The sequence below is a fragment of the Natator depressus genome, chromosome 1, assembly GCF_965152275.1.
Source record: "Natator depressus isolate rNatDep1 chromosome 1, rNatDep2.hap1, whole genome shotgun sequence".
In the NCBI taxonomy this organism is placed as follows: Eukaryota; Metazoa; Chordata; order Testudines; family Cheloniidae; genus Natator; species Natator depressus.
This window is the reverse complement of record NC_134234.1, coordinates 1,962,701-2,033,716: the sequence shown is the minus strand read 5'-3', so window position 1 is coordinate 2,033,716 and position 71,016 is coordinate 1,962,701. Positions and strand designations below refer to the sequence as shown.

Below are 71,016 nucleotides of genomic sequence, written 5' to 3'. Positions count from 1 at the left end.
CCATCCTAAGTGCAGGACTCTGCACTTGTCCTTGTTGAACCTCCTCAGATTTCTTTTGGCTCAGTCCTCTAATTGGTCTAGGTCCCTCTGTATCCTATCCCTACCCTCCAGCATATCTACCACTCCTCCCAGTTTAGTGTCATCTGCAAACCTGCTGAGGGTGCAATCCACACCATCCTCCAGGTTATTAATGAAAATATTGAACAAAACCAGCCCCAGGACCGATCCTTGGGGCACTCTGCTTGATATCAGCTGCCAACCAGACATGGGAGCCATTTTTGGTAGGAGGGTTCCTGTGAGTCAGTGTGCTGTTCAGTGGTGTGATTCCAATCAGTAGAAAAAGAAGAAAACATAGGAGAATTTTGGATCTAAAAAAGGCAGAGTGTGCCAAAGAGGAGGCTGAACACAGGAGGGCTATTAAACTAAAACAAAAAGAACTTGAGGAGAAGGGAGAGTGGAAATACCAATTGGACTTACTGGAAAAGCAGAACCAGAACCCTCCCACCTCTCCAAAAATCCAGAAATGGGAACAGTTGTGTTCTGCATAGAAAGAGGCAGGTGATATTGCTGAATACTTCACTACCTTTGAGAGGCTGTGTGCGATTCCTCAGACTCCTGATGACCAGAAGATGCCCACTTTAGTTGCAAAGATAACTGGTACAGCTCTGCGTAACTTAGACAAAAACCTCTCTGGGATGGTCTAAATGTTGCTGGTCCTGCCAGGAGTGCAGGGGACTGGACTTGATGACCTGTCAAGATCCTTCAAGTTCTATGATTCTATATACACAATAAAATGACATTTGAGGATGCTGTAGATTATTGTAAATTCAAAGAAATGGTTCTGAAAAATGCCAGATTGTCCCTGAAACATACAGCGTGGAATCCTCAATATGGTGCTGGTATGAACAATAGAAAATATATTTTAAAATGAATGTTTGACCTTGTTGCTGAGGAGTATTTCATAAACAGATGTGAAGATGATGTTAATCAGTGTCTGTGGGACAAAAAGTTGAAACCTGTGGATGAGGTGAGTGGTCTAGCTGATGATTTTGACAGACACAAGTATTTAATTTGAATAAAGCACAAACAGAGGGGTTTAAACCTGGTGGGAAGCAGGGTTCCATTTTACCCCATTCCCCTCATCCCCGACCCAAATCACTGGTAAAAACAGAAGAATCCAGAAGGAGTAACCAGTGAAATTCCACTGATCACCTGAGGAATCAATGCCTTGCGCTGGGAGAAAGCCAGCAGCAGGTAGCCCATGCAAATGCTGCGACCCTGAGCACAGATGCCCCTCAGGCACCTGCCAAGTATCAAACCGGGATTGTAAAATTAGCCTCCGCACACGCAGGCATGAAAAGCATCAAGGCCGTCAGGATTAATGGCACGGAACTCTTTGGGTGGGATGATACAGGGGCAGAAATGTCTGAGCTTACGTAGCGTATCATTCAAATGGGTGACACACTGACAGGGCAGATGGCAGAGCCTTTATTACTACGATATTAATGTTCTTATGTTCTTAGGCTGTTACCAAATCCTTGTGCCTTTGGCTAAAATGCGCACAGAAACGGAGGGTGTGGAAGTTGTATAATCAGTGTGTGTAGGAGATAACCCTGCTGATATGCTAATCAATAAAGATTTCTTCTGTTTAACTCAGATTGTTAAAATATCCACCTGCAGGAAGAAGGAGCATTCTGCTGGGACCCCAGAGGGAAAGGGGAAAGTCCTAGCAGCTGCTGAAGAATTGGGAGTAAGTCTTCTTTATTCCTTTGTAGCAGTGGGAAGCTGAATGCTTCCAGGGGTGGGGGTGGCTGAGACCAGCTCCTGCCCGGCAGCTGAAGGCAGCATCTCCTCAGGGAAGGAGGAGAGTCTATTCCCAAATGTCCAGGTTGCCGCTAAACAAGGGACAAACCCAAATGCTAGGGAGCTTAGGAAGCTTTGTCCTGGAGGGGAGCCCAGAGAAGTGTGATGGAATCATAGAAACCACTACAGAGGTGGGTGAGATTTCCCTTAACACTGCAGCAGGAGGTAACACCACCTCACGGAGGGAGAAGGGTGTAGTGCCTGTCACGGAGACAACTATCCAAGCTGTTTTCAGAGTAACAGCCGTGTTAGCTGTTAGCTCTGAGGCAGTTATGGCTAAGCAGGGGATAGGGCCCACCCTAGAGAGCATTGGGGTCTGTGTCTTAGAGGGGGGCCCAGAGTAGGAAACTGGGGGAGGAATAGCGGGAGAACAGAAATTATTTTCTCACTCATCACACAGGGGAGGATGCCCAAGACAAAATGGCTGGTTAAGCATCTGTGTACTCAGGCACTCAACCCATGGCTCAGGTTTTGAGAGGAAACTGTGTAACTGAATTCCCAAGGGAGCAGTCACACAACGGACCTCCTGGGGATAGAGAGGGTTGACGGAGGGTACTTCAATCCAGGTCCTGATTATTCAGGAATTGGTTCCTGATGTGCCTGTGAATACTAACTGTGTCTCTTTAAGACAGGGTGTGGATTTCACTTTAGAAACAGTTGTCTGTGGAAATGCTAATGACCCACCTGACACAGGGGAGAAGGAAATTCCCTGGGCTGGTAAGACACAGAAAGCATTTGGGAAAGAGCTGCTGGCACAAGACACACCACTTAGCCCAGAGAGCACAGATCCCCACCCTTTATGAATGGGGTGGGGAGTCCCAGTGCTTCGAGTGGGGATCACAGGAAAAGCCCAAAGGGGAGGTGGATTTTTTTGCATGGTTTTTTTTTTTGCATGCATAACCCTGGGTTTGGGAAGCAGCTCCACAGAGGGCTAGCCAACACTCAATTTCCCTTTACATCCTAACCCCACCAGATCCCAGTATACCAGGATCCCAAAGATGACCTTTGACTGAGATCCCCACCGACAGGCAGGGTTACAAGGTGTCCAGTTTTCAACTGTACACCTGGTTGAAAAAGGACCCTCTCCAGCTCTCCCAGCCCGGTGAAAATGATGGAGGGAGGGGAAGAGTGAGTGACTGAGGAGGTCAATGGAGTGAGGGGACTGGGACCTCGGAGAAGGAGCGGGGCAAGTGTGTTTGGGTTTGTTCACTCAGAAATTAGAGAAAGCTTCTGACAGGAACAGTGTGGGGAAAGGAAAACCACTTACTAAACACATGTTAAGGTTCAGAGAGGAGTTGAAAGTCACAGTGGCTTTTGAAGAAACAAACTGTCCAAGCAGAAGGTGTGACAAAATAAAAAGTCTGAGAAAAGTGAACCTCTGACAAAAGATTTTGTGTTATTGTTCAATCTCATGATGCAAAGTTTGTTGCTAACAATAAACCTTATAATAAAGAATTCGATACTGATGGTAACTCCTATGAAAAGGTACAATGTGCATGATTTGGGGGGAAAGCTTTTGGACATTTTTGGAGTGGTAAACAAGAAGCCTTATGGGGATACTCCTTCTCAGTAGCACCTGTAAACAGGCTCAAAGCTTCTCACAGTAGGGAAACCCTAATAAACATGGTCTGCTTTGTGGAAGGGGAAACTGAAACACCCCCACCTCATGGCATTGATGAATATCTGTATTGAGTTTTCCCCAGCTGGACAAGTCCAATATTTAACAATGGTCCACAAATACAAAGAGAGGTTTCCTAGTGACCCAGAGAAGGCAAATTTGATGACTTTTAATATCAATAGGCTGATCTACAATGTTTTAAAAGGTACATAGAACCTTGCGAGAACGCCTGTGGATAACGCGACAATGTTTGCGACACTTGAATGTGTGAAATGCAAAATAGCATCTGCTCAGGAATATTAACACTTATTCATTGTCCTCTGCTCATTGAGTGAGGGGCAGACTGGGTAATAAAATTACACCTTTCAAGCTTCAGACCAGGGCAAGACGAGAAAGCTCTGGGGTGCTAGGCTGGGGAGATGGGAGAAATTGGCTGGAGTCTCTCTATTGTTGGTTCATGAGTGGTGAAAGCATTCCTATAAGTGCAGCTGGTGTATCCCTGTCTGCATATGGCTGTGTAAATGCAAGACCTGGTGAGGCTTGCCACTTCTCAGAGACTTACAGAGTGAGAAGGAGCCCAAATTAGTATGCCAGAGGACTCGGTGGTACCCCAGTTTCAAGTTGCACCCCCAGGGAAATCAGTAACATCTGACCAAAGAACAGGCCAAGCTAGAGCGTGAGTCCATTTCCTTCTTTTCATGCTCTCAGTCACTGATGGAGAAACCGTGGTCATAGCAAGGAAGTCAGGATCCTGTATTCCGTCTCTTGTTCTCTGTGTGACCTTGGCCAAGTCACATTTCCCTTTGCCCCAGTTTACCTATCTGTATAATGGGGAGATGATCATAGTGACTTTCATTTGCTAGGTATTTTGAAGATCCTTCAGTGAAAGGTGCTGCATAGTATGGTGATAGTTAATGACAAGAATTACATATCCCTGATCACTTAGCGGTAGCCCTGTGTACCTGAAAATAACTGCTAGTGTCTCCCTTTTCGTCATCTTTCTCCAGATCTGTTTGTCTATTTTCTACCCATACGTCCTGTGTATTTACAGGCTATCAGACTCTCTGGAGACCTAGGCATTATCCCTAGTTTTCTTACAAATGAACTATATTTTTTAAATATACACAAATACACAGAGCAGCCAATTCCTCTCCGACTCAGCACAGAGCCCTAGAGTTCTCATCTCCCTTAGGGAAGGTCCCTTTATTACTGTTTACTCCTAAAGATGGATAAAGAGCACAGAAGCAGAGACATGGAAAGAGAGAGATTGGCTAGAATCTCTCTGGTCTCGAGCCTGTTTGCGTGCTTCTCCACTAGAGGCTGAGCGAACTCCCATGGGATTGCACAGAGCTCTATTATAAACAGTTCACACCCCCAATTCAGCTCTCATCTTGGGTTGCACCTGCAGATGCTGGGGTGAGAGAGGTGTGGGACACGGCTACCTGAGGGGGATTTCCAGGGAAGACACTTCTGTCTCAGCATTCACGGATACCCATCTCTTGCTGAGGAGCTCCTCTCTCAACAAACCCAGGTGTGCATGGTGCGATAGAGAGTAAGTCTGGGGTCCTTTCCCCTCTGCACAGCCATTAAATATCCCAGGTCCCTTGCCAGAGCTGAGGCGTTTGCTCCACTCTCATGGGCCACAATGTCCCTCACAGCTATTTCCCCGGCCCCAGGATGCCTGATGGTCTCTATCCCGGAGGTGGCTGTATTTCGGTGGGCGCAGAGTATCCTTCAGGATCACAAGCATTAGTAGACGTACACTACAAGGCCAAATTCTAAGGCCCTGGCCTCTATTTTGCTGAGGCCCCACTGACGCCAAACTCCCCTTGGAGTAAGAGCAGAGGAGAGATCTCAGGAGCCAGCTGTGTGTTTCAGAGTAACAGCCGTGTTAGTCTGTATTCGCAAAAAGAAAAGGAGTACTTGTGGCACCTTAGAGACTAACCAATTTATTTGAGCATAAGCTTCCGTGAGCTACAGCTCACTTCATCGGATACATTTTGCATCCAATAAAGTGAGCTGTAGCTCATGAAAGCTTATGCTCAAATAAATTGGTTAGTCTCTAAGGTGCCACAAGTCCTCCTTTTCTTTTAGTTGTGTGTTAATGCACTGACTCTGTCACCTCCTCCCCTTGCATTTCAGAGCTCTGGTTGTTAACAGGAGGACTGTTACCTGACTTTTATATGCTGGAAAGGATGGAGGTGCTAGGGTTCCTCACTGGAAAAAATATAAGAATTTTTCAACATGGGCAAGACATTTTCTCTCCTAGCTTCATTTGAGTAATCGGCAGAATGATCTGGGCAGAAACTTTCAAAAAAAAAATCAGCTGGAAGCAGACACCCATTGAGGGAAATTTCAGACCAAACGGTGAAAGTTTGGCAAACTTATAAGCAACTGAAAATGAGGTCTTCTTGGTTAAGATGCCAGACAACCTTAACTTACGGTGGGGCCACCAGAACTACCTGCAGGGGCCAATCCACTTGTGAATCCCATTCAGCAAAGCTCTTTGCTCCAATAATGTCTGTGGAAGGAGGTCCACTTGGCAAATATGTATTATGTAAACAATTTTCTTATCAGTTTTAGAGTTCAGACTTTGAATGTAATTCAGTGTTCCCTTGTCTGTGTTTTATGAGACATAGCAAATATAAATGCCTAATCTACTTTCTTTATCGATGGATTCATTGGGTTTAAGGCCAGAAGGGATCATTCAGTTATCCAGTCCGACCTCCTGTATAACACAGGCCATTACATTTCACCTATTTACCCCTGTATTGAGCCCCATGACTTGTGTTTAACAGGGGCCTGGCCTGTGGTAGCATTTTTTATCGTTGAATCATAGAGCCAAAGGGTTAGAAGATACCTCAAGGCTCAGCTAGTCTAAACCCCCGCCAGGATGCAAGATGTGTTCTGTATAAACCTTTCGAGACAGATGGGCATCCAGCCTCCTTTGGAAAAGCTCTGGCGAAGCACCTTCCACACCTTCCTGAGGCATCTGTTCCATTTTCCTCCTGTTCTTCCTGTTTGGAAGTTTTTCCGCAGATTTCATCTAAATCTGCTATGCTGTACTTGAACCCATTGCCTCTTGTCCTCCTTTCAGTGGGAAAATAGAATAATTTTTCTCCATCCTTTTTTATGGCTTCCTGTCACAGGACGACCCGGGCTTCTTCCCCCTTTTCCCTGTGCCCTGTGCTTGAGCTGGCAAAGGAAGGGTCTCAGAACCCTCTTGCAGGCGATTCATCCGTGTTTCTTTATTTACAGTGCCTCTACACTCCCAATTCCCCCACAACACCGGTCCCCACGGGACCCCTCACTGGGTCCTCTGGCCTTTGAGGCTTGTGTCAGCCAGAAGGGATAGAGCCACAACCCGTCTATCTCCCTGCCTGGCATCACACTGGCACCTCACGGTGAGTTGGGTGTCCACAATGACCCCTAAATTCCTTTCAGAGGCCCTGCGTTCCATAATACAATGCCTTAGTCTGTGGGTCAGCCTGCGTTCCCTGATCGGAGAGGATAACTTCGCATTTGTCTGTATTAAAACATTTTATTTGTGAGACTGCAGCTCACCAGAGGCTCCAGATCAACCCGTATGCCTGCCCTGGCCACCTCATTGTAACCACTCTGCCAATCTTTGGGTTGTCCACAGATTTGATCTGCAAAGATTTCCTATTTGCTTCCAGGTAGTTGATGAAAATATTGAATAGCATCGGGCCTAGAAATGATCTCTGCACAATCTCATTAGAAATGTCCCCTACCCCTCCGCTGACCATGGCCCTTTGACAACAGCTTTCCGAGATCTGTCAGTTAGGCAGTTTTTAGTCCATTTTACATACCCTCTACTGATATGATACTGTTCATTTTTTATCTGAATGTTGTCCCCTAGTAAATCAAATACTTTAGAGAAATCAAACTTTATGCATCTGATCAAAGTGGTCCCTTTGATCAACCAAACCTCTCCTCTCATTAAGGGATAAATAAGTTAATCAACTTTGTTGTTGCTTTGCATTAATTAAATTCCTAGACTTATTTTTAACTAATCCCAGACCAGCTTTTCCAAGTTTCCTAATCTTGTCAAACCTTTTTTTAAAACTTTCCCTTTCTTTTTTAATAGTTTATGTTTAACATAGAACTGCCCTGTATTTGACTCTCTTTTTTGGCTCTGCTGCTGCCTGATTGTTTACTTCTGCTTCCGAATGAGATTTGTGGTGGAGCGGTCAGTTCTTAACCCTGGTGTTCGTATCTCTAAGGTTCCACTGTCGATGCTCTTTCACTCCCTCCTTGACTGCTAATGGACTGGAAAGTGTTTCATCACCTCACGTGATATGAGTCCCTCATACTGCTTCTTTCCAAATGCAGAACAACTATATTTATTGAACACATCTACCTTTTCTGCAACATTAACACGTTTCCTTTCTCCCTCTAGGAATTGGCCTAAACCTTTTCTAACCTTTTCTTAATATACTGAACAACCTCCTTTGTGATCCTGAGACCTGCCACACATGAATTTTTCCCTCATGTCTTTAATGTCCATGATCAATATTCACAACTTCAATTTTGTATTATTTGCTATTTATTTCTCTTTTTTCCATGCGTTATATATTGCTCTTCTTCCCCCCGCCACCCCCCGCCAAAAATGTCTTTGCTTTGTCACTGAACCAGGTGTTTATCCAAAGCTGTCCACTTCTTTGACTATGGAATTGTGACTTTCTAGCTATCCAATAAATGCTTCTTATAGAATTCCAATTTTCCCTTTCCAGTTTTCTGTCTATTTTTTTCCGATATTTTGCCTCAGCTTTGAGGAACTAGCTCTTGTGAAACATGAAGTGTCTACAGATATTACTGGTTGGGAATAGTTCTCTGTTTGACCATTTGAATCATAGAATCATAGAATATCAGGGTTGGAAGGCACCTCAGGAGGTCATCCAGTCCAACCCCCTGCTCAAAGCAGGACCAATCCCCAACTAAATCAGCTCCATTTTTTGGAATGTAATCAGCTCCATTTTTTTAATTTTCCTCTCCTCTATCACACCCCCCCTTCTTTGTCTCTTCTCTAAACAGTCCCAGACTTTTCACTCTGTCCATATCTCACAGCCTCTCCCATTTTCCCAGCCTCTTGGAAACCCCCTTTCTATCTGCAATATCCTTTATAGAGACTAGGAAACCAAACCTGAGGCTATGTCCAGAGCAAGTTATTCTCCATCCCATTCTGTAGGTATCCGATCATTGCTTTTGTTTTGGCCACTTTTGTGAATCAGCAGGTGTTTCCATTGAGCAGATATCAGTGATGCCAAGTCTTTTCCCTGAGGTATGTTTTACCTGGGATATTTCTCCCAGTAGATGTCTTCACACAGGTCGGGTTTTTTTTTTTCCCACTCTCAGATTTTGAGCATCTGGGTAAATGGGGATCTCCCTATAAAATGGATTCTCTAGCCTGGGTTTCACTACATTATGAAACAATGACGGAGTAATTCCATACTCATGTTTCCTGCTGGTGCCTATTAAGGGTTCCCACACCACTTTGTGTAGGAATTATTGATGCACGGAGCACCATCAAATATGGAAGTGGCATTATTAGGGTCAGTTTTTTCATAATTCATTTCTCTGAATAATAAAAGTGTCACTTCTCAGTCTCCAAAGAGCGACCAATCTGTTTCCCCGAGACCAGCCTCCAGTTGTGCATGTATTGTCTTATATTCACATTGTCTCTCCACCTAGGAATTTATACTGCGACCATCACCGGAGACCCTGGGGACATACAGAAAGTCCAGTGAATGTACAGTACATGCAGAAGACACAGTTCTGCCTCAGAGTTGGACACCTTCTTCCCTACCCCATGTCAGATTCCAACACAACTGTCTTCACCAACCCCTCCACCTTCATCCTGCTGGGCATTTCTGGCCTGGAGGCGGCCCATGTCTGGATCTCCATCCCCTTCTGCATCACATATGCTATAGCCATCTTGGGGAACTTCACCATCCTGTTCATTGTGAAGAGGGAGCCAAGCCTCCATGGGCCCATGTACTATTTCCTCTGCATGCTGGCCATCACTGACCTGGTCCTGTCCACATCCATCCTGCCCAAAATGCTGAGCATCTTCTGGTTCAATTCCAGGGAGATCAATTTCAGTGTCTGCCTCACCCAGATGTTTTTCATTCACTGCTTCTCAGGGATGGAGTCTGGGATCTTTGTGGCCATGGCGTTTGATCGCTATGTGGCCATCTGTCATCCCTTGAGACATTCCACCATCCTGACAAACTCTGTGGTGGCCAAGATCGGCCTGGCCGTGGTGCTGCGTGGAGGCATGCTTGTACTGCCCTCTCTCCTCCTGGTGAGGCAGTGGCCATATTGCAGAACCAACATCATCCCCAACTTGTACTGCGAGCACATGGCCATCGTGAAGCTGGCTTGTGGTGACATCCGCATCAGTAGTTATTACGGCCTTTTTGTGGTATTCTTTGTGACTGGTGTGGATGTGTTTTTTATCACCATGTCCTATATCCAGATCCTCAGGGCCATCTTCAGCCTCCCCACAAAGGATGCCCGGATCAAGACTTTTGGGACCTGCGCCTCACACCTCTGTACCATCTTAGCCTTTTACATCCCAGGTCTTTTCTCCTTACTCACACACCGGTTTGGCCACAATGTACCCCTGCATTTCCACATTCTCATGGCTATTGTGTACATCCTGGTGCCCCCCATGCTGAATCCCATCATCTACGGGGTGAGGACCAAACAGATCTGGGACAGGCTGCTCCATCTCTTTACTCATAAAGGGACTTTAAAGTTTCCTCCTGGTGCTCTGGCTCTCAGACTAAGCTCGTTGTGGAGCTGGCTGGTAACATGGTGCTGATTCCTCTTTCCTGAGTCACTTATTAGACTGTCAAAAAGACATAAAATCTTTTCCTGGTCTTACTGTGCTGTGTCAGTGTGACAATTGGGGGAATCATTCTGTGCTCAACTCCTTAACTCATCAGGGTGCCACCTTTCTAATTTCTGTTAAATGGACCCCTGGGGCTCTGCCTTCTGCCCAATTACTTCCTCCAATGCCCAGCCCCTGCTCCACATCTCACCTCGGGTTCAAATACTCACCAGAAACTGCATATCACACAAAAAAACACTGACCCAGGAACCAATCCCTTGCAACAAAGCCCGTTGCCAACTCTGTCCGCATATCTATTCAAGGGACACCATTGTAGGACCTAACCACATCAGCCACACCATCAGGGGCTCGTTCACCTGCACATCTACCAACGTGACAGATGCCATCATGTGCCAGCAATGCCTTTCTGCTATGTACATTGTCCAAACCAGACAGTCTCTATGCAAAAGAATAAACAGACACAAATATGGCATCAGGAATTATAAAATTCAAAAACCAGTAGGAGAACACTTCAATTTCCCTGGTCGCTCAATAACAGACCTAAAAGTGGCAATTCTTCACAAAAAAACTTCAAAAACAGACTCCAACGTGAAACTGAAGAATTGGAATTAATTTGCAAACTCGACACCATCAAATTAGGCCTGAATAAAGAGTGGGAGTGGTCGGGTCATTACAAAAGCTAAACCTAATTTCCCCCATACTAATTTCCCCCTACAGTTACTCACAGCTTCTTGTCAACTATCTGAAATGTGGTACTCTCCTTACCACATCAAAAGTTATTTTTCTTCCCTTGGTATCCTGCTGTTATTTGAATTGTCTCATTAGATTGATCTCACACTTGGTAAAGCAACTCCCATCTTTTCATGTATTTATACCTGCTCCTGTATTTTTCACTCCATGCATCTGATGAAGTGGGTTCTAGCCCACGGAAGCTTATGCCAAATACATTTGTTAGTCTCTAAGGTGCCACAAGGTGTTACAACCCAATGGCCCCCTCCCTCAGGGAGTCCCCTGGGGAGGAAAATCAGCATTGTATGTTGCTAACGCTGTTGCAGGTATCTCAAGGAATTTTGGGAAGGGTTAAAGGTGTAAGTGTGAAGTGGAAGATTCCTTTGCAGGTTGTGAGAGGCCGAAGTTGGAGGAAAAAAGCAGAGAACGTGTTAACTCGACACTTTGGCTAGCTTAGTCCGAAGATAAGATGCTGGCCCCAATCCAAGGTCACGGCACTCAACAAGAAGTTTGCAGCTGCATTCATATCTTACCCAACCCCAGTCAGCCATGAGAAAGAAGAGCTAAGCTGAGCAGAATTGCAAAAATTGCAAAAATTAGTAAGACGGCAAAGGCCAGCAAGGGGGAAAAAAAGGTCTCACGTCCCTGGAGCCGATGTGTTTTGGGAAAGCTAAAAAGGCCACAAAAACTGGTTTAAACTGGTACAAAAAGCACAAAAAACAAAGGTCCCTGTGACGGGTGGTGGTCGGTCCTCCAAGCCCCTAGGAGCGATGGAGAGCAATGGTCTCCGTGGCAGACCTCAGCCCCACCTCCCAGGTGCTGGGGAATTAGCGGGGAGGTGCACCGGCAGGAGTCAGTAGCGCGTCCCTCAGGCAGGGGAGCGCCGGCAGGAGTCAATAGCGCGCCCCTCAGGCAGGGGAGCGCCGGCAGGAGTCAATAGCGCGCCCCTCAGGCAGGGGGAGCGGAGGCAGGAGTCAGTGGCGCCCCCCTCAGGCAGGGGGAGCGGTGGCAGGAGTCAGTGGCACCCCCCTCAGGCAGGGGGAGCGGTGGCAGGAGTCAGTGGCGCGCCCCTCAGGCAGGGGGAGCGGTGGCAGGAGTCAGTGGCGCCCCCCTCAGGCAGGGGGAGCGCCGGCAGGAGTCCATAGCGCGCCCCTCAGGCAGATGGGCGCCGGCAAAAGTCAATAGCGTGTCCCTCAGGCAGGGGGGCGCCGGCAGGAGTCAGTAGCGCCCCCCTCAGGCAGGGGAGCGCCGGCAGGAGTCAGTAGCGCCCCCCTCAGGCAGGGGGGCGCCGGCAAGAGTCAGTAGCGTGCCCCTCGGGCAGGGGGGCGCCGGCAAGAGTCAGTAGCGCGCCCCTCGGGCAGGGGGGTGCCGGCAAGAGTCAGTAGCGCACCCCTCAGGCAGGGGGGCGCCGGCAAGAGTCAGTAGCGCGCCCCTCAGGCCGGGGAGCACCGGGGTAGGGGAGCGCAGGCCCACCCAACTCCACTGCGTTCCAGCCCAGGTCCCTGACAGTGGCGGGAGGCGAAGGTCCCACCGCTGGGTCAGCGGGCAATCCGCACCCGCTGACCAAACACACCCACCCCATGGTGTAGTTGGGCCCCTGGGCTACTTCCTACCCGGTCTCTCTCAGGCGGGTCGCTCCGGTCCCTCCATCTCCTCCGGGTATTCCGCTGCGGGCAGCTCTTGAATCTCCATCTCCTCTGGGTAATCCACTGCGGGCAGCTCCGGTTCTTCCGGATAATCCGCTGTGGGCAGCCCCGGTTCCTCCGGATAATCCGCTGTGGGCAGCCCCGGTTCCTCCGGATATTCAGTGGCCGGCAGCCCCGGTTCCTCCGGATAATCCGCTGTGGGCAGCCCCGGTTCCTCCGGAAAATCCACTGCGGGCAGCTCCGGTTCTTCCGGATAATCCGCTGTGGGCAGCCCCGGTTCCTCCGGATATTCAGTGGCCGGCAGCCCCGGTTCCTCCGGATAATCCGCTGTGGGCAGCCCCGGTTCCTCCAGATAATTCGCTGCGGGCAGCCCCGGTTCCTCCGGGTATTCAGCGGCCAGTAGCCCTGGTTGCCACAGGCCTTCCCCCTGGTCAGGTTCCTCCTTGCCCAGGGCTTCGCCTGGGTCGGCAGCAGGCTTGTGAGGGAGCAGCCGGCAGCCTGTGTCTGTCTCCCTCCCTGGTGCTCTCTTCACTGGGCAGAGGGCCCCGCCCTTTGTATTTCCTGCCCCACCCTTCCCCTTCCGGGGATTGGCGGAAGCTTGGCCTGGCCCCGCCCACTCAGGCTCAGAGGGTGGCTCTTTACCCTCTGGTTCGGAGGGGAGCCACCCTGGCTCCCTACAGTCCCTAAACAAAACACCCCACAAAACACCCAAAACTTAAAAACCCTCCTAAAAGCCAAAGCAAGTTACAAATCAACAGCAAACCCTAAACGGCTTGTGCACAAAACAAAACTCTCGTCCACCCTTCCCCCACCCTTCATCTTACGTTACACCCAGGCTTGGCCAGCCTCGGGTCATGCTTGTGTAAGTATAAAAGTGGGTTAGGGCTGGGGCACTAAGGCTCTCTTTCTTCCTCTAAGTAACATGGAAGCGTTCCCAGCACTCACCGCTGTTATTTTATTATTTTATTAATAAAGCTTTAAAACTTAAACTCTTAGTGTGCTCCTTTATCTCCTCCCCTAACAATCCTGATGCCTCAGCCTAATCACCTGATGCCTCTGGCAAATTGGTAATAAAAATCTGTCACAGTCGTTGTTTTTACAAGAGGAGAGGCAATTCTTGATTTATTCCAAAGGGGAGCACAGGGGTCTGGTCCAAGAGGCGACTATAGCTGGACCACTTGGTAGTAGTGACCATCATATAATTCAGGTTAACATCCCTATGGCAGGGAAAACGCCAGAGTGGCCCAACATGGTTACATTTAATTTCACAAAGGGGAACTACACTAAAATGAAAAAAGTTTAACTCCATGTTGCTTTTACTGCGTCTCTTCACCAAAGTGACCCCAGTGACTGTGATGCATTGGGAGGTTTCTGAGTGGGAGCAGAAGTGGAGTCCCAGAGTTCACACTTCCCACGAGCGGGAAGCTCACAATCTCCACCTGGTTCTGAAAACCTCAGATTCACCTTGAGAAGATGGGGATCTGCCAGAGGGGGTGCCCATTTCCCTCTTTCGTGATGGAGAGACTGTGGTTATGGCTGGGAAGTCAGGGCTCCTGGATTCTGTCTGTCATAATGGTACTCAATCTCTGTGTGACCTTGGCAAATTCATGTCTCCCTGCTCCTCAGTTTCCCTATCTGTATAATAGGGATATGTTCATAGTGACTTTCCTTTGTTAGGTGTTTTTAGGATCCTTCAATGAAAGGTGGTGCACAGCATGATAACAGTTGCTGATGAGAATTACTGAGCAATAGCCCTGTGTACCTTAAAAAAAACTGCTAGTGTCTCCCCTCAGACATCTGTCTCCAGATCTGTCTGTCTACTCTCTACCCCTCCCTCCTGGCCATTTACTTGGTATCAGACTCTATGGAGACCAAGGCATTATCCTTTGTTTTCTTACCAATCTACTATAAATTTTAATTATACACAAATACACAAAGCAGCCAATTGCTCTCTGACTCAGCCCAGAGACCAAGAGTTCTCATTACCCATTCAGAAGGTCCCTTAATTACTGTTTACTCCTAAAGGTGGATAAAGAACACAGAATCACAGACATGGAAAAGAGAGACATTGGCTACAGTGCCTCCGGAGTCCAGCCTGTTTACATCCAAATGCTGCTTCTCCCCTAGAGGCTGAGTGAACCCCGCTGGGATTGCACAGAGCTCTATTATAAATGGTGCACACCCCTGTGTCGGCTCTCGGCGTGGGACGCTGCTGCAGATGCTGGGGTGAGAGAGACGTGGGACATGGCTACCTGAGGGGGATTCCCAGAGAAGACACTTCCAACTCAGGATTCACAGGTACCCATCTCTTGCTGAAAGAAAAGGAGGACTTGTGTCACCTTAGAGACTAACCAATTTATTTGAGCATAAGCTTTCATGAGCTACAGCTCACTTCATCGGATGCATTCAGCGGAAAATACAGTGGGGAGATTTATATACACACAGCACATGAAAAAATGGGTCCTCACTGTATTTTCCACTGAATGCATCCGATGAAGTGAGCTGTAGCTCACGAAAGCTTATGCTCAGATAAATTGGTTAGTCTCTATGGTGCCACAAGTCCTCCTTTTCTTTTTGCAGATACAGACGAACACGGCTGCTACTCTGAAACATCTCTTGCTGAGGAGCTCACCTGCTCGACAAACCAAGTGCAACATGGGTGTGATGGGACACACAATAGGTCTTTGGTCCTTTCTGCTATGAGAAGCTATTAAACATGCCGGGACCCTTGCCACAAGGGATGATTTTGCTTCAGTATCACTCGCAAAAATATCACTCTTTTCTGTCAACATCTAGGGCCCGGCTGATGGCTTCAGCCCTTAGGTGGCTGCATTTCAGTGGCACAGTAGAGCCTTCAGGATGAAAGGTGTTAGTAGATGTACAAAACAAGGCCAAATTCTGAGGCAAATGTCCACTTGGAGTGAGAACAGAGCAGAGACCTCAGGAACCAGCTGTGTGTTAATGCACAGAGACTTTCACCCCCTCCTCTTGCATTTCAGGGCTCTGGCTGTTAATGGGCAGTGTGTGTGAGGGGGATGGGAGTGGGGGGGCTTTTGCCAGAATTTTATCTGCTGGAAAACATGGAGGTGCTAGAGCTCCTCACTGGACCAATTGCAAGACCATTTCAATATGGGCAAGACATCTTTTCTCCTAGCTTCATTTGAAAAGTTGTCTGAACCATTATGCCTGAAACTTTGAAGAAACAATTCCGCCAGAATCAGACACCCAGCATGGAAAATTTCAGTCCAAACTCTTAAAGTTTGGCAAACTTATAAGCAACTGAAAATGAGGTCTTCTTAATAGTGGTGACACCAGAACCACCTACAGTGGCCATTTCAGCTAAAGTCTTTGCTCTAATAATGTCTGTGGCAAGGAGTTCCACAGGTCAAATAAGTATTATGTTAACAATTTTCTTTTCTCAATATAATATGTTCAGACTTTCAGTGTAATTGAATGTTTCCTTGTTTGTGTGTTATGACACAGAGTAAATATAAATGCCTGATCGCCTTTCTTTATTAATAGATTCATAAGGTATGAGGCCAGAAGCGACAATTCTACCATACAGTCTGACATCCCGTATAACACTGGCCATTACATTTCTCCCAGTTATCCCTGTATTGAGCCCAAAGAATTGTGTGTGACTAAGTCTTGGTCTACTTTGGAATTTTACATCACAGAATCATAGAGCAACAAGGTGAGAAGGGACCGCTAGGGTCATCGAGCATTAACCTTCTGCCAAGATACAGCATTTGTTGTGTCTAACCATCCCAGACAGATGACTATCTAGCTTTCTTTGGAAAATCTCCAGCAAAGGAGCCTCCGCAGCCTCCCAAGGCATCTAGGGATAGGATACAGAGGGATCGAGACAAGTTAGAGGATTGGGCCAAAAGAAATCTGATGAGGTTCAGCAAGGACAAGTGCAGAGTCCTGCACTTAGGACGGAAGAATCCCATGCACCGCTACAGACTAGGGACCGAATGGCTAGGCAGCAGCTCTGCAGAAAAGGACCTAGGGGCTACAGTGGCGGAGAAGCTGGATATGAGTCAACAGTGTGCCCTTGTTGCCAAGAAGGCTAATGTCATTTCGAGCTGTATAAGTAGGAGCATTGCCAGGAGATCGAGGGATATGATCGTTCCCCTCTGTTCGACATTGGTGAGGCCTCATCTGGAGTCCTGTGTCCACTTTTGGGACCCACACTACAAGAAGGATGTGGAAAAATTGGAAAGAGTCCAGCGGAGGGCAACAAAAATGATTAGGGGTCTGGAACACATGACTTGTGACGAGAGGCTGAGGGAACTGGGATTGTTTAGTCTGAGGAAGAGAAGAATGAGGGGGGATTTGATAGCTGCTTTCAAGTACCTGAAAGGGGGTTCCAAAGAGGATGGCTCTAGACTGTTCTCAGTGGTAGCAGATGACAGGACAAGGAGTAATGGTCTCAAGTTGCAGTGGGGGAGATTTAGGTTGGATATGAGGAAAAACTTTTTCTTTAGGAGGGTGGTGAAACACTGGAATGTGTTACCTAGGGAGGTGGCGGAATCTCCTTCCTTAGATATTTTTAAGGTCAGGCTTGACAAAGCCCTGTCTGGGATGATTTAGTTGGGGATTGGTCCTGCTTCGAGCAGGGGGTTGGACTCGATGACCTCCTGAGGTCCCTTCCAACCCTGATATTCTATGATTCTATACAGCAGTGACCAAAACTGGATACACTACTGCAACTGAGGCCTGACCAGCACTGAGTAGACCAGTAATATGAACTACAGTGACTTTCATACTATACCTCTGACAATGCAACCTAATATTTCATTTGCCTTTTTTGAAACAGCAAAAAATATCCATACACCTCAGAGATCAAATAAAACAGTAAAATAAAAAAAGAGTCCCATTCAATTACATTGTGTAATGGCAGACAGCTAAGAGGAGACAAGTTTTTAAAGTGCTTATATATCAATGCTAAAAGTCTAAATAATAAAATGGGTGAACTAGAGTGCCTCATATTAAAGGAGGATATGGATACAATCGGCATCACAGAAACTTGGTGGAATGAGGATAATCAATGGGACACAGTAATACCAGGGTACAAAATATATCGGAAGGACAGAACAGGTCGGGCTGGTGAGGGAGTGGCATTATAAGTGAAAGAAAGAGTAGAATCAAATGTAATAAAATTGGTAAATTAATCAAACTGTACCATAAAATCTCCATGGATGGAAATTCCAGGCTCTAATAATAAGACGATAGCAGGAGGGATATACCACCGACCACCTGACCAGGATGGTGATAGTGACTGTGAGATGCTCAGGGAGATTAGAGAGGCTATAAAAATTAAAAAAAACTCACTAATAATGGGGTATTTCAACTATCCCCATATCAACTGGGTACATGTCACCTCAGGACGGGATGCAGAGATAAAGTTTCTTGACACCTTAAAGGACTGCTTCTTGGTGCAGCTAATCGTGGAACCCACGAGAGAGGCAATTCTTGATTTAGTCGTAAGTGGAGCACAGGATCAGGTCCAAGAGGTGAATGTAGCTGGACCGCTTGGTAATGGTGACCATAATATAATTAAATTTAATATGAATTTGAAAATCTGTTTTTATATTTTTAGATAGATTTATATTTTTAGATGATGCTAAAGCTAGTGTGGTCTCTTGCTGCATTTCCTATCTTTTCCACATAGTGGGGTAGTTTGCTCTCGTGCTCTTAATAATGTCTCTTTGAAAAACTGCCAACTGTCTTCAATTGTTTTTCCCTTTAGACTTGCTTCCCATGGGATTTTATGTGCCAACTCCCTGAGCTGGCTAAGGCATGCTTTTTTGCAACCCATTGTCTTTATTTTGCTGTTCTCCCTTCTACCATTCCTTAGAATCATGAACTCTATCATTTCATGATCACTTTCCCCCACGCTGCCTTCTGCTTTCCATTCTCAGCCAGTTCCTCCCTGTTTGTCATAATCAAGTCTAGAACAGCCTCTCCCCTGGTAGCTTTCTCCACCTTCTGAATTAAAAAAAAATGTGACTTTTTAGCTGTCTAATGAACTCTTCTTAATATACTGCCAATTTCCAATCCCATTTTTCTGTCATAAATATTCCTCCCAATAAGTGTTGCTGATCATTTGTCTCATCTTTGGGTAATTAGCCCTTTGGAAGCATTAAGTACCTACAGATATTACTGGTTGGGAACTGTTCTCTGTTTCTCTATTTGAATGTCATCCATTCCATTTTTTATTTTGTTCTCCTGTATCATATGCCCCCTTCTTTGTCTCTTCCCTAAACTAAACAGCCCCAAACTTTTCAGTCTGTCTACATAGGGCATCGTCTCTGATTCTCACATCTCCAGAAATTCCTTTTCTACCTGCTATACCTTTGATAGAGACTGGGTGACCAAAGCTGAGCACATGTCCAGAGCAAGTTATTCCCCATCCCATTCTTTAGAAATCCGAACATTGTCTTTGTTTTGGCAAAGGTTTGGATTTTTTCCCTTCTCATATTTTGAGCAACTGTGTGAATGGGGATCTCCCTACAGTATGGACTCTCTTGCCTGGTTTCATTGCATTAAGGAACAATGAGGGCTACACGCAGGTTTCCTGCTAGTACCTATTAAGATTTCCCACAACCCGGCATGTAGGATATATTGACGCATGGAGCACCATAGCATATGGTGCATATTCAAATATATAATTGGCATTAGTAGGATCAGTTGTTCATAATTCATATTTATGACTAATGAAAATGTCATTTCTCAGTGTGTAAAGAGTGACCAATCTGCTTCATCCATGAGAACAGCCTCCTGTAGTGAATTGAGTGTCTCATATTAACAATATTAACAAGGCTAACAGAGGGAGTTTGCCTGGGATCTGCCTGAGAGGAGGTACGCTAAGGGCTGCATTAGGGAGGCTGTGTTGGTGAGTATCTGAGTGTCTGTTGTGGGGACAGTTTGACAGTTTGACCATGTGCTTGATTGATTGTTTGAAAAGTGTGAATTGGGAGTGCTTTGTTCCAGGTGAGCCTTGAGTGGGCCTGACTGTTATAAAAAGCCAGTCAGCTGCGAACCAGTGGAGAGGCGAACAGCAGAGAGGCTAACAGAGGGAGTTTGCCTGGGAGTTCGCCTGGGGAGAGCCCACTGAGGCTTTCATCTTGCAGGCTTCTCTGAGTAGTTACTACAACTCAAGGTCAATCTGGGTGACCAGTCTGGATATGATTTTTATTGCCATGTCCTATATCCAGATCCTCAGGGCCATCTTCAGCCTCCCCACAAAGGACACCCAACTTTGGACTTTGGGGACCTGCAGCTCCCATCTCTGTGCCATCCTACCCTTTTATATCCCAGCTCTCTTCTCCTCCCTCACTTACCGTTTTGGCCACCATGTGGCCCTGCAATTCCATGTTCTCATGGCCAATATGTACCTCCTGGTGCCCCCCATGCTAAACCCCATCATCCACGGGGTGAGGACCAAACAGATCCGGGACAGGCTACTCCATGCCTTTACTCGTAAAGGGACTAAATTTTTCTCCTGGTGCACTGCCTCTCAGACCGAGGTCCATGCAGAGCTGGCTGATGACATGGTGCTGGGCCCTCTTTCCTGAATCACTTACTGGGCAGTCAAAGCGACATTAAATCCTTTACTGGCCTTACTGTGCTGTGTTAGCCTGACAAACTGGGGAATTGTTCTGTGTACAACTCATTAACTCATTGGATTGCCACATTTCTAATTGCTGGTAACTGGACCCATGAAGCCTCTGCCCTGCTTCTTTCCCCAATACTCTGCCCTGCTCCATATCTTCACTCAAGTCCCCACCTATTTCTGTGCTTCTTCCTTCGTGTCCCCACAGCCTTCTGCACTTCTTCCCTCTAGGCCCATCCCTCTTCTCCACCTTTTCCCCAATACCCAACCCCTGTTGTTCGCTCTTGTCCTCCCCTATTGCCATCACTCATTGGGTTGTCTCCACCTTCCTTCCCCTACCTGGGCTCCCTCTGCTCCGGGGCTAGGACTGAATCCCGACAAGGAGCCTGGTTGCAGGTAGGAGGTGGTAATGGCTGAGCAGGGGCTGCTGTGGGTTAATGACCTGATGCCTCTCTGCACCCTGCAGTAACCGAACAATGGCAAGTTCCCTTTTTGACCAGACTTTCTGGTTTACCTGACAATCATAAATGGCAGCCAGAAACAGAAGCCCAAAACAGGAGTGTTTGGATAAAACCATGATGGGTGGAAACCCTATTCATTCATGTTTGATTGCATGAACCATCTGTATCCTTATGTCTTCGGGCTTTTCCTGAGCTCTTCACTCACATGCCTTGAGCTCAGGGGCAGGAGGCTGGGGCGGAGGCATCTGTCTATAAATAGGTTGGTGGTTTAAGACTCTCAGCCCTGAAGAGATCTCGTCCGGACAAAAGAAAAAAGTAACTGTAGTCTTGGTAAAACCAGTTTTGTCCAGCGTCTTTGTACAGGGGAGGACGTGGAAGAAATGGACCCTCCCCAGAAGGGGGAACAGAGAGAGGAGGTGGAATAGGGGACTCTTTGGTAGCAGGTCTTTGGCTGCAGCAGACAGACAGGCCTACTGTTACTTTCCTTGTTGGGCCTGTCTTGTAACAGGTGACTTCTGGGTACCCTTCTGGCTCTGTCAATCTGTTTCTTCACTTTTCCACCCCCCTCCCCCGAAAAATGTTTCCACTTTCTCACTGAACCAGGTGTTTATCCAAAGCTGTCCACTTCTTTGACTATGGAATTGTGACTTTCTAGCTATCTAATAAATGCTTCTTATAGAATTCCAATTTTCCCTCCCCAGTTTTCTATTTTTTTCCGATATTTTGCCTCAGCTTTGAGGAACTAGCTCTTGTGAAACACGAAGTGTCTACAGGTTTCAGAGTAGCAGCCATGTTAGCCTGTATTCACAAAAAGAAAAGGAGTACTTCTGGCACCTTAGAGACTAACAAATTTATGTGAGCATAAGCTTTCGTAAGCTACAGCTCACTACAGATATTACTGGTTGGGAATAGTTCTCTGTTTGACCATTTGAATGTAATCAGCTCCATTTTTTAATTTTCCCTACTCCTCTATCACACACCCCTTCTTTGTCTCTCCATCCAGGAATATTTACTGCGACCATCACCTGAGACCCTGGGAACAAACAGAAAGTCCAGTGAACGTACAGTATATGTAGGACACACGGTTCTGCCTCAGAGTTGGACACCTTCTCCCCTACTCCATGTCAGATTCCAACACAACTGACTTCACCAACCCCTCCACCTTCATCCTGTTGGGCATTCCTGGCCTGGAAGAAGCCCATGTCTGGATCTCCATCCCCTTCTGCACCGTGTACGCCATAGCCGTCTTGGGGAACTTCACCATCCTGTTAATAGTGAAGAGGGAGCCAAGCCTCCACGGGCCCATGTACTATTTCCTCTGCATGCTGGCCATCACCGACCTGGTCCTGTCCACCTCCACCCTGCCCAAAACGCTGAGCATCTTCTGGTTCAATTCCAGGGAGATCAATTTCAGTGCCTGCCTCACCCAGATGTTCTTCATTCACTGCTTCTCAGGGATGGAGTCTGGGATCCTTGTGGCCATGGCTTTGGATCGCTACGTGGCCATCTGCCACCCCCTGAGATATTCCACCATCCTGACAAACTCTGTGGTGGCCAAGATTGGCCTGGCCGTGGTGCTGCGTGGAGGCATGTTTGTACTGCCCTTTCTCCTCCTGGCGAGGCAGTGGCCATATTGCAGAACCAACATCATCGCCCACTCATTCTGCGAGCACACGGTCATGCTGAAATTGGCCTGCACAGACATCCGCATCAGCAATTACTATGGCCTCTTTGTGTTATTCTTTGTGACCGGTGTGGATGTGTTTTTTATCGCCATGTCCTATATCCAGATCCTCAGGGCCATCTTCAGCCTCCCCACAAAGGACGCCCGGATCAAGACTTTTGGGACCTGCAGCTCCCACCTCGGTGTCATCTTAGCCTTTTACATCCCCGCTCTCTTCTCCTTACTCACACACCGGTTTGGGCAGAATGTGCCCCTGCATTTCCACATTCTAATGGCCAATGTGTACCTCCTGGTGCCCCCCATGCTGAACCCCATCATCTACGGGGTGAGGACCAAAGAAATCTGGGACAGGCTGCTCCATCTCTTTACTCATAAAGAGACTTAAAAGTTTTCTGCTGAGGCTCTGGCTCTCAGACTAAGCTCTGTCTGCAGCTGGCTGGTAACATGGTGCTGGGCCCTCTTCCCTGAGTCACTTCTTAGACAGTCAAAAAGACATTAAATCCTTTCCTGCTCTTACTGTGCTGTGTCCGTGTGACAAACAGGGGAATTGCTCTGTGTTCAACTCCTTAACCCATTGGGATGCCACCTTTCTAATCTCTATTAAATGGACCCCTGAGGCTCTGCCCTCTGCCCAATTCCTTCCTCCAGTGCCCAGCCCCTGCTCCACATCTCACCTCAAGCCTCCCACCATTTCTGCGCTTTACACCTCAAGGCCCCGCCCCTCTTGCTCACTCCTCTCCTTCCCTTCCACCATCGCTCGCCGAAACTCCTCCCTCTGCCACCACCCCAGCGGGGCTCCATAGGATCCAGGGCTGGGACTGGAGATGCTGCAGCCTTACAAAGAGCCTGCAGCGAGTACAGTGAGGACACAGTGCTCTGGCCGACACGCCACTTAGGAGCAGAGAGGGAAGCCAGGAAGCTGTATAAAAGCAGCTGAGGGTTGTGTGGGAGATGGGCAGGATTATGCATCATACAGCTTGTGGGCCCTACAGCTCAGATACAAAATCCTGAGGGCATAGACCATTGTGTGACTTATTTCTTTCGCTTCTGGCTCCCTTTTGTTCCTCCTGTAATGGGGATGGGCTGGCAGCTGCTTGCCCCGAGCCAGGCCTCAGGGGCAGGGCAAGGGATCAGCTTTGAAGCTAGGTGGACAACAGCTGAGAGAGGCAGAAGGATCAGCCCCTGTTTTATCTGGGAAGCTGGGGTGCTGGGCAGAGGCCGGGGTGGTGCAGTAGCTCACAAGGAGGGATATAAATGGCACACCTGCCATGAGCCGGGTATTTACACATGTAAATGGCACCTTATCTGGAACTACAGGACACCCATTGCCCAGGGGCTGAAGCTGAACAGGGAAGCTGTGTCTACCATATGCTCTGCATGATGCTTTTGATCACTACATCTGGAGGATCTATAGCTAGGCTGCAAGGCAGCATTCTCCCTATATCATAGAAGGACTGAGCCACACAGACGTAAAGTGATTTACCCAAGGCCAAACAATGAGTCAGTGGTAGAGCTGAGAATAAGAACCAGGAGTCCTGACCCCCCAGCACCATTGCTCTGGCCATGAACTGGAATTGCTCCTCTGGTACCAGAACATCACCGATAACCATAACTTCAGACACAAAGGCGATACATGCACATAAACAGGATAATCATAACCAGCAAATCATAACTTTCCTATTGACACCTGACAGGACACTGAATTTAGGCACCGCTGCCTTTCTCAAACCCCGGCTCATCTGCTGCCTCACCCTGCAGGAGCCTCAGGTTCTGCCAGTCACCTGCACAAAGCAGCCTGAGTGCTGATGCTGCTCCACAGATAACAAGCTGCTCAGAGTCTTTGCTTGGGCCTCAATTCCGGTGGGGTTCTCCAATGAGGTGTTCCCCCACCCATCTCCCCGTCGGGCCCGATCAGTTAGGCGTTCTCAGACCACAACTCCCCCATGGGGCCTTGCAGATCGGGATTGTGTGTGTAGGTGTGCATGTGTGTCCATAGGCGTGGTTGTGCCTGGTGTGACGTTGCACCCCATAATGCTTTATGGTAATATGCTTATTAAGGTATGTGTGACATAACTGGAATGTTTTTTGCTATGTATGCCATGTAACATATCTCTGTAAAGGTTATGATCTACTGAATATACTCATCCTGTTTGTACGCATGTATCATTTTTGAATTAGAAATTTTGAACATTGGCTATGTATGTGTTTAATTTTAAGTAGCCTCAATGAAGCAGTTGGTCGGCTTCCTGAGAAAAGACTATTCTCAGTAAGTGCCTGTCATAAATATAAAGGGAAGGGTAAACCCCTTTAAAATCCCTCCTGGCCAGAGGAAAAATCCTCTCACCTGTAAAGGGTTAAGAAGCTAAAGGTAATCTCACTGGCACCTGACCAAAAGGACCAATAAGAAGACAAGATACTTTCAAAAGCTGGGAGGAGGGAGAAAAACAAAGGGTCTGGGTCTGTCTGTATGATGCTTTTGCCGGGGACAGAACAGGAATGGAGTCTTTGAATTTAGTAAGTAATCTAGCTAGGTATGTGTTAGATTATGATTTCTTTAAATGGCTGAGAAAAGAACTGTGCTGAACAGAATGACTATTCCTGTCTGTGTGTCTTTTTTGTAACTTAAGGTTTTGCCTAGAGGGATTCTCTATGTTTTGAATCGAATTGCCCTGTAAGGTATCTACCATCCTGATTTTACAGAGGTGATTCCTTTACTTCTATTAAAAGTCTTCTTGTAAGAAAACTGAATGTTTTTTCATTGTTCTAAGATCCAAGGGTTTGGGTCTGTGGTCACCTATGCAAATTGGTGAGGATTTTTACCAAACCTTCCCCAGGAAGTGGGGTGCAAGGGTTGGGAGGATTTCTGGGGGAAAGACGTGTCCAAACTACATTTTTTCAGGAACCCAGATAAAGTTTGGTGGTGGCACTGGAAGTCCAAGGGTAAAATAGTTTGTACCTTGGGGAAGTTTTAACCTAAGCTGGTAAAAGTAAGCTTAGGAGGTTTTCATGCAGGTCCCCACATCTGTACCCTAGAGTTCAGAGTGGGAAGGAACCTTGACATGGTGGCAGAGTGGTGGGATTAACCTGAAATCCTTTTGAGATCAATTTGAGATTTTTTGAACCAGAAAAACAGATTTTAAAAAGGAAATATTTTTATTTCCTTTGGGGCTGCTGGAAAGGAGGTCCAACTGAAAGCAGCTAGTTTTTTCTCTGCTTTGGGGACAGAGCAGAGACAAAAGGGGATTATCTTTATGAATTGCAGGTTTTCTTCGCCTGGAGGCAGAGTAGTTAACCTCCTGCAGGGAAATTCAGTCTTCACAAACCTGAGGTTTTTTTCCCCCCTAAAAGTAAATAGGGGGGTGTTCTATACCTATTTGCCTGAAGACAAAAGTGTTAGTTTTTTGGGTTTTTTAGGATTTTTTTTTTTTTTTTTTAACAAGGAGCACAGATTTGAAAAGGATTTTTTTTCCTTTTGGCTGCTAGAAAGCAAGTGTCCAAATGGAAATAGTTGGAAGCTTTTTTGCTTTGATTTGGGGCCAGAGCAGAGACAAAGGGAATTGTCTTTTTCTGTAGGCTGACAATCACTATCAGAGAATAGGTATCCTATTCTAGCACAGCAAAATTTTACAAGCCAAGTTTTGTTTGTTTTATTTCTAAACCTTGTGTGTAAAGTTAGTTAAAAACAGAGAGGTTAGGATGACAGACTCCACAGCTCAACAAAAGCTGGAATTAGCCAGGTTTGAGGTTGCCGAAAAACAAAAGGAACATGAAAGACAGATAGAACTCATGCGGATGGAGAAGGAGGTACAGGAGGTTGACCACAGCAGGGAGATGGAGGCAAGGGACAAAGAGATGGAGACAAGGAACAGAGAAATGGAGGCAAGGGACAAAGAAATGGAGGCAAAGGACAAAGAAAGGGAGGCAGCGAAAGAGGCAGAACAACACCAAGCTGCTGCTCACAGGAGAGCTATGGAAGCAAGGGACAAAGAATTGGAGGCAAGGGCCAAAGAACTGGAGGAGAAGGAAAAAGAGAGGAAGCATGTGGAGGAGATGGAGAAGATAAAGGCTCAGCAGAATATACCAACAAACCCTAGCAATCCTTCTCCAGGTACCACTTCCCATCCCAGAAGGTTCCCCACCTACAAGGCAGGCAAGGATACTGAGGCCTTCTTAGAAAACTTCAAAAGGGCCTGCCTTGGGTACAGCATCTCTACCGACCAATACATGGTAGAGCTGAGGCCACAGCTCAGTGGACCCTTAGCTGAGGTGGCAGCTGAAATGCCTAAAGAACACATGAACAAGTATGAACTGTTTAAATCCAAGGCGAGAGTCAGAATGGGGATAACACCCGAGCATTCTCGTCAGAGGTTCAGAGCCCTAAGGTGGAAACCAGACATGTCATTTACCTGACATGCCTAGCACATTGTGAAACATTGGGATGCCTGGATATCAGGAGCAAGTGTTGAATCTCCATTAAATTTGCCCTTCCTAATGCAAATGGAACAATTCTTAGAGGGTGTTCCTGAGGAAATAGAAAGATACATCCTAGATGGGAAGCCCAAAACTGTAATTGAGGCAGGAGAGATTGGAGCCAGATGGGTGGAGGTGGCAGAGAAGAAGAAAACTGGTCTCAGTTGGAGCGGATACCAGAAGGGACAACCCCAGACCACACCCTATTACCAGGGGCCCCCAGGGCCCCACCTACCTCCCAAAGAACCCTCCAGACACCTTATCGTCCCAACACTCCGTTCTCCAGCAACCCGCCTCGCCACAGTGACCTGTCAGCTGGACGATGTTTTAAATGTAATGAGCTGGGGCATGTAAAGGCCAACTGTCCCAAGAACCCCAACAGATTACAGTTCATTGCACCGGAATCACACCAGAGATCCGCAGGCCCAGATACCTCCCAGATACCCTTGGAGCGGAGGAAAACTGTGAGTGTGGGCGGGAAGAAGGTCACCGCATGGAGGGACAAAGGAGCACAAGTGTCAGCTATCTATGCTTCCTTAGTGGACCCCAATTTAATCAACCCAGAGATCCAAGTGACGATTCAACCCTTCAAGTCCAACTCTTTCAATTTGCCTACAGCCAAGTTGCCTGTCCAGTACCAGGGCTGGTCAGAAACATGGACTTTTGCAGTCTATGATGATTATCCCATCCCCATGCTATTGGGGGAAGACTTGGCCAATCATGTGAAGCGGGCCAAGAAGGTGGGAATGGTCACCCGCAGCCAGGCTAAACAAGCCATGAGGCCTAGCTCTGTTCTGGAAACTTCTATCAGGACCCAGTAGAGGTGATGGAACCGGACCCCAGGCCAATGTCTGCAACAGCAGTAGTGGATCCAGTCCCAGAGACCCAGACGGAACCAGTCCCAGGACCGGAACCAGCGGAACAACCAGCACCAGACCCATTGTCAGCACTGAATCCAGTACTTGCAACCTCAGCACCAGAGGGCCCCACCAAACCTGAACCGGCAGCAGCAGATAACCCTACACAAGAGGCTCAGCCGGAGCCTGAACCCCAACATAGTGTCCCAGCGGAGAGCGGTTCACAGTCAACAGAAACAGCCCCATCCCCTACATCGCTTCCAGAGGGACCAAGCCCAAGTCCACAATCCAATGAGGAACTGATGTCTCCAGCATCAAGGGAACAGTTCCAGATCGAACAGGAAGTAGATGAAAGCTCAAGACCTTGAGCGGATCACTGCGGACTATGTGGCTCTGGGAAGAAGGATAAAGGAGTTGGAGGCGCAAGTGGTCTTCTCGTCCATCCTCCCCGTGGAAGGAAAAGGCCTGGGTAGGGACCGTCGAATCGTGGAAGTCAACGAATGGCTACGCAGGTGGTGTCGGAGAGAAGGCTTTGGATTCTTTGACCATGGGATGGTGTTCCATGAAGGAGGAGTGCTGGGCAGAGACGGGCTCCGTCTTACGAAGAGAGGGAAGAGCATCTTTGCCAGCAGGCTGGCTAACCTAGTGAGGAGGGCTTTAAACTAGGTTCACCGGGGGAAGGAGACCAAAGCCCTGAGGTAAGTGGGAAAGCGGGATACCGGGAGGAAGCACAGGCAGGAATGTCTGTGAGGGGAGGGCTCCTGCCTCATACTGGGAATGAGGGGCGATCAACAGGTTATCTCAAGTGCTTATATACAAATGCACAAAGCCTTGGAAACAAGCAGGGAGAACTGGAGGTCCTGGTGATGTCAAGGAACTATGACGTGATTGGAATAACAGAGACTTGGTGGGATAACTCACATGACTGGAGTACAGTCATGGATGGTTATAAACTGTTCAGGAAGGACAGGCAGGGCAGAAAAGGTGGGGGAGTAGCACTGTATGTAAGGGAGCAGTATGACTGCTCAGAGCTCCGGTACGAAACTGTGGAAAAACCTGAGTGTCTCTGGATTAAGTTTAGAAGTGTGTGCAACAAGAGTGATGTAGTGGTGGGAGTCTGCTATAGACCACCGGACCAGGGGGATGAGGTGGATGAGGCTTTCTTCCGGCAACTCACGGAAGCTACTAGATCGCATGCCCTGATTCTCATGGGTGACTTTAATTTTCCTGATATCTGCTGGGAGAGCAATACAGCGGTGCATAGACAATCCAGGAAGTTTTTGGAAAGCGTAGGGGACAATTTTCTGGCGCAAGTGCTAGGGGAGCCAACTAGGGGGGGCGCTTTTCTTGACCTGCTGCTCACAAACCGGGTAGAATTAGTGGGGGAAGCAAAAGTGGATGGGAATCTGGGAGGCAGTGACCATGAGTTGGTTGAGTTCAGGATCCTGACGCAGGGAAGAAAGGTAAGCAGCAGGATACGGACCCTGGACTTCAGGAAAGCAGACTTCGACTCCCTCAGGGAACGGATGGGTAGGATCCCCTGGGGGACTATCATGAAGGGGAAGGGAGTCCAGGAGAGCTGGCTGTATTTCAAGGAATCCCTGTTGAGGTTACAGGGACAAACCATCCCGATGAGTCGAAAGAATAGTAAACATGGCAAGCGACCAGCTTGGCTTAATGGTGAAATCCTAGCGGATCTTAAACATAAAAAAGAAGCTTACAAGAAGTGGAAGGTTGGACATATGACCAGGGAAGAGTATAAAAATATTGCTCGGGCATGTAGGAAAGATATCAGGAGGGCCAAATCGCACCTGGAGCTGCAGCTAGCAAGAGATGTCAAGAGTAACAAGAAGGGTTTCTTCAGGTATGTTGGCAACAAGAAGAAAGCCAAGGAAAGTGTGGGCCCCTTACTGAATGAGGGAGGCAACCTAGTGACAGAGGATGTGGAAAAAGCTAATGTACTCAATGCTTTTTTTGCCTCTGTTTTCACTAACAAGGTCAGCTCCCAGACTGCTGCGCTGGGCATCACAGAATGGGGAAGAGATGGCCAGCCCTCTGTGGAGATAGAGGTGGTTAGGGACTATTTAGAAAAGCTGGACGTGCACAAGTCCATGGGGCCGGACGAGTTACATCCGAGAGTGCTGAAGGAATTGGCGGCTGTGATTGCAGAGCCCTTGGCCATTATCTTTGAAAACTCGTGGCGAACGGGGGAAGTCCCGGATGACTGGAAAAAGGCTAATGTAGTGCCAATCTTTAAAAAAGGGAAGAAGGAGGATCCTGGGAACTACAGGCCAGTCAGCCTCACCTCAGTCCCTGGAAAAATCATGGAGCAGGTCCTCAAAGAATCAATCCTGAAGCACTTACATGAGAGGAAAGTGATCAGGAACAGTCAGCATGGATTCACCAAGGGAAGGTCATGCCTGACTAATCTAATCGCCTTTTATGATGAGATTACTGGTTCTGTGGATGAAGGGAAAGCAGTGGATGTATTGTTTCTTGACTTTAGCAAAGCTTTTGACACGGTCTCCCACAGTATTCTTGTCAGCAAGTTAAGGAAGTATGGGCTAGATGAATGCACTATAAGGTGGGTAGAAAGCTGGCTAGATTGTCGGGCTCAACGGGTAGTGATAAATGGCTCCATGTCTAGTTGGCAGCCGGTGTCAAGTGGAGTGCCCCAGGGGTCGGTCCTGGGGCCGGTTTTGTTCAATATCTTCATAAATGATCTGGAGGATGGTGTGGATTGCACTCTCAGCAAATTTGCAGATGATACTAAACTGGGAGGAGTGGTAGATACGCTGGAGGGGAGGGATAAGATACAGAAGGACCTAGACAAATTGGAGGATTGGGCCAAAAGAAATCTGATGAGGTTCAATAAGGATAAGTGCAGGGTCCTGCACTTAGGATGGAAGAATCCAATGCACCGCTACAGACTAGGGACCGAATGGCTAGGCAGCAGTTCTGCGGAAAAGGACCTAGGGGTGACAGTGGACGAGAAGCTGGATATGAGTCAACAGTGTGCCCTTGTTGCCAAGAAGGCCAATGGCATTTTGGGATGTATAAGTAGGGGCATAGCGAGCAGATCGAGGGATGTGATCGTTCCCCTCTATTCGACACTGGTGAGGCCTCATCTGGAGTACTGTGTCCAGTTTTGGGCCCCACACTACAAGAAGGATGTGGATAAATTGGAGAGAGTCCAGCGAAGGGCAACAAAAATGATTAGGGGTCTAGAGCACATGACTTATGAGGAGAGGCTGAGGGAGCTGGGATTGTTTAGTCTGCAGAAGAGAAGAATGAGGGGGGATTTGATAGCTGCTTTCAACTACCTGAAAGGGGGTTCCAAAGAGGATGGCTCTAGACTGTTCTCAATGGTAGCAGATGACAGAACGAGGAGTAATGGTCTCAAGTTGCAATGGGGGAGGTTTAGATTGGATATTAGGAAAAACTTTTTCACTAAGAGGGTGGTGAAACACTGGAATGCGTTACCTAGGGAGGTGGTAGAATCTCCTTCCTTAGAGGTTTTTAAGGTCAGGCTTGACAAAGCCCTGGCTGGGATGATTTAACTGGGAATTGGTCCTGCTTCGAGCAGGGGGTTGGACTAGATGACCTTCTGGGGTCCCTTCCAACCCTGATATTCTATGATTCTATGATTCTATGAAAGCCTCCAGAGAGCTTGGACGGCGGCACGGAGCAACCCACCTCCTCTCAGCTCTTCTAATCGATCCAGGTTTGTTGTAGAAAAAGGACTTTTCTATAAGGAAACTCTTTCTGGTGGACACCAGGAAGACTGGCATCCTCAGAGAGAGTTGGTAGTTCCAACTAAATACCGGGCCAAGCTCTTGAGCTTAGCCCACGATCATCCTAGTGGCCATGCTGAGGTGAACAGGACCAAAGACCGTTTGGGGGGGTCATTCCACTGAGAGGGAATGGGCAAGGATGTTTCTACCTATGTCCAGTCTTCTGAAGTATGCCAAAGAGTGGGAAAACCCCAAGACCAGGTCAAAGCCCCTCTCCAGCCACTCCCCATCATTGAAGTTCCATTTCAGCGAGTAGCTGTGGATATTCTGGGTCCTTTTCCGAAAAAGACACCCAAAGGAAAGCAGTACATACTGACTTTCATGGATTTTGCCACCCGATGGCTGGAAGCAGTATCTCTAAGCAACCCCAGGGCTAAAAGTGTGTGCCAGGCACTAGCAGACATTTTTGCCAGGGTAGGTTGGACCTCCGACATCCTCACAGATGCAGGGACTAATTTCCTGGTTGGAACTATGGAAAACCTCTGGGAAGCTCATGGGGTAAATCACTTGGTTGCCACTCCTTACCACCATCAAACAAATGGCATGGTGGAGAAGTTTAATGGAACTTTGGGGGCCATGAAAAGTAAATTCGTAAATGAGCACTCCAATGATTGGGACCTAGTGTTGCAGCAGTTGCTCTTTGCCTACAGAGCTGTACAACACCCCAGTTTAGGGTTTTCCCCATTTGAACTTGTATCTGGCCGTGAGGTTAAGGGGCCATTACAGTTCGTAAAGCAGCAATGGGAGGGATTTTCACCTTCTCCAGGAACTAATATTCTGGACTTTGTAACCATCCTACAAAACACCCTCCGAACCTCTTTAGCCCTTGCTAAAGAAAACCTAAAGGATGCTCAAAAAGAGCAAAAAGTCTGGTATGATAAACATGCCAGAGAGCGTTCCTTCAAAGTGGGGGACCAGGTCATGGTCTTAAAGGCGCTCCAGGCCCATAAAATGGAAGCATCGTGGGAAGGGCAATTCACGGTCCAGGAGCGCCTAGGAGCCGTTAATTATCTCATAGCATTCCCCACCTCCAACCGAAAGCCTAAGGTGTACCATATTAATTCTCAAGCCCTTTTATTCCAGAGAATTAAAGGTTTGTCAGTTTACAGCCCAAGGAGGAGACGACGCTGAGTGGCCTGAAGGTGTCTACTATGAAGGGAAAAGTGCTGGTGGTGTGGAAGAGGTGAACCTCTCCATGACCCTTGGGTGTATGCAGCGACAGCAGATCAAGGAGCTGTGCACTAGCTACGCGCAGATGTTCTCAGACAGCCCAGGACTGACTGAACGGGCATACCACTCCATTGACACAGGTAATGATCACCCAATTAAAGTCCAACCTTACCGGGTGTCTCCTCAAGCTAAAACTGCTATAGACCAGGAGATCCTGGATATGTTACAGATGGGGGTAATCCGCCCCTCTGGCAGTGCATGGGCATCTCCAGTGGTTCTAGTTCCCAATCCAAATGGGGAGATACATTTTTGCGTGGACTACCGTAAGCTAAATGCTGTCACTCGCCCAGACAACTATCCAATGCCACGCACAGATGAACTATTAGAAAAACTGGGATGGGCCCAGTTCATCTCTACCTTGGACTTAACCAAGGGGTACTGGCAGGTACCGCTACATGAATCTGACAAGGAAAGGTCAGCCTTCACCACACATCTCGGGCTGTATGAATTTAATGTCCTCCCTTTCGGGCTGCAAATGCACCCGCCACCTTCCAAAGACTTGTAGGTGGTCTCCTAGCGGGATTAGGAGAAAATGCAGTTGCCTATCTTGACGATGTGGCCATATTTTCGGATTCCTGGGCAGAACACCTGGAGCATCTACAAAAAGTCCTTGAGCGCATAAGGGAGGCAGGACTAACTGTTAAGGCTAAGAAGTGTCAAATAGGCCTCAACAGAGTGACTTACCTTGGACACCAGGTGGGCCAAGGAACTATCAGCCCCCTACAGGCCAAAGTGGATGCTATCCAAAAGTGGCCTGTCCCAAAGTCAAAGAAACAGATTCAATCCTTCTTAGGCTTGGCCGGTTATTACAGACGATTTGTACCGCACTACAGCCAAATCGCCGCCCCACTGACAGACCTAACCAAAAAGAAACAGCCAAATGCCGTTCAGTGGACCAAAGAGTGTCAGAAGGCCTTTCACCAGCTTAAAGCGACACTCATGTCTGACCCTGTACTAAGGGCCCCAGACTTTGGCAAACCGTTCCTAGTAACCACAGATGCATCCGAGCGTGGTGTGGGAGCAGTTTTAATTCAGAAAGGACCAGATCAAGAATTCCACCCTGTAGTGTTTCTCAGCAAAAAACTGTCTGAGAGGGAAAGCAACTGGTCAGTCAGTGAAAAAGAATGTGACGCCATTGTCTACGCCCTGGAAAAGCTACGCCCATACGTTTGGGGATGGCGTTTCCACCTGCAAACCGACCATGCTGCGCTATAGTGGCTTCATACCGCCATGGGAAATAACAAAAAACTTATTCTGTGGAGTTTAACTCTCCAAGATTTTGATTTCGACATCCAACACATCTCAGGAGCTTCTAACAAAGTGGCTGATGCACTCTCCCATGAAAGCTTCCCAGAATCAACTGGTTAAAATTGTCCTTGAGATGTGGAAAATATTGTTAGTCTTTATGTACTTGGTAGTATATTTAGAGGTGCATGTGTCTTATTAACTCTGTTTTTCCTAGAGCTCCAGGAAGAAATCCCAGCCAGCGTTTCACCCTAGCTGAGATTTGGGGGGCATGTCATAAATATAAAGGGAAGGGTAAACCCCTTTAAAATCCCTCCTGGCCAGAGGAAAAATCCTCTCACCTATAAAGGGCTAAGAAGCTAAAGGTAACCTTGCTGGCACCTGACCAAAATGACCAATGAGGAGACAAGATACTTTCAAAAGCTGGGAGGAGGGAGAAAAACAAAGGGTCTGGGTCTGTCTGTATGATGCTTTTGCCAGGGACAGAACAGGAATGGAGTCTCAGAATTTAGTAAGTAATCTAGCTAGGTATGTGTTAGATTATGATTTCTTTAAATGGCTGAGAAAATAGCTGTGCTGAATAGAATGACTATCCCTGTCTGTGTGTCTTTTTTGTAACTTAAGGTTTTGCCTAGAGGGATTCTCTGTTTTGAATCTAATTACCCTGTAAGGTATTTCCCATCCTGATTTTACAGAGATGATTCTCTTTTTACTTCAATTAAAAGTCTTCTTGTAAGAAAACTGAATGTTTTTTCATTGTTCTAAGATCCAAGGGTTTCGGTCTGTGGTCACCTATGCAAATTGGTGAGGATTTTTACCAAGCCTTCCCCAGGAAGTGGGGTGCAAGGGTTGGGAGGATTTTGGGCAGAAAGACATGTCCAAACTACGTTTTTTCAGGAACCCAGATAAAGTTTGGTGTTGGCAGTGGAGGTCCAGGGGCAAAAGGGTAAAATAATTTGTACCTTGGGGAAGTTTTAACCTAAGCTGGTAAAAGTAAGCTTAGGAGGTTTTCATGCAGGTCCCCACATCTGTACCCTAGAGTTCAGAGTGGGGAAGGAACCTTGACAGTGCCCAATCAGGAAACACTTAAGCTTACTATGAACTGGGAGATGCCAATCCACATCTGATCTTTCCCAGGAATGTGGCTTGGCTGGTGAGGAATGGAGTCATGCATGGACATGTGACTTGTCCATGTGACTCCAAAACTCGATCTTGGAACTGAATTCTGGATAGGAGAGAGGAAGGGGTTTCCACCCACAAGAGAAAGTCTATTTAAGCCCCTGGAGCCCCCTCCATTTGGTCTTCAGTTGGCTGAAGAGAGAGCCTCTCCATCCCCAAGGATACCTCAGAGAAACTGGAACAAAGGACAGTAACCACGAGGGTGTGAGTGATCACTGGGACCAGACTAGAAGGAGGCTAGTCTGTAAAAGAATCTTATTGGAACATCTCTGAGGGTTAGATTTCATCTGTAATCACTTTCTTACTGTATTAGGTTTACACTTGCATTTTTTATTTTATTTTGCTTGGTAATTCACGTTGTTCTGTCTGTTATTACTTGGAACCACTTAAATCCTACTTTTTGAATTTAATAAAATCACATTTTACTTATTAATTAACCCAGAGTATGTATTAATACCTGTGGTGGGGGGGGAGAGAGAGAACAGCTGCGCATATCCTTCTCTCAGTAAAAAGAAAAGGAGTACTTGTGGCACCTTAGAGACTAACCAATTTATTTGAGCGTAAGCTTTCGTGAGCTACAGCTCACTTCATCGGATGCATCCGATGAAGTAAGCTGTAGCTCACGAAAGCTTATGCTCAAATAAATTGGTTAGTCTCTAAGGTGCCACAAGTACTCCTTTTCTTTTTACTTCTTAAGCTGTTTCAGTTCAGCCTGCAGCTTTTGTGGGATGTTGTTCAGGCCTGGGTTTGTGGCAGGCAAGCGTGTCTGGCTCAAACGAGGCAGGGTTCTGAAGTCTCAAGCTGGCAGGGGAAACAGGCTCAGAAGTAGTCTAAGCACATCCATTGGCAGTTCCCAATCATAGAATATCCAGGTTGGAAGAGACCTCAGGAGGTCATCTAGTCCAACCCCCTGCTCAAAGCAGGACGAATCCCCAATTTTTTTTCTCCAGATCCCTAAATGGCCCATCAAGGATTGAACTCACAACCCTGGGTTTAGCAGGCCAATGCTCAAACCACTGAGCTATCCCTCCCCCCAAGAGTTTCTGTGATCCAACCCGTCACACCTGGGTATCTGTGTGTGTATGTGTGTGTGTGTTTGCACATGGGTCCATGTGAGTGCTTGCATGTGTGTGCACCCCCAGCTCGCAGTTTAGTGCCCTCACCTGGAGTCTGTGAGACCCAGATTCAAATCCCTGCTCCTCTGAAGGTTTATTTGTACAAAGTGGAAGAGCTCCAGACAGACAGACTCAATGCCCCACACAGAATTGCCATTTGCCTGGTACTCAGGGCACTCATGTGGGACACGAGAGACCTGTGTTTTAGTCCCTGGTCCAAATCAGGAAGAGCAGAGATTTTGAATCTGAGTCTCCCAACACTCTATCAGATCTGTCACTAGAAAGTGCTGACCTGTCCTGGGCACCTCGCTCCAGGAGAGGGCTCACAGATGACAGTCCCATGAGAAAATACACACCTCTCTCCAGCTCCTTAGCCAGGCCCCTACACTCCCCAATTACTGGGTGTTAGGTGCTAGAGGACCGTGTATGGGCTTTGGAGACCAGAGTGGCTAAACTGGAAGAGCTAAGGGAGACAGAGGGATACATAGATGACCTTTCCGGGACAGAGCTGAATGGTCCCACCCCCAGTCTGGCAGCCTCTGTGGTTTTGAGGACGATGAAAGTCTCAGGGAAAAAGAACGTCAAACTAGAGCAGCTGGGACCCTGCTTCCAGATGATGTCGGTCTCCTGTCATACTGAGGATACCTCTCCAGGGGACGGAACTCCAGTTATTAGGAAGAGACAGGTAATACTTAGGGGGGATTCGATCATTCGAAACATAGATAGTTGGGTTTGTGATGACTGGGAGAACTGCATGGTGACTTGCCTGCCTTGTGCGAAGGTTGCAGATCTCTTGAGAGGTCCTGCAGGCCAGATTTAGGCTTCTAGGAAAGAGATTGAAGTCCAGGTCCTCCATGGTAGAATTCTCTGAACTACTTCCACTTTCACGCACAGGGCCCGTTAGACAGGCAGAACTGCAAGGTATCAATGCGTGGCTGAGACGGTGTAGAGAGGAGGGGTTTAGATTTATTAGGAACTGGGGAAACTTTTGGGAATAGGGGAGCCTACACAGGAAGGCTGGGCTCCACCGAAACCAAAATGGAACCAGATTGCTGGCACTCAAAATTAACATAGCACATAGAGAATTTTTTAAACTAAGAGCTGAGTGAAAGCCAACATGTGCGGAAAAGCACATGGTTCAAACAGAGTCATCCCTTAGCGGAGGCTGTAGTCATGGAGATTCTAGTAGTAAGGCAGAGAGGATGGAAGATGATAAAATACGGGTAGGCTCTGATGAGAAACAAATGAAGAAGACTCCCGTTCAAATACATCCTGTAATGGCAGACAGCTGATAAAGTGAGAACTTTGAAAGTGTTAATATAGAAATGTTAGAAGTCTAAATAATAAAATGGGTGAACTAGAGTGCCTCATTTTAAATGAAGATATTGCTATAAGAGGCATCACAGAAACTTGGTGGAATGAGGATAATCAATGGGACACAGTAATACCAGAGTACAAAATATATCGGAAGGACAGAACAGTTCGTGCTACAAACTTACCTACATGTTAAAGTTTAATAGGGCTATTAAACAAACTTACCTCACCAGACCCTGTCAAACCAAGATCCGTAAAATGACCTTTGATTGAGATCCCTGCTGAAGGGGACACTGAGGGGACAGGAAAACGAGTAATTTAGCACATGTTCAGGTTCAGGGAGGTGTTTAAAGACACAGTGGGTATTGAACAAACCGAACTGTCCAAGCAGAAGGCATGGAATAATAAAAAATATTTGGAAACACCTACCTGTGATAGAAGATTTGGTGTCATTGTTAAATCTCATGATGGAAAGTTTGTTGCTAAGATAAGAACATTCTTATATTTTTTAAAAGAAATAATTTGGTACTGATGGTAATTCCCATGACAAGATGTAACATGCATGATTGTTGGGAAAAGCTTTTGGACATGCTAGGAATAGTAAACAAGAATCCCTTTTGGGATACTGCTTCTCAGCTAACACCCGTAAAAAGGCTCAAAGCTTGTCACAGCAGGGAAACCATAATAAACCTGGTCTGCTGTGTGGTAGGGGGAAACTGAGGCACACCAACTCATGGCATTCATGAATATCTGTATTGGGTTATCACCAGTTGTAAAAACACAATGACTTAACAATGCTGCACAGATACAAAGAGAGGTGCTCTATAACAACCCAGAGCTTACCCTATTTGTATGCATGTATCATTTTTGTACCTAAAATTATGAATATTAACTATATACCAGTATTCCAAATGTGTTTGCTCCTTAACATGCACAAGGTAGTTAACATGCAGTCTAGCCAGCACACTGTGGATGAACCATTCATGGTAATGGCTCCTTAAGAGATACGATAGGCCTTAGAAGAAGCATATTCCACCTGATGGAGTTTCCTGTGAACGTTCTAGCCCAGATATGGGTAATGGCCCCTGCTATGACTCATCGAAGCATGCAAGCGCATGTGGCCAGCTCATATGACACTGGACTCCATCTTGTTCCTGTACTTTTCCACTAACCGTACGGGGAGGACTTCCACTTGGAAAAATGATATTACCATCACATGGCAAAAGCTATGAAACAGAGAAGTGACATCATCACGTGGCCCCATTCCCCCACAGCTCAAAGCCTGGAAACACATTAAGAACGAGGACTGAACTGGGGATGTGGTCCCAGGCTGAAGGGATTTCTTGCCTGTGTATGGAAGACTGGTGGGCTGTTTGTCCCATCAGGGTGACACACTGCTTGATTCAAATCCTGTCTAATGTATACAACTTACACTGTGATTTTGTTTATTTTTTAGATAACCAACTTTGATCGGTTTGCTATTACATATAATCACTTAAAACCTATATTTCTCTAGTTAATAAATCTGTTTTATTATTGTCAATAGATCCTCATGGCAACATACAACACTCAGAGCTTTTCAAGCCTTTGAAGAGGAGAGAATGAATCGATTGTTAGCTGCCGAGGAAAAGCATCATACTGCAATAGATACCACGGCGCTCATGGCTGACTTTGTCTGCCCAATCTGTTCATGAGTATGCGCTTTACACTTTGACTCCAGAATCTACAAAAAGAGATAGCATGAAAAAGTCATTGTCCAATCGACGGAATACACCTCCCCCCCAGTATAGTGTGTTGTTTGAAATGTAAAAGAGAAATCTGCTCAGGAAATGGAGCTGGTGCATTGTCCTCTCCCCTTGAGAGAGAGGGGGAATGGATAATAAAATTACTCTGGTCAGGCTTTCGACCAGGGCAAGACGGTACAGCGTTTGAGTCCTTGGCGGGGGAGCTGGGGGAATTGGCTGGAGCCTCTCTATTTTTGGTTCATGAGTGGCTAGTGAACTAATTCATGTAACTGCAGCTGAGTGTGTTTCTGACTGTGTACGGCTGTGTATGTTCAAGACATGGAGAGGACTGCAGCTTGTCACAGCCTCACAGTGTGAGAGGGACCCAGATTGCAATTCCAGAGGGGTCAGAAGTACCCCAGTTGGTGGTTGCACCATGGAGAAGTCCATCACCTCCACCCAATAAATAGGCCCTGCTAGAGCATGAGTCCATTTCCCTCTTCTCATGCACTCAGTTACTGATGGAGAGAATGTGGTTATGGCAGGGAAGTCAGGACTCCTGGATTCCGTCTGTCATTCTCTGTGTGACCTTGGCCGAGTCACATCTCCCTGTGCCTCGGTTTACTTATCTGTACAATGGGGATATGCTCATAGTGACTTTCCCTTGCTAGGTCTTTTGAAGATCCTTCAATAGAAGGTGCTGCACAGTATGATGATTTTTACTGGGAGAATTACTGATCTCTGATCTCTTTGCAACAGCCCCGTGTGTCTGCAGAAATTGTTTGTGTCTCCCCTCAGCCTTCTTTCTCCAGATCTCTCTGTCTACTATCTACCCAGACCTCCTGATCATTTACAGGGTATCAGACCATTTGGAGATCTAGGCATTATCCCTAGTTTTCTTATCAATCAACTATAATTTTTAATATCACAAATACACGGAGCAGCCAATTCATTTCTGACTCAGCACAGAGCCCCACAGTTCTCATTTCCCTTTGGGAAGGTCCCTTAATTATTGTTTACTCCTAAAGGTGGATAAGGAACACAGAAGCACAGAGAGGCTTGTCTCCACCCAGTTTACATTCAGATGCCCACTGCTTCCTAGAGGCTGAGCAAGCCTCCCTGGGATTGCACGGAGCTCTATTATAAATCGTGCACACCCCTGTGTCGGATCTCGACGTGGGACGCTGCTGCAGATGCTGGGCTGAGAGCGGTGTGGGACACGGCTACCTGAGGGGGACTCCCAGGAAGGACACTTCCTTCTCAGGATTCACAGGTACCCATCTCTTGCTGAGGAGCTCACCTTCTCGACAAACCTATTACTACTTGAGAATGATGGGATAGAGAGTAATTTTGTGGTCCTTTATGCTCTGCACACCCATTAAACATCCCAGGCCCTGGCCACAGGTGATGAATTTCCTCCACTACCATGGGCCAAAATTTTCCTGTATGCTGTGCTGCCCTCCCTGCCCCACAACTGATGGTCTTCATCCCCAAGGTGGCTGAATTTCAGGATGAAAGCTGTTAGTAGATGTACAATACGAGGACAAATTCTGAGGTCATACCCGATAGTTTGCTCAGGAACCACTCAGGCAAAACTCCCCTTGGAGTAGGAGAAAAGACCCCATGAACCTGCTGTGTGTTAATGCACAGATACTGTCACCTCCTTCTCTTGCATCTCAGGGCTATGGCTGTAAACAGGGGGCTGTTACCTGACCTTTATCTACTGGAATGCATGAAGGTGCTAGGGCTTCTCAATGAAAAAACAATTCTTTATTCAACATGAGCAAGACATATTTTCTCCTAGCTTCACTGGAGAAGTCGGCTGAACTACAATGGCCAATCTATGTGTGAATCCCATTCGGCTAAAGTATTTGCTCCCATAATATCCCTGGCAATGGATTCCACAGGCCAAATATGTATTATTTTTACAGTTTTATCGTATCAGTGTTGTATGTTCAGACTTTCAATGTAATTGAATGCTCCCTGTTGAGTGTCATGAGACACAGTAAATATAAATGCCTGATCTACTTTCTTTATTGATAGATTCATATGGACTATTAGAAAGTTTTTAAGGTCATCCATCCTGATCTCCTATATAACACAAGCCATTAAATTTCACCCAGTTACTCCTAAATTGAGCCCAGAAACTTGTGTGTGACTAAGTCCTGGTCTATACTGGTGTTTTGCATCACAGAAACATAGAGCTGTAAGGTTAGAAGATACCACAAGGGTCATCTGGTCTAACCCTCTACCAAAAAAGGAAGGATTTGTTGTGTCTGAACCACCCAAGACAGATGGCTGTCCAATATCCCTCGGAAAACCTCCAGCGAAGGAGCTTCCACAACCTTCTGCGGTGTCTGTTCCATCGTTATCCTGTTCTTACAGTTAGGCAGTTTCTCCTGAGATTTAATCTACATCTTCTATGCTGCTGTTTGAACCCATTGCCTCTTGTCCTCCCCTCCTTGGCAAGAAAGAACAATCATTCTCCATCTTTTTTATAGTAGCTTTTCAAGTACTTGAAGACTGCTAGTCTGTCCTCGCCTAATCTCCATTTTTCCAAACTAAACATACCCAGTTTCTTTAGCCTTTGTTCCCATGGCTTGAATTCCATCCCTTGGATCCTCTTTGTCTCTCACCTCTGGATCCTTTCCAGCTTATCTACATCCTTCCAATACGTTGGTAACCCAAGCTGGACACAATAGTCCAGCTGAGGTCTAACCAGCATCGAATAGAGTGGTAGTTGCACATCCCATGACTTGCAAGCTATGCCTCTGTTACTACAACCAAAAATTGTATTTTCAGTAGCAAACAAATCCACCCCCCTCAGTAATGTAGTGATATCAACCTAACCCCAGTGTAGAAAGCATGAGGTTCAGGGAAGAATTCTTCCTTCAACCTAGCTACCAACTATCAGGAGAACCCTGCTATCTGTATAAGTAGTGTTCACATTGAAGTTGTACGGCAATGCCACTGTGGTGTTTTAAGTATAGACAAGCCCTCAAGCATATGTTTCATCCAGAGATGAGGTGATGGACAATCCATCACTTCCCCTTGCAGTTTATCCCAATGGTTAATAGCCCTCAGTGCTAAACATTTGGCCCTTATTTCCGATTGGAATTTGCCTGGCATCAGCTTCCACCCATTGGGCCTTGCTCTGCCTTTCTCCACTAGATTAAAGAACGCATTATTACCCATGGTTTTCTCCCAAGGAACATCTCAGCTTGGACATTTTTTTGATGAAATAAATTGAGGAAGCTCTTCAACTCTCTCTCTCTCTCTCTCTCTCTCAGTCATTATCTCCTGTCTGCAATCATTTTTTGTGGCTCCTTTCTGCCCCTTTCCAATTTTTTCAACCTCCTTTTTAAAATGTGGACCCTGGAAATTCACACAATCAGTTTTCTCCAGTGACGTTTGCGAAGGTAAAACCCTTCCCCTGCTGCAACTCATTACTACCCTGTTTATGCATCCAAGGATTGCATTAGCCCTTTTGGTCTCAGCATCACACTGGAAGCTCACAATGAGTTGGGTGTACACAATGACCCCTAAATTCAGATCCATCGGTATGCCTGCCCTGGCTGCCTCATTGTTAAACTTTTTGCAAATCTTTAGGTCGCCTGCAAATTTTATCTGTAGTGATTCTGTATTGGCTTCCAGATCATTGATGAACATATTGAATAGCCTCAAGCCCAGAACTGATCCCTGAAGAACCCTGCTAGAAACAGCCCCAATCACTGACAATGGCCAGTTGATAACTGCTTTCACACAGTACTGTCCTGTATTTGCCCTTTTTTTTTCTTGCTCTGCTGCTGCCTGATTGCACACTTCTGGTTCCGAATGATGAGATACGTGTGTACTCTGGTGTTTGTAACTCTTAGGTTCTACTATAGATGCTGTTTAATATCCTCCATGACTGCTAAAGGACTGGAAAGTATTTCATCATCGCCTGGAATAGGAGTACCTCCTACTGCTTCTTTCCAAATGCAGAACAAAAATACGTCTTGAACACATCTACTTTTTCTGCAACATTAATAAATTTCCTTTATCCCTCTAGGAATTTGACCTAAACCTTTCCTAGCATTTCTTTTGTTCTTAATATACTTAATAATCTTCTTTTTCTCATCCTTAGCCCTGCATGGATTTTCCCTGATGTCTTTAACGTACTTTATCAATTTTCATAAATTCCATTATGTTTTGCTTGCTATCTTTTCCCCCATTTTTCATATGTCGCTTCCCCCGCCCCCAATTGCTGCATTCACTTTCCCACTGAACTGGGTCTGACGGGTTTCCCACAGGGTGCCACCTGCAACTGGGGTGCCACTGAGCCCCCCTGACCCACCAGGCTGGGCTCCCTCTCAAACTGTGGTTCTGTGATAAGTTGCCAAGCCTGCTCTTTCACCAGCAAACACACAGGTAGGGACACACCCAGCTGCAGAATTTACAGACTGCTGTGATCAGCTGTGCATGGGGAGGCTACCGCTAAGGAAGTGCCCAGCTGCTCCATCTGGAGTGCAAAACAATATTATATTGTCTTGCGCTGAATAGATCTGCCCCAAGTTATCACTCCCATACACTGGTTTGTGATAAAGCAAAAGCTAATTTTTTTAACTAGAAAAGATAGATTTTAAGTCATTATAAGGATATCAAACAGATCAAAGCATAATATGGGGTGTAGTGTCACACCGGGGTTTTACCCATGTGGTCCGCTGTCTTGACTGTGGTATTGTGGCTTTTTAGCTGTCTAATAAATTCTTCTTAAAGAACTCCCAGTTTCATTCCCATGTTTCTCTCTAAATTTTTCCTTCCAAAGAGTTTTGCTGATAATTATCCCTTTTGAAGCACAAAGTGTCTATAGATATTACTGGTTGGTAAATGTTCTGTTTGTCCATATGAGTATAATTACTTACATTCTTTTATTTTCCTCTCCTCTGTCATATACCCCCTTCTTTGTCTTTTCTCTAAACTAAAGAGTCCCAGACTTTTCATTCTGTCCATGACTGACAGCCTCTCCCATTCTTATAACCTGTATCGTAAAACTCCTTTTGATCTTTTATATCCTTTACAGAGACTGTGTGACCAAAACTGAGTGTGTGTCCAGAGCAGGTTATTCTCCTTCCCATTCCTCAGGCATCCGAACATTGTCTTTGTTTTGGCCTCTGCTGCGAATGAGCAGTTGTTTCCATGGAGCTGCTATCGGTGACGCCCTGATCTTTTCCCTGAAGTTTGTTCTAGATGGGGTGTATCCCCCGGCACATATCTTGACAAAGGTTTGGGGTTTGTTTCCACTCTCAGATTTTGAGCAACTGGGAGAATAGGGAACTCCCTCCATGATGGACTCTCTAGCCTGGCTTTCATTGTATTAAGAAACAATGATGGATAACTAGTATCCACACTCGTGTTTCCTGCTAGTGCCTATTAAGGTTTCTCATATCAAGATGTGTAGGAATTATTGACGCATGTAGCACCATGAAATATGGAATTGGCATTAGTAGGGTTAGTGGTTCATAATTCATTTCTCTGAAGAATGAAAATGCCATTTTTCAGTGTGTGACGAGTGACCAGTCTGCTTCATCCATGAGAAGAGCCCCAGTAGTGCACGTAGTGTCTCATATTCACATTGTCTCTTCATCCAGGCACTTGTACTGAGACCATCACCCTGGACCCTGGGCACATACAAGAAGTCAGGAGAACGTACAGTACATGCAAGATACATTGCTCTGCCTCAGCGTTGGACACTTGCTCCCCTACTCCATGTCAGATTTCAACACAACCGACTTCACCAACCCCTCCACCTTCATCCTGCTGGGCATTCCTGGCCTGGTGGCGGCCCACGTCTGGATCTCCATCCCCTTCTGCACCATGTACATCATAGCCATCGTGGGGAACTTCACCATCCTGTTCATTGTGAAGAGGGAGATGAGCCTCCATGGGCCCATGTACTATTTCCTCTGCATGCTGGCCGTCACCGACCTGGTCCTGTCCACGTCCATCCTGCCCAAAACGCTGAGCATATTCTGGTTCAATTCCAGGGAGATCAATTTCAATGCCTGCCTCACCCAGATGTACTTTATGCACTGCTTCTCAGTGATGGAGTCTGGGATCTTTGTGGCCATGGCTTTGGATCGCTACGTGGCCATCTGCCATCCCCTGAGACATTCCACCATCCTGACAAACCCCATGATAGCCAAGATCTGTCTGGCTGTGGTGCTGCGCGGAGGCTTCTTTGTATTGCCTTATCTCCTCCTGGCGAGGCGGTGGCCATATTGCAGTAACAAAATCATCCCCCACACACACTGTGAGCACATGGCTGTGGTGAAGCTGGCCTGTGCTGACACCCACCTCAGTAGTTACTATGGCCTCTTTGTGCTATTCTCTGTGATTGGTCTGGATGTGTTTTTTATCACTGTGTCCTATACCCAGATCCTCAGAGCAATCTTCAGCCTCCCCACAAAAGACGCCCGGCTGAAGACTTTGGGGACCTGCAGCTCCCACCTCTGTGCCATCTTAGCCTTTTACATCTCAGCTCTCTTCTCCTCCCTCACATACCGGTTTGGGCATAATGTGGATCTGCATTTCCATGTTTTCATTGCCAACGTGTATCTCCTGGTGCCCCCCATGCTAAACCCCATCATTTACGGGGTTAGGACCAAACAGATCCGGGACAAGCTGCTCCTGCTCTTTACTCATAAAGAGACCTAAAGTTGTCTCCTGGTGCCCTGGCTCTCAGACCAAGCTCTGTGCAGAGCTGGCCTGAATCACTGACTGGACGGTCAGAGAAACATTAAATTCTTTCCTGTCCTCACTGTGCTGTGTCAGTGTGACAAACTGTGGAACTGGTCTATGTAGAACTCATTAAGTTGTCCCCTTTCTAATTGCTGGTAACTGAACCTCTGAGTCCCCGCCACCTGCCCAACCTCTCCCCTCAAGGCTCTGCCCCTCTCCACCTATTCCCACAGGGCCCCATCCCTGTTTCTCACTCATTCCATCCCTCTGTAATGCACTGGATTATCTCCACCTCCCTCCCCAATCCAGTTGGACTCCCTCTGCTCAGGGGTGGGACGGGAGCTGCTGCAGCTTGACAAGGAACCTGCCGTGAGCGCCCTGAGCATGCAGCGCTGTGGCTGACAGTCCGAACAGGGGAAGAGAGGGAAGCCAGGAAGCTGGATAGAAGCAGCTGAGGGTAGGGAGCAGAGCTGTAATACAGGCGGGAAAGACTGTGCATCATATAGTTTGTGGCTCCTAAATCTCAAATACAAATTTGTGAAGGAAGAGACCATTGTGCCGCTTATATCTTTCACTTTAAGCTCCCTTTTGTTCCTCCCAGCTGGGAGCCTGTAGCAGGCAGAGTCCTGGCATAGAATCATGGGACTGGAAGGGACCTTGAGATGCCATCAAGTCCAGCCCCCTGCACTCATGGCAGGAGCAAGCACCATCTAGACCAGCGGTGTCCAATAGAATTTCGATGCTAGCCACACTTGTGGTTTTGAATTTTTCTTATTAGCCACAGTATAAAAAAGCCACATGCATTAGCCACAATTCAATAGCCTATTAGCCACATGTGGCTAGTGGTGAACGTATTGGACACCACTGATCTAGACCATCCCTGAGAGGTGTCTGTCCAAACTGCTCTTAAAAATTTCCAATAACGGAGATTCCACAACCTCCCTCGGCAATTTATGGGTATGGTTTGGGAGTCCTTTGCCCTGACCCAGGCCTAGGGAGCAAGGCAAGGAATCAGCTTTGAAGCTAGGAGGACAACAGCTGAGAGAGGTGGAAGGGTAAGCCCTCGCGTTAGCTGGGAAGGCGGGATGCTGCGCAGAGGCCCCTCATAGGGAGGGAGATAAACACCACACCTGACATTAGCCGGGTATTTACACACGTACACGGCACCTTACCTGGAACTACAGGTACACCCATTGCCCAGGGGCTGAAGCTGAACTGTGAAGCTGAGTCTTACATATGCTCTGCCTGACACTTCTGGTTACTACATCTAGAAGCTCTTTAGCTAGGCTGCTAGGCAGCATTATCCCCATGTCTTGGAGGGACTGAGCCACATAGTGATAAACTGATTTACCCAAAGCCACACAATAAGTCAGTGGTAGAGGTGAGAATAGGGAATCCTGACCCCCACCCCACCCCTCCTCTTAGTTGTGATATATGCACTGAGGCTATTTGTGTGTCATGATCCGTGGAGTTGCTGTCCTTCTTAAACAGGACAAATATATTAATGAAACAGCTAAACACTATGGCCGCAAAAACAGGTTTCCACACAGCCTTGTCTTGGTTGTTTACCAGGGAGCACACAGTGCCTAGAACTCTACAGCGTGCACCCTCGAAGGCCCTGATTAGGACCTTTTGGTATCAGCGCACTGGAAATAATCAATAATAATAATCTCCATTTAATAGATGGAGAGGCTGTGGCTCAGAGTGCGAATCTGACTTGCCCAAGGTCACCCAGTGAATCTGTGGCAGAGCTGGGACTCTCCAATCCCAGCTCACTGGTCTCTGATGATTCTTTATCTCTAGTTAAATTATTTGGGCTAAATCCTTAGTTGGTGGAAGTAGGTGCAGCCCCACTGAAATCAGGGGAGATCCCCTCACTAGAGAAAACAACAGAGATCTGCACCAGGCCTCTGTGCTGCTGCATGGACCATACGTGTCAGGTCTAAGAGAGTCCTGGGAGTAGTGAGCAATAGTCTGTGTCAGTGGTGCCCATATGTCACCGTGCCTCAGTGGACACAGCTGAGGATGCCAGATTCAGGCAACCTGCTGAGAAATGGGGCAGCCTCACCCTAGACTGGTGGTTGTTCTCTCATTAGATTCTACCAGGCCAGCAACAAACGGGGGTGGCAGGTTTGTACAAATTGTGGTGGTGCCCAGAATGCCCAGAGCCTGCCCCCCTCCAAGCTCTCCCCACCAACTTCCTAAGGCTCTGGTAGGGAGTTTGGGTGCAGGGAGGGTGCAGGCTCTGGGGCGGAATTGGGGTGCAGGCTCTGGGCTGGGGCGGGGAATTGAGGTGCACAAGCGGTTCAGGGTGCAGGCTCTGGGAGGGAGTTTGGGTGCAGAAGGGGGGAGAGGTCAGGCTCTGGGAGGGAGTTTAGGTCAGGGAGGAGGTCTGGGGTGCAGGCTCTAGGAGAGAATTTGGGTGCTGGATGCAGGCTCCGGGTAGGGGGTGGAGATGCAGGAGGGGGTGAGGGGTGCAGGCTCTGGGAGGGAGTTTGGGTGCAAGAGGGGTGGGAGGGAGGGGGTGGGGGTGCAGGTGGGAATTTGGCAGTGGGAGGGAGTGTTGTGGGGGTGCAGGAGGGAGTTTGGGGGGTGCAGGAGGTGTGGGGGAGGGGATGTGGGTGCAGGCTCTGGAAGAGGGTGGGGGGGTTCGGTGCTCACCTGGAGCACCCCCTCCGGCAGTGGCTCTTAGGTAGGGTGGGCCGGGGGGGTCTCCATGCACTGCTGCCCCCAGGCACCTCCCCCGCAGCTTCCCGTTGGATGCAGGGGTGCTCAGAGCAGGGGCAGCACGTGGAGACACAGCCGCCCACGGACTGCAGGGACGGGCCAGCAGCCACCTGCAGCGGGCGTGCAGGAAGCCACTCAGCTCCACTGCGCTGCTGGTGGTGGCAGCTGGGGCATCCTGGGCCATGTTAAATTGCCCAGGGGCAGCAGGTGGGCTAGGGGGACACCCCGGGGAATGTGCGGGGGGTGGCAGGTGGGGCCAGGACAGAGACTCGGCCTTGAACTTTGTTGGAGCCAGGCCCCAGGGCCAGGAATATTCCTGATGCCCGGGCACCACGGGCCCATATAACTCGCCGCCTATGGCAACAAATGTTAACTTCTGTCTCACCACACTGATTAACTGGAAGGCAAAATTGCAGTCTCTTGAGGTATCCCAGCACTCGGCTCACCACCCAGATACTGGACTCCATGATGAGTGGTCAGTTTCACCACGTATAGACTCATTCTAACCTCAAGAGATCAACCACTTAGCCAGGTCAATATATAACTCAGATCTTACCCAATAATCATGACACTGCCAATCCCTTAGCAATTAAATATTAAATTGTTAAAAATAAAATAAAAGAAGAAGAGCTATAAATGGTTGAGAGATCAGATACATCCAAGTGATGTTTCAGTGTTCAGAGATCAGGACCACAGCAGTGAAGGAATAAACTGCTCACTTGCAAAAGTCTCTCTGGAATCACCCAAACAGGTTGGGGATCATTAGTTCTTGTTCAGAACTTCCTTGATAGAAATCCAGACCAGAGAACTGAAGGTGGGGATGTCTCAGGAGTCCTTTTATATCCTCTGCTCTGTGCATGGAATTTTACTGTCCCAAACAAAGATCACTGTCTCTGTTTGTGGAAAGTTACAGGCTCAAGAGGGAGCCCAGGGCCACATGAGCATACCACATGTCCTTATATATTTTAGTGCCTCACGGGGGCAGACGTTGCCCGTATTTTTGCTGAGTGTGTTTCTTCGATGGCCCATTGTGAGAGCTAAGTGTCCTTGAAGGGCCATCAACACATAGATGTGTGGCCTTCATATAAATTCTATGTGAGGGGTTTTACCCAAGAATACAACACATGTATAAGATACAAGACCCTGGCCAATATTAATAACTTCAGATCATAGAATCATAGAATCATAGAATATCAGGGTTGGAAGGGACCTCAGGAGGTCATCTAGTCCAACCCCCTGCTCAAAGCAGGACCAATCCCCAATCAAATCATCCCAGCCAAGGCTTTGTCAAGCCTGACCTTAAAAACTTCCAAGGAAGGAGATTCCACCACCTCCCTAGGTAACGCATTCCAGTGTTTCACCACCCTCCTAGTGAAAAAGTTTTTCCTAATATACAACCTAAACCTCCCCCACTGCAACTTGAGACCATTACTCCTTGTCCTGTCCTCTTCTATCACTGAGAATAGTCTAGAACCATCCTCTCTGGAACCACCTCTCAGGTAGTTGAAAGCAGCTATCAAATCCCCCCTCATTCTTCTCTTCTGCAGACTAAACAATCCCAGTTCCCTCAGCCTCTCCTCATAAGTCATGTGTTCCAGACCCCTAATCATTTTTGTTGTTTACAAAGGTGATACATGCATATAAACAGGATAATCATATTTAGCAAATCATAACTTACCCACTGACAATTGACAGGACATACTTTGTACAACATTTGTTGCAATTGTATAACCGCGGTAGGAACCGTGGTAGCAATGATAAAAATGGTCATATTCAATCATACAGCATCACACCATGTTCTCCTCCCACGATGGTGCGAGAGCTGCTAGCCACCTAAGCAAGGGGCATTGTCCGGGTTCTAGCAGGGCAAGCAGCTGAGAAACTAGACCCACTAGAGGATGGGAAGAACAGATAAAAAACTGTTTTTCTGCAGGTTTCAGAGTAGCAGCCGTGTTAGTCTGTATTCACAAAAAGAAAAGGAGGACTTGTGGCACCTTAGAGACTAACAAATTTATTTGAGCATAAGCTTTCTGCAGGGACCCTGCTCCTTAGACAAAGACAGGAGGAAAGAGTTCTTGAAAAGTGAAAGGTGGACATCCGTGAACTAGACTGTTTCCTCCAATGTAGCCAGCTAGTCCCCTTGGCTTTGAACCTTAACTTCTGTTTGACTAAAGCATCTTCCAAAAAGGCTTTCAGGGCTAGATCCACAAAGGCTCTTAGGAAAATATTGAATTTAGGCGCTAATGCCTTTCTCAAACCCCAGCTCAGCTGCTGTCTAACCCTGAAGGAGCCGCAGATTCCACCAGTAGCCGGCACAAAGCAACCTGGGGGCTGACGCTGCTCCACAGCTAACGAGCTGCTCAGAGTCTTCACTCAGGCCTCAATTCCGCTGGGGGTCTCCAATCTGCTGTTCCCCTGCCCATCCCCCCCCCCCCCCGCGGGCCTGATCCGTTAGGCATTCTCAGATCATGCCTCCTGGATGAGGCCTTGCAGTTCGGGAATGTGTGTATGTACAAGTGTGTCCGTGTGTGTGTGTATGCGCGTGTCCACCTGTTTGTGTGTGTACACATGCATCTGTGTGTGTGCGTGCACCTGTGTTTGTGCACGTGTATCGCTCTGAGTGAGTGCGCGTGTGGGTATGTCTGTGTTTACATGCACATGTGCCTATGTATTTGCACCCCCAGAATATCCCATAGACCAGTCGCTTAGCGCCCTCCCTTGGAATGTCGGAGACCCAGATTCAAATCCCTAATCCACTAAAAGTTTTTTTGTACTAAGTTGTACAGCTCCAGCCGGAGACACTGAGGGACCCACCTGAAATTCTCATTTCCTGCTGCTCAGGGCGCTCACGTGGGATATGGGAGACCTGTCTTCAAGTCCCTACTCCAAATACGGTAGAGCAAAGATTTTGGATCTGGGTCTCCTACGTCTCTCGGGTCACCCACAAGAAAACCCTGATCTGTTCTAGGCATCTCGCTCTAGGAGAGGGCTCACTGCTGACAGTCCCATGTAGAAAAAACCTCCTCTCATCAGCTGGGCTCCTGGAGACACACATCAGTGGGAGTTAGGTACTTCAGGACCTTAGTGAACCATGAGAAAAAACCCACTGGATGATGATTCCCCGTGGACATCTCCTTGCTGAGATCTATCAGTTAGCCAGTTCTCACTCCATCTCATGAGTGCTCTAATGACACTGTCTAGTGCTAGTCTGTTAATCTGAATGTCATGTTGAACTAGGTGAAACAACTTGCAATGGTCTAAATGTGGACAAATTAGAGAGAGTCCAGTGGAGGTCAATGAAAATGATTAGGGGCTGGGGCACGTGCCTTACGAGGAGAGGCTGAAAAAACTGGGATTATTTAGCCTGCAGAAGAGAAGAGTGGGGGGTAGATTTGATAGCAACCTTCAGCTACCTGAAGGGGGATTCCAAAGAGGATGGAGTTAAAGGTGGAAGTTCTGTGTGCACGTGTCTAATTCTGCTCAGCCGAATTACTGAGTGGAACTAATTTTCCATACTTTTCAGATGGTATCAACAGCTGGTTGGTTTTTTCATGCTCTCTCCAGGGGGTGGGATAAAAGAGCTTGCGGGCACCTCACAGGAAGGAATTCCCAAGTGCGCTTTCCTGGGTTCTCAGGAAGGTTTTTGAATTTGGGTGGTGGCAGCGATAACAGTCCAAGGCCAGGGAATCTGTAACCTTGGGGAGTTTTAAGGCAAGCCTTTAGTGGCAAGTATTTTTAAGGTCTTTTGCAGGCCCCCACCTCCTGCACTCGAAATGTCAGAGTGCGCAAACAGCCTTGACAACTGGCAATCAAGACGGGATGTTTTTTTCTCAAAGATCAGCTCTAGTTCAAATGGGAATTAATGAAGGGCAGCCCTATGGCTGTGGGATGCAGGAGGTCAGAACAGGGTCCCTCAAAGCCATATAATCTACAAATCTTGCCACACCCTGGGTGCCACGTTTCGGGTCTGGGCAGGTTGAAAGGAATACAGGAAATTCAGTGCTCATTGGTGATTGCTACTCAATGCCACTGGGAGCAAATGAACCAGACTGCCTGTGATTCTTTGTGCACCCCTACTGCTAAGGAAAGAGAAGCGGCCCAGGCTTAGCTGGGAGTGGAGCACTGCCGACCGGAGCCAGAGGGGCAGGGGAGCAGCCCAGGGAGGAGAGAGCTGTGTAATCAGGAAAGCCAAAGGAAATTGGAGTTGCAGCTAGCAAGGGATGTGAAGGGTAACAAGAAGGGTTTCTACAGGTATGTTAGCAACAAGAAGGTGGTCAGGGAAAGTGTGGGACCCTCACTGAATGGGGGAGGCAACCTAGGGACAGATGATGTGGAAAAGGCTGAAGTACCCAATGCTTTTTTTCCTTCATTCTTCAAAGGCAAGGTCAGGCCCCAGACTGCTGCCCTGTACAACACAGTATGGGGAGGAGGTGAGCAGCCCTCCATGGTGAAAGAACAGGTTGATGACTATTTAGAAAAGCTGGACATGCACATAGGGCTGCAATACATCCAAGGGTGCTGAGGGAGTTGCAGAGCCATTGGCCATTATCTTTCAAAATTTGTGGTGATCGGGACAGGTCGAGGACAATTGGAAAAAGGCAATATAGTGCCCATCTTTAAAAAAGTGAAGGAGAAACTGGCGAACTACAGACCAGTCAGCCTCACCTGAAAAAAACATGGGGCAGGTCCTCAAGGAATCTATTTTGAAGCACTTGGAGGAGGGGGAAGTTAATCAGGAACAGTCAACATGGATTCACAAAAGGCAAGTCATGTCTCACCAACCTCATAGCCTTCTATGATGAGATAACTGGAGCTGCTCATATGGGGAAAGTGGTCCTTAAGTGACTTGCCACAAGATGTCAAACACGTTTATATAAGAGATTAGTAGATTTATTATTACTTTAATTTTCTTTCTTTTATGTAGGAATTAGAAACACTGCTCCTGTCAGCTAATTGCCAAGTTATCTGCCAAAACCCTAGAATTTTCAAGTGCCTAAGTACCCCCGGGGATCACAGTTAAAGTTGCCTGCCCCCCCCCCCACACACACACACCAAAATCTGAAATGAAGTCCCTGCAGCACGGTATGGTGAGGTGAAGACAATCCAGCAACTGATGGGGCAGGGGAAGAAGATGAGCGACCCATGGGAAGAGATGGGGCGGTGGGCGGAGCTTCAAAGTCCAGTTACCAGCAATTAGATGTGTGGCCACCCTATGAGTTAATGAGTTGTACACAGACCCATTTACTAGTTTGTCAGTCTGACACAGCATAGTGTGGTCAGGAAAGGATTGAATGTCACTTGTACTGTACAAACAGTGATTCAGGGAAGGGGGCCCAGGACCTTGTCCCCGTCCAGCTCTGCATGGAGCTCGGACTGAGAACAGAGCACCAGCAGAAAACTTTAGGTCCCTTTATGAGAAAAGAAATGGAGCAGCCTGTCCCGGATCTGTCTGGTCCTCACCCCGTAGATGATGGGGTTTAACATGGGGGGCACCAGGAAGGACACATTGGCCATGAGAACATGGAAATGCAGGGCCATATTGTGGCCAAACCGCTGCGTGAGGAAGGAGAAGAGAGCTGGGATGTAAAAGGCTAAAATGGCACAGAGGTGGGAGCTGCAGGTTCCCAAACTCTTAAGTTGGGTGTCCTTTGTGGGGAGGCTGAAGATGGCCCTGAGGATTTGGATATAGGACACAGTGAAAAAAAACACATCGAGACCAGTCACAAAGAATACCACAGAGAGGCCGTAGTAACTACTGATGTGGATGTCAGCGCAGGCCAGTTTCACCACAGCTATGTGCTCGCAGTATGCGTGGGGGATGATGTTGGTTCTGCAATATGTCCACCTCCTCGCCAGGAAGGGAGTGGGCAGTACGAGTATGCTGCCACGCAGCACCACGGCCAGGCCGATCTTGGCCACCACGGGGTTTGTCAGGATGGTGGAATGTCTCAGGGGGTCACAGATGGCCACGTAGCGATCAAAAGCCATAGCCACAAGAATCCCAGATGCCATCGTTGAGAAGCAGTGAATGAAGTACATCTGGGTGAGGCAGGCATTGAAATCGATCTCCCTGGAATTGAACCAGAAGATGCTCAGTGTTTTGGGCAGGATGGATGTAGACAGGACCAGGTCGCTGATGGCCAGCATGCAGAGGAAATAGTACATAGGCCCATGGACGCTCGGCTCCATCCTCACAATGAATAGGACGGTGAAGTTCCCCATGATGGCTATGGCGTACATGGTGCAGAAGGGGATGGAGATCCAGACATGGGCTGCCTCCAGGCCAGGAATGCCCAGCAGGATGAAGGTGGAGGGGTTGGTGAAGTCGGTTGTGTTGGAATTTGACATGGAGTAGGGCAGAAGGTGTCCAACTCTGAGGCAGAACGGTGTCTCCTGCATGTACCAGACGTTCCCCTGACTTCCTGTATGTGCTCAAGCTCTAGGGTGATGGTTGCAGGAAATATTCCTGGATGGAGAGACAATGTTAATATGAGACACTACATGCACTACTGGAGGTGTTCTCATGGGTGAAGCAGATTGGTCGCTCTTCACACACAGAGAAATGGTGTTTTCACACTTCAGGGAAATGAATTATGAACAACTGACCCTATTAATGCCTATTCCATATATTGTGGTGCTCCATGCATCAATAATTCTCACACGCTGTGGTGTGGGTAACATTATTAGGCATCAGCAGGAAATGCAATGAGACCCAGGCTAGAGGGCCTCTGCTGTAGGGATTTTCCCATTTCTCCAGTTGTTCAAAATCTGAGAGTGAAAAAAATCCAAACCTTTGCCAAGACATGTGCCGGGGGAAACATCCCAACTGCTACAGACCACTGGGCCAAAACCCCCCGGGCATCATTGATAGCAGCTCCATTGCTCATTCACAGCAATGACTAAAACAAAGACAATGTTCAAATGTGAAAGGAATGGGGTGGAGAATAACCAGCACTGGACATGCACTCAGGTTTGGTCACCCAGTCTCTATGAAAAACAGAGCAAATAAAAAGGGGGTTTCCAAGACTGGATATGAGAATGGGGGAGGTTGCCATATGTGGACAGAATGAAAAGTCTGGACTATTTAATTTAGAGAAGAGACAAAGAAGGGAGCATCTGATAGATGAGAGAAAAATAAAGAATGGAAGTGAGTACATTAAAATGGACAAACAGAGAACAGTTCCCAACCAGTAATATCTGTAGACACTTAGTGCTTTGAAAGGGCTAATTCCCCAAAGCTGCGGCAAATTATCAGCAAAACTGATTGGGAGGAAAAAATATAGACAGGGAAATGAGAATGAAAATTGGTAGCTCTTTAAAAAGTGTTCTTTAGAGAGTTAAAAATCCTCAATTCCACAATCAAAAAGTGCCCAACTTTGGCTAGAAAACCAGTTCAGTGGCAAAGTGAAGGCAGCAATAATGGGGGGGGGGGGGTGAAGAAATATAGAACTAATGGGATAAAGGGAAAATAGATAGCGATACATATTGGAAGCTTATGAAAATTGATAAGGGATGTAAAAAAATTGGGGAAAAATCAAAAGAAATCCTAGAAAAGGTTTAAGCCAAATCCTAGTGGGTGAAAAGAAACTGGTTAAAGTTGAAAAAAGGCAGATGTATTCACGATATAGTTTTGTTCTGCATTTGGAAAGAACCTTTATGATATACATATATCACACAAGGTGATGAAATGCTTTCCAGTCCATTAGCAGTCAAGGAGCATGTTAAAGAGCGTGCATGGTAGAACCTTAGAATTACGAACACCAGAGTTACGAACTGACCAATCAACCACACTTCTCGTTTGGAAGCAGATGCACACAATCAGGAAGCAGCAGAGCCCCCAAAATAGCAAAAATGGTAAATACAGGACAGTTCTGTGTTAACTCTAAAGCCCAAACAAACAAGGAAAAGTTAAAAAAAAAAGATTTGACAAGGCTAGGAAACAATGGAAAAGCTGGTTTGGGATTAGTTAACAAAAACGTCTAGGAATATAATTAATGACAGTCAACAACAAGGTTTGTGGAAAACCAGTTTTCTGAAATAAACCCAATCTCATCCTTTAATGAGAGTACGTTTGGCTAATCAAGGAAACTGCACAGATGCAAGAGACTGATTTCTCTGAGGTATTTAATTAAGTAAGGGAAAACATTCAGATAAAAATGAACACGCTACAGTATCAGTGAAGCACATATAAAATGGATTAAAACCTGGCAGATCTCAGAGAGCAGTTGCCAGTGGGCCTTTGTCACCAAATGGGGCTCTTTCTAGTGGGGTTCTGTGGGGATCAGTTCTAAGCCTGATGCGACTGAATATTTTGATCAGTGATCTGGAAGCAAACAGACAATCATTGCAGAAAAAAATTGGGTACGACCCAAAGATTGGCCAAGCAGTTACAATAAGGCAGCCAGGGCAGCCACACTGATTGATCTAGAGCATTGCAATACAGTCAAAAGACAAGTTATCATCTCAGAACAGAAATGCAGGCCCAACCCCCAGACTACGGGACAGTATCATGGAACACAGGGGCCCTGAAAAGGATTTTGGGGTCACTGTGGACGACCAACACATCATGAGCTCTCCGCGCGACGCCATGGTGAAAGGGCTGATGTGATCCTTGGATGCATAAACAGGGGAGTGGAGAGTTGGAGCAGGGGAAGCATTTTAGCTCTGCACACGGTATTGGTGAAAAACAACTGCGTCCAATTCTGGGGTCCACATTTTAAAAAGGATGTTGAAAAATTGGGAGAGTGCAAAAAAGAGCCGCAAAAATGCTTTGAGGCTGGAGAAAACGCCTGACTGTGAGAGACTTAAAGAGCTACAGCTCCTTATGTTATCAAAAAGACAATCAAGTGAGACGTTTATGAGGCGAACGCTGTGGGGCATAACAGGCTTTTGAATCCAGCGGAGAAAGGCAGAGCAAGATCCAGTGGCTGGAAGCTGAAGCCAGACAAATTCCAAGGGCAAATGGTTAGCACTGAGGGTTATAATAAGAGAATAAACACTGAGCGTGATGAATCATTGGAACAATCTGCGAAGGGAAGTGGTGGATTCCCAAACTCTGCATGTCAGATAAAGACTCAATACTTTTCTGGAAGATCTGCTCGAGGGCTTGTCCACACTTAAAAGTGTACAGCTACCGTAGTGCTTCAGTGTAGGCACTGCTTCTAAGGACAGCAGGGGTTCTCCCGGCTGCGCAGGTAATCCACCTCCCTGAGAGGGGGTAGCTAGGTTGACTGAAGCATTTTATGTTGACCTCATGCTGTCTACACGGAGGCTAGGTTGCTATAGGTACATCTTTCAGGGCTGTGGATTTTTTTCTTATTGCAGAAAACCCACAGAAATGTAGTTTTCGGTTTCATTAACAGAGGCGTAACATGCAAGTCATGGGAGGTGATGGCATTCTTCTACTCGGTGCTGGTCCGGCCTCAGCTGGAGTTTTGTGTCTAGTTCCGGGCACCAGTGTATAGAAAGGATGTAGACAAACTGGGAAAAGATCCAGAGGCGAGAGACAAAGCTGATCCAAGGTATGGAATACCAAGCATACGAAAAAAAGGCTGAAGGAACTGGGTGTTTTTAGTATGGAAAGAGGAGATTAAAGGGGGACATGATAGCCATCTTCGAATACTTGAAAGGGTGCCATAAAAGAGATGGAGAAATTTTCCCTCTTGTCACATAGCGCAAGACAAGAGGCAATGGGTTCAAATTACAGCACAGCAGCGTTAGATGAAATCTCAGGAAAAACTTCCAAAGAGTGAGAACAGGAGGGCAATGGAACGGACGCCTCGGGAGGACATGGAGGCTCCTTTGCTGGAGGTTTTCCAAAGGAGGCTGGACAGTCATCTGTCCTGGATGCAACAAATCCTGCATCTTGGCAGGCAGTTAGACTAGCTGACCCTTGTGGTGCCTTCTCACCCTGTGGCTCTGTGATTCATGATGTAAAGTCCTACTGTAGACGAGGGCTTTGTGAAACACAAGTTTTGGAGCCCAATACAGGGGTAACTAGGTGAAATTTAATGGCCTGTGTTACACAGGAGGTCAGACTGGATGATCAAATGGGCCCTTCTGGCCTTGAACCCTATGAATCAATCGATAAAGAAACTAGATCAAGCATTTACATTTACTCTGTCTCATAACACATGCAAAGGGAACATTCAATTACACTGATAGTCTGAACATATCATACTGATAAAAGAAAATTGTTTACATAATACCTATTTGGCCTGTGGAACTCCTTGCCACCGACATTATTGGAGCAAAGAGTTAAGCTGAATGGGATTCACAAATGGATTGGTTTCAGAGTAACAGCCGTGTTAGTCTGTATTCGCAAAAAGAAAAGGAGTACTTGTGGCACCTTAGAGACTTACCAATTTATTTGAGCATGAGCTTTCGTGAGCTACAGCTCACTTCATCGGATGCATACTGTGGAAACTGCAGAAGACATTATATACACAGAGACCATGAAACAATACCTCCTCCCACCCCACTCTCCTGCTGGTAATAGCCCATCCAAAGTGACCACTCTCCCCACAATGTGTATGATAATCAAGTTGGGCCATTTCCAGTACATTGTAAGGAGAGTGGTCACCCCGGACAAGCCACCACCAGCAGGAGAGTGAGTCCGCGTGCGTGGTCCCTGAAAAAAGGGGGGGGGAGAGGACCTGGATTTGTGCTGGAAATGGCCCACCTTGATTATCATACACATTGTAAGGAGAGGAGCAGATAAAAGTCAGGTAACAGCCCCTCTGTTAACAGCCAGATCCCTGGGTTTGTCGAGAAGGTGAGCTCCTCAGCAAAGGATGTGTACCTGTGAATCCTGAGAAGGAAGTGTCCTCCCTGGGAATCCCACTCAGGTAGCCGTGTCCCACACCTCTCTCACCCCAGCATCTGCAGGAGCATCCCACGCCGAGAGCCAACACACGGGCATGCACTGTTTATAATATAGCTCTGTGCAATCCCACAGGGTTTTGCTCAGCATCTAGCAGAGAAGCAGCATCTGGATGTAAACAGGCTGGAGACAAGCCTTTCTGCAATTCTGGGCTATTTATCCAGCTTTAGGAATAAACAGTAATTAAGGGAACTTCCCAAAGGACGATGAGAACTCTTGGGCTCTGTCCTCAGAGACAAATTGGCTGCTCTTTTTATTTGGGTATATTAAAAATGTATAGTTAATTAGGAAAAAACAGGGGCTAATGCCTAGATCTCCATAGCGACTGATAGCCTGTAGGTATCTAGGAGGGATGGATAGATAGTAGACAGACAGATCTGGAGAATGATGACTGAGACACAAACACTTTCTGGAGGCACACTGGACTGTCTAAGGCATCAGAGACCAGTAATTCTCATCAGTAACTATCATCATGTTGTGCAGCACCTTTCATTGAAGGATTTTGAAAATACCTAGCAAAGGAAAGTGACCATGAACATATCCCCATTATACAGATAAGTAAACTGAGGCACAGGGCGACATGAATTGTCCAATGTGACACAGAGATTGAGTGTCAGAATGAGAGACAGATCCCAGGAGATCTGACTGCCCTGCCTTAACCACGGTCTTTCCATCAAGCCAAGAGGGAAATGGACGCCCGCTCTGGCAGGGATGGTTCATTGGGGGGTATGCAGAGGCAAGCCAGGAAGAGGGAGTCTGATCCTTCACCATCCTCTGAAGGTGAATCTGAGGTTTTCAGAACTAGCTGCAGTGTGTGAGCTCCTCGCTCCTGTGAGGTGTGAACTCCAGGATGCCACTTCTGCTCCCACTCAGACACCTGCCAACGCATCACAGTCAGGGGGTCAATTCAGGGGAACAGATTCAATAAAAGCAACACCAACAGAATACTCCTGTGGATAGAGTGCAGCCAGGGGGCCTGACCTGGGGACAGAGGCCTCGCCCTCCCCCCACAGCTGCCCTGGAACAAGGGGGACCCTGTAGGCAGGATAGAGACTGGATTAGTGTTTGCACTGGATTTATTCTCTCCCTCTCAGTTCATTTCCTCCCAGGCTCCCCCAGGTGGAATTGAAGTCTAATGTTCCAGTCTGAGTCAGATTTTCCAGGAGTGCTTCGGCTGGAGGGTTCTTGGATTGCCACAGCTGAGCTATCTGCCGGCTCGTCTGGCTAATCGGGTGTATTTCTCCAGTGCAGAGTACCTGGGTTTTTAAGCACTGGAATGAGACTGAATGAATTCTCCTGTCCAAGCTGAAAGGGGGCACCATGTACACCTGTATTAAAGTTTCTAACACTCTGTAGCTGGCCAGCATGGTTTGACTTTCGTCTCTAGTTAAGGCAAAGGGGAGGGGATAGGCACTGATTTACCTGGTTTATTGTGTTGATTATTTATTATCATTATTTGTGTTGTGGAAGCCTCCAGAGGCCCAGCTCCAGTTCAGGGCCCCTTGTGCTGGGCCCTTCGCAAACACAGAAGGAGAAAGAGCCACTGCCCCAAGGATCTTATAAATGAAATTCAGACAAGACACAGCTCACGTGGGATGTAGGAGACCTGTCTTTAAGTCCCTACTCCAAATACAGTAGAGCAGAGATTTTGGATCTGGGTCTCCCATGTCTCTCGGGTCTCCCGCAAGAAAGCCCTAACCTGTTCTAGGCATATCGCTCTAGGAGAGGGCTCACTGCTGACAGTCCCATGTAGAAAAAACCTCCTCTCAACAGCCGGACTCTGGAGACACACATCAGTGGGAGTTAGGTACTTAAGGACCTTAGTGAACCATGAGAAAAAACCCACTGGATGATGATTCCCCGTGGACATCTCCTTGCTGAGATCTATCAGTTAGCCAGTTCTCACTCCATCTCATGAGTGCTCTAATGACACTGTCTAGTGCTAGTCTGTTAATTTGAATGTCATGTTGAACTAGGTGAAACAACTTGCAATGGTCTAAATGTGGACAAATTAGAGAGAGTCCAGTGGAGGTCAATGAAAATGATTAGGGGCTGGGGCACATGCCTTACGAGGAGAGGCTGAAAAAACTGGGATTATTTAGCCTGCAGAAGAGAAGAGTGGGGGGTAGATTTGATAGCAACCTTCAGCTACCTGAAGGGGAATTCCAAAGAGGATGGAGTTAAAGGTGGAGGTTCTGTGTGCACGTGTCTAATTCCGCTCAGCCGAATTACTGAGTGGAACTAATTTTCCATACTTTTCAGATGGTATCAACAGCTGGTTGGTTTTTTTATGTTCTCTCCAGGGGGTGGGATAAAAGAGCTTGCGGGCACCTCACAGGAAGGAATTCCCAAGTGCGCTTTCCTGGGTTCTCAGGAAGGTTTTTGAATTTGGGTGGTGGCAGCGATAACAGTCCAAGGCCAGGGAATCTGTAACCTTGGGGAGTTTTAAGGCAAGCCTTTAGTGGCAAGTACTATTAAGGTTTTTTGCAGGCTCCCACCTTCCGCACTCGAAGTGTCAGAGTGGGCAAACAGCCTTGACAACTGGCAATCAAGATGGGATGTTTTTTTCTCAAAGATCTGCACTAGTTCAAACAGGAATTAATCAAGGGCAGGTCTATGGCCTCTCTGATGCAGGAGGTCAGAGCAGGGTCCCTCATAGCCATATCATCTACTAATCCATCTAGAGTTCCCAGCAAGGATAACATTTGTCTGTTCCTCATTCTGGGTCCTTGCCACACCGTGGGTGCCACATTTCAGTCTTGGCAGGTGAAAAGGAATACAGGAAATTCAGTGCTCAACCATGCTTGCTACTCAATGCCACTGGGAGCAAATGAACCAGACTGCCTGTGATTCTTTGTGCACCCCTACTGCTAAGGAAAGAGAAGCGGCCCAGGCTTAGCTGGGAGTGGAGCACTGCCGACCGGAGCCAGAGGGGCCAGAGGAGCAGCCCAGGGAGGAGAGAGCTGTGTAATCAGGAAAGCCAAAGGAAAATTGGAGTTGCAACTAGCAAGGGATGTGAAGGATAACAAGAAGGGATTCTAAAGGTATGTTAGCAACAAGAAGGTGGTCAGCGAAAGTGTGGAACCCTTACTGAATGGGTGAGGCAACCTAGGGACAGATGATGTGGAAAAAGCTGAAGTCCTCAATGCTTTTTTTCCCTTCAAGAAAAGGAGTACTTGTGGCACCTTAGAGACTAACCAATTTATTTGAGCATGAGCTTTCGTGAGCTACAGCTCACTTCATCCAATGCACTTGCATCCGATGAAGTGAGCTGTAGCTCACGAAAGCTCATGCTCAAATAAATTGGTTAGTCTCTAAGGTGCCACAAGTACTCCTTTTCTTTTTGCGAATACAGACTAACACGGCTGCTACTCTGAAACCTTTTTTCCTTCAGTCTTCGAAGACAAGGTCAGCTCCCAGACTGCTGCCCTGTACAACACAGTATGGGGAGGAGGTAAGCAGCCCTCCATGGTGAAAGAACAGGTTGATGACTATTTAGAAAAGCTGGACATGTACATGGGGCCGGATGCAATACACCCAAGAGTGCTCAGGGAGTTGGCGGATGTGATTGCAGAGCCATTGACCATTATCTTTGAAAGCTCATGGCAACTGGGCAGGTCAAGGACAATTGGAAAAAGGCGAATGTATTGCCCATCTTTAAAAAAAGGGAAGAAGGAGAACCTGGGAACTACAGACCGGTCAGCCTCACGGGAGAAAATCATGAGGCAGGTCTTCAAGGAATCTATTGTGCTTGGAGGAGAGGAAGTTAATCAGGAACAGTCAACATGGATTCACAAAAGTCAAGTCCTGACCAACCTAATTGCCTTCTATGATGGGCTCCCCCTAAACCAAAGTGGAGCCAGCCTGCTGGCACTTCACATTAAAAAGGTTGCAGAGCAATTTTAAAACTAAGAGATGGGGAAAGCCGATCGCTGCAGAGGCGCACGTGGGTCGGACAGAGATTTCTCTTAGAGGAGAGTCTATTGAGAGAGATTATCTAGGTTTTAGTCAGGAGGAGGGGAATGGAGGAGGATAAAGTAGGGGCCAGATCAGATGAGAAACATGCACATAAAGAATCTGACACATCAGAAAAGGGCAGACAAATAAAGAGAGACAAGTTTTTAAAGTGTTTGTACACAGATGCTAGAAGTCTAAATAATATGGATGAACTAGAGTGCCTCATGTTAAAGGAGGATATTGATATAATCGGCATCACAGAAACCTGGTGGAGTGAGGACAATCAATGGGACACAATCATTCCAGGGTACAAAATATATCAGAAGGACAGAACAGGTCGTGTGGGCGGGGGGGGGGGGGGGAAATGCACCTATATGTTAAAGAAAATGTAGAATCAAATGAAATAAAAATCTTAAATGAATCCACAGGTTCCATAGAATCTCTCTGGATAGTAATGCCAGGCTCTAATAAGAATATAACAGTAGGGATCTATTATCGACCAACTGATCAGGACAGTGATAGTGACAATGAAATGCTAAGGGAGATTAGAGAGGCTATCAAAATAAAGAACTCAATAATAGTGGGGGATTTCAATTATTCCCATATTGACTGGGTGCATGTCACCTCAGGAGGAAATGCAGAGACAAAATTTCTCGATACTTTAAACGACTGCTTCTTGGAGCAGCCGGTACAGGAACCCACAAGGGGAGAGGCAACTCTTGATCTAGTCCTGAGTGGAGCGCAGGATCTGGTCCAAGAGCTAACTAGAACAGGACCGCTTGGAAATAGTGACCATAATATAACAGCATTTAACATTCTTGTGGTGAGAAGAACACCTCAAAAGCCCAACACTGTGGCATTTAATTTCAGAAAGGGGAATTATGCAAAAACAAGGAGGTTCGTTAAACAGAAATCAAAAGGTACAGTGACTAGAGTAAAATCCCTGCAAGCCAAATGGACACTTTTCAAAGACACCATAATAGAGGCTCAACTTAAATGTATACCCCAAATTAAAAAACACCGTAAAAGAACTAAAAAAAAAGAGGCACAGTGGCTTAAGAACCATGTAAAAGAGGCAGTGAGAGATAAAAAGGCATCTTTTAAAAAGTGGAAGTCAAATCTTAGTGAGGTAAATAGAAAGGAGCATAAACACTGCCAAATTAAATGTAAAAAAAAGTATAAGAAAAGCAAAAAGGAAGTTTGCACAACAGCTAGCCAAAAACCCAAAAGATAACAACAAAATGTTTTAAGTTCATCAGAAGCAGGAAGCCTGCTAAACAACCAGTGGGGCCCCTGGATGATCGAGATACAAAAGGAGCACTTAAAGATGATAAAGTCATCGCAGAGAAACTAAATGAATTCTTTGCTTCAGTGTTCAGAGCTGTGGATCTTAGGGAGATTCCCAAACCTGAGCTGTCTTTTATAGGTGACAAATCTGAGGAATTGTCACAGATTGAAGTGTCACTAGAGGAGGTTTTGGAAATAATTGATAAACTTAACAGTAACAAGTCACCGGGACCAGACGGCATTCACCCAAGAGTTCTGAAAGAACTCAAATGTGAAATTGCAGAACTATTAACTATGGTTTGTAACCTCTCCTTTAAATCAGCTTCTGTACCCAGTGACTGGAAGATAGCTAATGTAACACCAATTTTTAAGAAGGGCTCTAAAGGTGATCCTGGCAATTACAGACCGGTAAGTCTAACGTCAGTACCGGGTAAATTAGTTGAAACAATAGTAAAGAATAAAATAGTCAGACACATAGAAGAACATAAATTGTTGGGCAAAAGTCAACATGGTTTCTGTAAAGGGAGATCATGTCTAACTAATCTGTTAGAGTTCTTTGCGGGAGATCCAGTGGACATAATGTACTTAGATTTCCAGAAAGCCTTTGACAAGGTCCCTCACCAAAGACTCTTATGTAAATTAAGTTGTCATGGGACAAGAGGGAAGATGCTTTCATGGATTGAGAACTGGTTAAAAGACAGGGAACAAAGGGTAGGAATAAATGGCAAATTTTCAGAATGGAGAGGGGTAACTAGTGGTGTTCCCCAAGGGTCACTCCTAGGACCAATCCTATTCAACTTATTCAGAAATGATCTGGAGAAAGGGGTAAACAGTGAGGTGGCAAATTTTGCAGATGATACTAAACTGCTCAAGATAGTTAAGACCAAAGCAAACCGTGAAGGCCTTCAAAAAGATTTCACAAAACTAAGTGATTGGACAACAACATGGCAAATGAAATGTAATGTGGATAAATGTAAAGTAATGCACATTGGAAAGCATAACCCCAACTATACATGCAATATGATGGGGGCTAATTTAGCTACAACTAATCAGTAAAGAGATCTAGGAATCATTGTGGATAGTTCTCTGAAGATGTCCACGCACTGTGCAGCAGCAGTCAAAAAAGCAAACAGGACATTAGGAATCATTAAAAGAGGGATAGAGAATAAGACAGAGAATATCTTATTGCCCTTATATAAATCCATGGTACGCCCACATCTTGAATACTGTGTACAGTGTGGCACAGCATAGCGTGGTCAGGAAAGGATTGAATGTCACTTGTACGGTACAAACAGTGATTCAGGGAAGGGGGCCCAGGACCATGTCCCCAGCCAGCTCTGCACGGAGCTCTGACTGAGAGCCAGAGCACCAGGAGAAAATTTTAGGTCCCTTTATGAGAAAAGAGAAGGAGCAGCCTGGCCCGGATCAGTCTGGTCCTCACCCCGTAGATGATGGGGTTTAGCATGGGGGGCACCAGGAGATACATGTTGGCCATGAGAACATGGAAATGCAGGGCCACATTGTGGCCAAACCGCTGCGTGAGGAAGGAGAAGAGAGCTGGGATGTAAAAGGCTAAGATGACACAGAGGTGGGAGCTGCAGGTCCCAAAAGTTTTGAGCCGGGCGTCCTTTGTGGGGAGGCTGAAGATGGCTCTGAGGATCTGGGTGTAGGACACAGCAATAAAAAGCACATCCAGACCAGTCACAAAGAATACCACAAAGAGGCCGTAGTATCTACTGACGCGGGTATTGTTGCAGGCCAGCTTCACCACAGCTATGTGCTCACAGTATGTGTGGGGGATGATGTTGGTTCTGCAATATGGCCACTGCCTCGCCAGGAAGGGAGTGGGCAATACGAGTATGCTGCCACGCAGCACCACAGCCAGACCAATCTTGGCCACCACAGGGTTTGTCAGGATGGCGGAATGTCTCAGGGGGTCACAGATGGCCACGTAGCGATCCAAAGCCATGGCCACAAAGATCCCAGACTCTATCACTGAGAAGCAGTGAATGAAGTACATCTGGGTGAGGCAGGCACTGAAATCAATTACCCTGGAATTGAACCAGAAGATGCTCAGTGTCCTGGGCAGGATGGACGTAGACAGGACCAGGTCGCTGATGGCCAGCATGCAGAGGAAATAGTACATGGGCCCATGTAGGCTCGGCTCCCTCTTCACAATGAATAGGATGGTGAAGTTCCCCAAGATGGCTATCACATACATGGTGCAGAAGGGGATGGAGATCCAGACATGGGCCATCTCCAGGCCAGGGATGCCCAGCAGGATGAAGGTGGAGGGGTTGGTGAAGTCGGTTGTGTTGGAATGTGACATAGAGTAGGGGAGAAGGTGTCCAACTCTGAGGCAGAACGGTGTCTCCTGCATGTACCAGACGTTCCCCTGACTTCCTGTGTGTGCCCAAGCTCTAGGGTGAGGGTCGTAGGAAATATTCCTGGCTGGAGAGACAATGTTAATATGAGACTCTACATGCGCTACTGGAGGCTGTTCTCATGGGTGAAGCAGATTGGTCGCTCTTCACACACAGAGAAATGGTGTTTTCACACTTCAGGGAAATGGATTACGAACAACTGACCCTATTAATGCCTATTCCATATATTGTGGTGCTCCATGCATCAATAATCCCTACACGCTGTGGTGTGGGTAACATTATTAGGCATCAGCAGGAAATGCAATGAGACCCAGGCTAGAGGGCCTCTGCTGTAGGGATTTTCCCATTTCTCCAGTTGTTCAAAATCTGAGAGTGAAAAAAATCCAAACCTTTGCCAAGACATGTGCCGGGGGAAACCTCCCAGCTGCTACACACCACAGGGAAAATGAACGCTGTGAATCGTTGACAGCAGCTCCGTGGAAACACTTGCTTATTCACAGCAGTGGTTAAAAAAAAGACAATGTTCAGATGTCAAAGGAGTATAATCATAGAATCATAGAATATTAGTGTTGGAAGGGACCGCAGGAGGTCATCAAGTCCAACCCCATGCTCAAAGCAGGACCAATCCCCAACTAAATCATCCCAGCCAGTGCTTTGTCAAGCCTGCCCTTAAAAACTTCTCAGGAAGGAGATTCCACCACTTCCCTAGGTAACGCATTCCAGTGTTTCACCACCCTCCTAGTGAAAAAGTTTTTCCTAATCTCGAACCTAAACCTTCTCCACTGCAACTTGAGACCATTACTCCTCGTTCTGTCATCAGCTACCACTGAGAACAGTCTAGAGCCATCCTCTTTGGAACCCCCTTTCAGGTAGTTGAAAGCAGCTATCAAATCCCCCCTCATTCTTCTCTTCCACAGACTAAACAATCCCAGTTCCCTCAGCCTCTCCTCATAAGTCATGTGCTGTAGCCTCCTAATCATTTTTGTTACCCTGCGCTGGTCTCTTTCCAATTTTTCCACATCCTTCTTGTAGAGTGGGGCCCAAAACTGGACACAGTACTCCAGATGAGCCCTCACCATTGCTGAACAGAGGAGAATGATCATGTCCCTCAATCTGCTGGCAATGCCCCTACTTTATAAAGCCCAAAATGCCGTTAGCCTTCCTGGAAACAAGGGCACACTGTTGACTCACATCCAGCTTCTCATCCACTGTAACCCTATGGCAGGATTTGTACCTGGTCAACCACTTTTATTCCAGGGGTGCGAGGTTAACCCCACCTCCCGGCTTCCATGCCGGTTCTACCACATCCCCGATAGTCAGGGCTGTATGCCCAATGGCCAGAGTCCCTCTAAATCTTCTTCCTCTGGTGGGATAGCATGGCCTAGCAGCCAGAATCCCTAGTGTGTGCTCCCAAAGCAGTGTGGCCCGAGGGCCAGAGTCCCGCTAAGTCCTCTTTCCCTCGTAGGATAGTGCAGCCTGGCAGCTGGAGTTCATCTATCTCCTTTGAGGTAAGAGAGGGGTCGGTGAACTATGTCATCACACAAAAAAAGGTGGGGAGGTTAGAGAGCCCCAGTAGGGGAGCCCAGGCCCACCTGACTTCACCGGGCTCCAACCCAGGGCCCTGTCATTAACGGCGTGATCCGTCCCAGGTCAGTGGGGAATCCTACCGCAACATGCTGCCCTCAGAGTGGTGGGAGATACCACTCCCTTCCCTTTCCTGGGTCACTTCCTACCAGTTCTCCAAAAGTAGCAGTCCCTGGGTCATCAGGAGCCTCATCCCCTAGCTCTTCCTGGGGTTCCCACAGCTGCCAGTCTCTGGTCCCACTTCCTGGCCCCTCGGCTCCCTCCTGTATGAGTCACCACTGCTCCTGGGCTGAAGCCTCCACTAGGCATCCTCCTTTCTCAGCCACCCACCCTGACTGAGCAGCTCTGCAGGCTTTTATACTTGAGTCCCTGTTGGACCATGCCCAGCAGAGCCTCAGGGGCGTGGCTTCCTCTGCTAGCAGGGAAGGGTTAACTGTCTCAGTCCCAGTGCAGGGCCAGTCTGCCCCATCACAAACCCCTAGGTCCTCTTCTGCAGAACTGCTGCCGAGCCACTCGGTCCCTACTGTGTAGTGCTGCATGGGATTCTTCCTTCCTAAGTGCAGGACTCTTCACTTGTCCTTGTTGAACCTCATCAGATTTCTTTTGGCCCTGTCATAAATATAAAGGGAAGGGTAACCACCTTTCTCTATAGGGTTAAGAAGCTAAGATAAGCTCGCTGGCACCTGACCAAAATGACCAATGAGGGGACAAGATACTTTCAAATATGGAGGGGGGGGGAAGGGTCTGTCTGTCTGTGTGATGCTTTTGCTATGAACAGAACAGGAATGCGCTTCATAACTCCTGTTAACTTAGTAAGTAATCTAGCTAGAAATGCGTTAGATTTCCTTTTGTTTAAATGGCTGGTAAATAAGCTGTGCTGAATGGAATGGATATTCCTGTTTTTGTGTCTTTTTGTAACTTAAGGTTTTGCCTAGAGGGATTCTCTATGTTTTGAATCTGATTACTCTCTAAGGTATTCACCATCCTGATTTTACAGAGGTGATTCTTTTACTTTTTCTTTAATTAAAATTCTTCTTTTAAGATCCTGTTTGCTTTTTTCATTGTTTGTAAGATCCAAGGGTTTGGGTCTGTGTTCACTGGTAAGAATAAGCTTAGGGGGTCTTTCATGCAGGTCCCTACATCTGTACCCTACAGTTCAGAGTGGGGAAGGAACCTTGATGTGGTGGCAGAGTGGTGGGATAATTTTGAGATTTTTTTTTTTAGATCATTTTGAAACAGTAGCACAGTAGAATTTTAAAAGGATATGTTTTTTTTTTCCCTTTGCGCTGCTTGGAAACAGGTTTTAAGCTGAAAGCAGTTAGAGTTTCTTGGTCTCTGCCTGGGGGCCAAAGCAGCAAGCATAACAAAGGGATTTGTCTTTTTTGAGCTGGAGTTCTCTCTACCTCAAGGCATGGTAGTTAACCTCCTGCAGGGAAATTCACAAGTTTTTCACAGACCTGAAGAGGGTTTTTTTTGTTTGTTTGTTTGTTTAGCTAAGAGCAATGAGAGGGTTGTTCTGTCTATTTCCCTGGAGACAAAGGATTTTTCTGTAGGCTGAGAATAGCTATCAGAGAACATAGGTATCACATTACAGCCCAAACATTTTTTTACAAGCCAGTTTTTTTGTTTGTTTTTTAACTCTCGGGTGTAAAGTTAGTTAAAAACAGAGAGGCTAAGATGACAGAACCCAAGGCAGAAAAAGCCAAAGAGGCTGTCCACAGGAGTGAAATGGAGGCAAAGGAAAAAGAGTGGAAGCATGCACTGGAGATGGAGAAGGCAAAGGCTCAGCAGAATAGCAATCCTTCTCTACATACCACTTCCCATCCCAGGAAGCTCCCCACCTACAAGGCAGGCGATGAAACCAAGGCCTTCTTAGAAAACATCAAAAGGGCCTGCCTTGGCTACAGCATCTCTACAGACCAATACATGGTAGAGCTGAGGCTGCAGCTCAGTGGACCCTTAGCTGAGTTGGTGGCTGAAATGCCTAAGGAACACATGAACCAGTATGAACTGTTTAAAACCAAGGCGAGAGTCAGAATGGGGCTAAC

General features: G+C 47.0%; 5 protein-coding genes across 5 annotated transcripts; 3 read left to right on the top strand and 2 right to left on the bottom strand.

The window, feature by feature from the left end:
• The first annotated feature begins 8,762 nt into the window (after positions 1–8,762).
• LOC141980603 (olfactory receptor 52R1-like) lies at positions 8,763–20,316 on the top strand. The gene is made up of 3 exons (XM_074941973.1): positions 8,763–8,783; positions 9,144–10,083; positions 20,060–20,316. The coding sequence occupies exons 1-3, from the start codon at positions 8,763–8,765 to the stop codon at positions 20,314–20,316; spliced, it is 1,218 nt and encodes a 405-aa protein (XP_074798074.1).
• Positions 20,317–21,885: 1,569 nt separating this feature from the next.
• On the top strand, positions 21,886–22,884 carry LOC141995827 (olfactory receptor 52R1-like). The gene is given in 1 exon segment (XM_074967302.1): positions 21,886–22,884. A coding segment is annotated over 1 exon segment (999 nt).
• Positions 22,885–45,124: 22,240 nt separating this feature from the next.
• LOC141995766 (olfactory receptor 52R1-like) lies at positions 45,125–46,123 on the top strand. Its single transcript, XM_074967183.1, has one exon. It carries the CDS (start codon positions 45,125–45,127, stop codon positions 46,121–46,123), a length of 999 nt encoding a protein of 332 aa, XP_074823284.1.
• An 8,151-nt stretch (positions 46,124–54,274) lies between these two features.
• On the bottom strand, positions 54,275–55,273 carry LOC141995714 (olfactory receptor 52R1-like). Its single transcript, XM_074967059.1, has one exon. The coding sequence runs from the start codon at positions 55,271–55,273 to the stop codon at positions 54,275–54,277; it is 999 nt and encodes a 332-aa protein (XP_074823160.1).
• An 11,108-nt stretch (positions 55,274–66,381) lies between these two features.
• Positions 66,382–67,380, bottom strand: LOC141995639 (olfactory receptor 52R1-like). The gene has a single exon (XM_074966931.1). The coding sequence runs from the start codon at positions 67,378–67,380 to the stop codon at positions 66,382–66,384; it is 999 nt and encodes a 332-aa protein (XP_074823032.1).
• Positions 67,381–71,016: the final 3,636 nt, after the last annotated feature.

Bases quoted from the DNA above. Each gene is read 5' to 3' on its own strand.
- LOC141980603 (XM_074941973.1), top strand. From the start codon at position 8,763: ATGCCAAGTCTTTTCCCTGAG. The intron at 8,784-9,143 runs GTATGTTTTACC...CCCCGAGACCAG, and splicing joins TGCCAAGTCTTTTCCCTGAG to CCTCCAGTTGTGCATGTATT. The intron at 10,084-20,059 runs GTCTTTTCTCCT...TTTATATCCCAG, and splicing joins CTTAGCCTTTTACATCCCAG to CTCTCTTCTCCTCCCTCACT.
- LOC141995714 (XM_074967059.1), bottom strand. From the start codon at position 55,273: ATGCAGGAGACACCGTTCTGCCTCAGAGTTGGACACCTTCTGCCCTAC.
- LOC141995639 (XM_074966931.1), bottom strand. From the start codon at position 67,380: ATGCAGGAGACACCGTTCTGCCTCAGAGTTGGACACCTTCTCCCCTAC.
- LOC141995766 (XM_074967183.1), top strand. From the start codon at position 45,125: ATGCAAGATACATTGCTCTGCCTCAGCGTTGGACACTTGCTCCCCTAC.